The sequence below is a fragment of the Mesocricetus auratus genome, unplaced genomic scaffold (genome assembly GCF_017639785.1).
Source record: "Mesocricetus auratus isolate SY011 unplaced genomic scaffold, BCM_Maur_2.0 Super-Scaffold_4256, whole genome shotgun sequence".
Taxonomy (NCBI): domain Eukaryota; kingdom Metazoa; phylum Chordata; class Mammalia; order Rodentia; family Cricetidae; genus Mesocricetus; species Mesocricetus auratus.
Genome location: NW_024429182.1, coordinates 54,659,802 through 54,717,586, shown reverse-complemented (window position 1 = coordinate 54,717,586; position 57,785 = coordinate 54,659,802). Strand labels below are relative to the sequence as shown.

Below are 57,785 nucleotides of genomic sequence, written 5' to 3'. Positions count from 1 at the left end.
CACAGCATGGATCTGCTGATGGTGAGCCCCAGGCATATTATACAGAGCCAGCTGTGGGGTCAGAACTGCATCCCCAGCCCCCCACCCCCCACACTGAGAAACACCTGGGCTCCTCTTCTTGGGTAAAGCCACAGATCTTGGCGGCCTGGGCTTGAGGTGTGGCTAGCAGCCAACTGCCTTCAAAGCCAGTCTCCTTGTGGGAATCTGCATTCCATCAGCTCCGGAGTCAAAGCCAAGGCCTAGTGGATCCTTAAGAGAAGGCTGGAGGGGCAGAGGGGCGCTCCTCCCACTGCTGGCCTGCTGTATGCTGGGGTGAGGCACTGTGGGAGCTGAGCAGAGCTAGCTCTCCTGAGCAGCCTAAGGAATGTGAGTAGCCTGTGCACTCACTAACTGCAGCAACGGGGGAGGGAGCAGGCTAAAGCCAGCTGTTTGCTCAGGATGGGGTGACAGGGAGGTAGTTGTCACCATCATTCTCTCTGAGACCTGAGGCCCAGCCCACTGCACTGGGCCGTGGGGTTCCCAGCTGTGGGTGCTACTGGACCTGCTATTTCTGCAGTTACTGGACAGTGTGTTCCGTTAAGGGTTCATTTGTATACCTCCATTAGGGTGCCTTTGATTGTCCTAAGGGACACATGGTACCTGGTTCCTTGGGCAGGAACTGTGTCCTCTGCCATTGCTGGAACTGCAGGATGAAGCAGGGATCCATGGCTCCCTGGGGAGTTGAGCTACTTGTCCCTTAGCCCCGTAAGCTGCTGACACCAACAGAGAGGGCCTCCTCCCGTCGCAGGGGGTTCTATCCATCCCAGTGTCACTTTGAGATACTGGGGTTTTTACTGGGGGACTTTCTTGAGGCCCCCCAGGACCAAGACTCCATCATGGGCCAAGTATGTTTCCCCAGATCACATTTGGAAGCCCCGAACCTCAGAAGTGACTGAGTGAGCTTGGGGTGAGGGTGACCACATTAATCTAGCCCCAAGGGTTCTACTCTGAAACCACTGGAGTCTTCTAAGAGAAGGATATAAGATACAGGCAAATAAAAGGACATCTGAGAAAGGATGAACGAGGAAGCCACCAGCAAGCCAAAGAGAGAGGCCTCAAAAGGAGCAGAGCCTGGGTACCTGAGGTTAGTTCACCTGTCTAAGACGCCCTGTGTGAAAAGGAGCTAGGGAGGTAATTTGGTGAGCAGAACACCTGTCAGGCAAACATGAGGACTTGAGTTCGAATCCCCAACATGCACATAAAACTCTAGGCATGGTGGTGCATACTATAATCTTAGCACTGGGGGACAGAGACAGGAGGATCCTGGAGTTTGCTGCCTAGCCAGCCTATGTGGATCAGTAGGCTCCAGACTCCCTAAAAGGTTACTTAGTGACTAAGGAAGACCTGATACTGACCTCTGGCCTCTACAGGCACATGAACACACCCACCCACTGTCCCAGTCACATGTGCATCCGAGATTCAGCATCCATGAAGCCAAGGCAGGATGGTGAGCTCAAGGCCAGCATGGGCTACACAGCCAACCACTCTCTCAACCATACACACATAAACACAGAAGGGAGAAAAATTAAAAGAACAAAATAATACTTATCTTTGTTTGCTTTATTAAAAGACAACAGATGAAAGCATTGTTTTTAGGGAGGTTTTGTCCTTTTAAAATGTGGCTCTTTGTGAGCACAAACGCAGGATGCAGGACTCCTTCAGCCTGGGAGCGGGTAGGGGAGGGCTCTGAGGTGGTTGTGTATCTTGGAAGACAACAGAAAGGCATGAGGCCAGCTCCCCCAGCCAGCATGGGGGGGGGGGCGAGAACATTCCATCAGAGTCAGTCATGAGGTTTGTGGCGGGAGGGGTCCTCTTGGCAGGGACCCCACAATCTGTATTGCTTTAACTCAACAGTGTGAGGCTCCACGCTGTAGACAAACCCATGCCGTCCCTCCAGCTCTCTGGACTGTAAAGGACACCATACAACCAGTTGCATACACACATCTAAGGCTGGTTACTTGACAGCTGAGGGCAGAGGTGAGGCAGGAGTAAAAGATCTGGGCTGGACAGGCAGTGGCTGGGACCCCCTCAGTGGTAAGAGGTGTCCTTGGGACCTGTTAGCAGGTGCGAGACACACCTGCCCCACCTACTTCACACATGCATGTTCCCATGTCTCTTACTTCCTCAGTGTTGCTACTTCCTATCCCGGGATCAGCAACCCCCCCCACACACACACACAAAGCTTTGTCCAGGACCTGTGTGTGGAGCGTTTTAGGAAAAAGGGTCTTTGCTGATGGTGGTGGTTAGGCTAAGGTAGCTTGTGAGCCATCGCTGTGTGCATGCCTGGGAAGGGTTCTGAGCAAGGTGAGCTTCAGACTCCACAGTGGTATGGAGATGCTATCCAGAAGAGAAAGGCAGAGGAGGGGTAAATCTCCCCATCTCTTTCTGGAGCTGGAGATGGAGCTGGGAGTCCCAGCATCTGTTTTCTCCTCTCATCAGCAAAGCCCCTGGTCCTCAGGCCTCTGGACTTGGGCCCCACTGCTCCTCCTAGCAGCCCCTCTCCAGAGCCTGCACCATGCCGTTGAACATACCCTTCCAAACCATGGGCTAATGGACCTCTTTTGCTTTTAAAGCCCCCAGCATCGGGCATCCCGGTGTAGCAATGGAGATGGGCTGACAAGGCTGCTCTGGGTGAATGCTCCAGGGTTGTTCCAGCTTCAGGCTGGACCCCCAGCTCAGCAGCCCTGGTCCCACCCTCCTAACACACCTGGCGAGCAATAGACAGGGACTCTCTCCTGGACGCAGACAGTGCCACTCATGGCCCTTCTGTCCTCCAGGCTCCTGCTGGACAGACTGAGAGTCACACAGGCCATCTTCCCTCCCACAGCGGCCTCAGCAACTGTCCTCTCTGGTGCCACACCAGAGCCTGCCCGTCTTGGCCTTGTCCTGGTGTGAGCCTGACCCTGTCTGTCTTCCTGTCACTCTCTCAGGCCCTCACTGACCTAGAAATAAACTGCCTCCATCTCCATGTTCTCCAGGGTAAGAGGGGCAGAACTCAAAACCAGTGACTTTTTCCAAGGAACTCTCCCCGGGTCTCATGCTGATCCCCACTGCCTGCTCTTCTGACTCCAGGGCAGCTTCCCACAGCCATTGCTTTGGATTTCGGATATTTTGGTCGTGGCCGTTTTTTGAGACAGGGCTCAAACTCATGAACTTCCTGCCATGGCATCCTGAGAGCACCAGTGGGGCTATTTCTTCTGAGAAGCCGTCCAGAGCCCTCTCATACTGACACTACAGCCAAGATGGATACCAGGGACACAGTTTCTGTGATGCTTCACCAGGGCATCATGAGGCCTGATTGTGTGGCCAGCTCAAGGGACTGTACCTGGAGTTTATGGCTGTGTGGGTAGAGTCCCACAGATCTTCATAGCTTTGTCTAGGTGTCTAAATAGAGTCCTCTAGGTAGGTAGGTAGGTAGGTAGGTGTGTGTGTGTGTGTGTGTGTGTGTGTGTGTGTGTGTGTGTAGCAAGTCCTGGAACCTGGGGTCCCCATGCCCACATGGATCTGCTCCAAGTTTCCTAGTTATTCTAGTCCCTGCTGTTCACTGGGTCCCTGGAGCTTTGCACAGTCATCTAGATGGTTCAGGGACATAAGGACACTGAAGACTGGACAGCCCAATGCCGATGAGTGTGTTCTGGCCTCCACAGCTACCTGCAGACAAAGCAGGGGCTGTGGGAGGAGCCTGCTGGTGCTCCACAGGCTCCAGTGAGGTGGTCATCTTCTAACTGCACCCTGACACCTGGCCCTCAGCTGCCCACTCTCACCTGCTGATGGCGTGAGTCCACAATCAGCCATCATGGTTCTGACCCGTGGCTGACTGCCTTTTTTGACCCTGGCATCTTGTGGTCACTAACAGTAGTTGACCAGCACGGGTCATGTCTGGGGAAGAACCAGTGTGGGCTGTAATGCTCTATTTTCACTGTCAACCTGACTGAATTTAGAGTCACCCTAGAGACACACCCACAGAAATGTCTATGAGGGAGTTTCCAGAAGGCTTAGCAGGAAGAAGACCCACTTTGATGTGGGCGGCACTATCCCACCAGCTGGGGTCCCAGGCTGAATAAAAACAGCACCTGCGTTAACCTCTCTCTGCTTCCTGACTGGATGCAACCATCAGCTGCCCAGAGTTCCTGCGACCTTGTCTTTCCCACCACGATAGACTGTGGGCCGAAACAAGCCTTCCTTTTTCTTTTCTGTTTTGGCCCCCAGAGACAGGGTTTCTCAATGGAACAGCCCTGGCTATCTTGGAACTCTCTCTGTAGACCAGACTGGCCTCCAACTCACAGAGATGCGCCTGGCTCTGCCTCCCAAGTGCTGGGACTAAAGGCATGCGCCACCACTGCCAGGCAACCCTTCCTTTCTTGAGTTTCTTTTGTCAGGCTTTTTGTCACAGCAACAGGAAAAGTAGCTGATGAGGGTTAGACAAAGCCCATAGGCAGGTTCTGTTTGAAGTCCCGATGGCCAGGAAGGTGCACACGCCAGGCAACTAGGACAATCCTCCTGACCCCTGCACAGTTGTGGGGCCCTGTGTGGGGTGCTCATCCCTCAGCTCTTGGATCATGGAGAGATCTCAGTGGTACTGGGAGAGCAGCTGGGACGGGGCAATGGGGGTGTGTGTAGCTATCACGCGTTAGGGGCCTCCAGGGCCGGATGTCAGCCAAATGGCAGCACAGGAGAGTAGCCAAGAACTGGCAGTGTGTTCAGTCATCTGAGTGGGACAGATGGCCCACACAGGGACAGCAGGGACTGGCAGGGGCCTGTGCAGGCGGTGGACAGGCTTTGCTGGCCACTTCCCTTACCTTGTGTAACAGTAGGGAGAGGAACAGCCAGGGTGTGGAGTGGCCAGGAGTCTCCCAGGCCATGTATTTTACCAGGACCAGCTACAGCTTTGCCAGCCCCATCTACCAGGAGGCCTGCAGGCCCGGAGCAGGGCAGCTGGTCAGTGGCCCCCAGGAGATATACAATAATCCACTAGTCACCTGGCACCATGCACAGGTTGTGCATACAGCAGGCATTTCATGTGCTTGATTATGTAAACATGATGCTTTCCTGGGCTGAGCCTGAGTGCTCACGGCTCATTTATATATGAACCATGAATTTGTCTCAAGGCCTCCTGGCTCCTTTGAGGCCCTTCTTGTGTCTTCTGCATCGGCCCTGTCTGCAGTCTGAATGGTGTCCCTGTGCCATCTCCCAGCACTCCCTGCCCCTCCTACCCACTGAGCCCAGGACCTCTGCACTTGCTGCTCCCACTTCCCAGCATGCTCCTCCTGTACCATAGTTCCTACACTCTTCCTTCCTTCCTTCCTCCTTCTTACCTCCCTCCCTCCCTTCCTTGTTTTTGTTTTTCGAGACAGGGTTTCTTTGTGTAGCTTTGAAGACCAGGCTGGCCTTGAACACACAGAGATCCACTTGTCTCTGCCTCCTGAGTGCTGGGATTAAAGATGTATACTGCCACCGCCTGACCTTCTTTCTTCCTTCCTCCCTCCCTCCCTCCCTTTCTTTCTTTTGTTTTTGTTTTTTGATTTTTTTTTTCAAGACAGGGTTTCCCTGTGTAACAGCCATGGCTGTCCTGGAACTCACTCTGTAGACCAGGCTGGCCTCCAGAGATCCGCCTGCTTCTGCCTCCCGAGTGCTGGGAGTACACCAACATGTCCAGCTCCTCCCTCACTTTCTAAAGGTCACAGTTAAAGATCTCCTTTGTAGTGAGGCCTTCCCTGACCACCTACCATGAATTTGTGCAACACACATGCACGCACATTCACACAAATGTGCACACATGAACACACACATATGCACAAGCACACACATTCCCTGCCCCTCCCATCTGCCTCACTGACCCCCTGCATCTGTCACTACCCAATGTTTTCCATGTTTTCACATTCATAGTACAGACACCACATCTGATTTGGCCACTGTCTCGCCCAGGCCTATGACAGTGTCTGATAAAGGGCTCAGACTGTGTCTGGAGTGCTATTCTTTCAGGAAGGCCCCAAGCATGCAGGGAGGAATCACCCATGCTCCCACCAGCATGTGTTTCTGCTAACATGCGTTAGCAGATAGTGAGGTCTATGGGTACTGGCCTCTGCTCACCACCTCTCATGCATCCTCAGTACCCTATGAGCTGTAGGTCAAACGTGAGAGGGAAGCCTGATTCCTCAACTTTGCCCAGATGGCAAAGACCACATCACCAAAAACATTTGCCATCTGCCAGGCAGCATTCAGGAGGCAGAGGCAGGTGCATCATTGTAAAATGGAGGCCAATCTGGTTTACATAGGGAATTGCAGGCCAGTCAGAGCTACACAGTAACACCCTGTCTCAAAAACAAACAAACAAGGGGACATGGCTCTTCAACTTTGAGATTTTGTTCCTTTGTTGGTTCGCTATGTCACTCTAAACAACCTAAAATTGGGTTATGTCTTTTAAAAATATTTTATTTTTTAAAGATTCATTTACTTTATTTTATGTATACAGGTGTTTTGTCCACAAGAATGTCTGCACATGTGCATGCCTGGTGCCCACAGAGGCCCAAGAGAGCATTAGATCCACTGGAACTGGAGTTCCAGTTATGAGCCACCATGTGTTTGCTGGGAATCAAACCAAAGTCCCTTGGAAGAGCGGTCAGTGCTCTTAACCCCTGAGCTGTGACTCTCACCACCACAGCAACCAGGCAGGTCTGCAGGAACCACGTCTCCTGCCCACAGCTGGCGCTCACAGTGGACAGGTGAGCAGCAGGGCAACCCTCACAGAGGGGCCGCAGGGACTGGGGGCAAGGACCTCTCAGCTCCCACATGTACGTGGGCCTATCAGCTGCCCTCTCAGTCTCCATCCTTTCTCACCTATGAGTGCACTGCAGAAAGTGTCCTATGCCAGTCTGTCCTGGCACTGGGCAATGCTGTCCCTAAGCAGGGCTCCTAGCTATATGGTGAGGGGGTGCTAAGGCAGCCTGGAGCTTGGGAGTCAGCATGGGGTTGAGCCCAGAACTGCCCCACCCTTCTCATCTTGTCTCTGCATTCACCAAGGATGGGTTAGAAGACACCAATGTCAACCCAAGGGCGAGACTCCGTCACATCAGCCTCTGGGTCCTGGCTCTCGTGATTCCTGCAGTTAATACTCCCCAGTGGTGCTCTACCCAAGTCTGGGCCTGGAAATCCACTTCAGACAAGAACAGCCAGGGTGAATGGGGAGACCAAGGTGGCCAGGAAAGACTGCACACTGTCTGTCCTGGCCTGCCGCCTCCTATATTGCCAATTGCCATCAACCTTACTGACATCAATGAACAGTGAGAGTCAGTCAGAGGTCAAGTGAAGATCGATCGGGGAAGAGGAGGCCACACTGGGGTTAGGGCAGAGAGCTTCAGGTCTCGGCTGGGGCAGCAGTGAGTGCAGGGTCCAGGAGAAAGCCCGGCACATTTAAAAGTCAGGAAAGAGGAAGTACCAAAGCCAGTGTGGGGTCACACCTGAAATCCCAGCACTCTGTGGAGGCAGAGGGAGGAGGATAAGTAGTTCAGGGTCATCTTTGATATCTTAGTCACTGTTCTCTTGCTGTGCGGAGAACACCACGACCAAGGCAACTTATAAAAGGAAGCATTTAACTGGGGGCTGGCTTACAGTTTCAGAAACTTAGTCCATCATCATCTGGGATGGCCTGAATGAGAATGGACCCCATAGGCTCATATATTTTGATGCTTAGTACCTAGTTAGTGGAACTGTTTAGGAAGGATTCGGAGGTGTGACCTTATTGGAATACGTATGTCCTTGTTGGAGTATGCATGCCACTGGGGGTGAGGTTTCAAAAGGCCACACCAGGCCCAGTGTCATTTTCTCTCTACCTGCTGCCTGTGGATCAGAATGTAAAGTCCTCAGCTACAGCACCAGCACCACGCCTGTCAGTTTCCTCCCTGCCACGATGATCATGGGCTCACCCTCTGAAATTAAATGCTTTCTTTCATAAGTTGCCTTGGTCATGGTGTCTCTTGGCAGCAGCACAACAATAACTAAGACATCATGATGGAGGGGAGCACGGCAGCAGTCAGGCAGGCATGGTGCTGGAGCAGTAACGGAGACCTTACATCTGATTCCGACAGAGAGAGACAGAAAACCTCAAAGCCCAGTGGCACACCTCCTCCAACAAGGTCGCACTCCTATTGCTTTCCAAACAGTTCCACTAATTGGAGACCAAGCATTCACACAGATAAGCCTATAGGGGCCATTCCAATAGAAACTACCACACCTAGGTTACACAAGACCCTTCCCCCCCCCACACACATTCAAACAGATAAGCCTATAGGGGCCATTCCAATAGAAACTACTACACCTAGGTTACACAAGACCCTTTACACACACACACACACAAATGTGAGCAACCATAGGGGTTAGGGAAGAGCAGTCATAATTTAGAGATAATCATCTGAAAACAGCCGGCATCTAAAGCCAAAAGGCTGTGGTGTGTGGCTCGGGTCTGGTGGCCAGAGCAGAGTCTGTGTGGGTGAGTGACTAGGAAAATGACATCAGGATGGACACCACCAGGCACTGCTGGGCAAAGACAGTCTCAGCCAAACGTTAGCCCCAGCCTGACCCCACAGCAGCTACAAGAGACACATTTCCCTCTTTGGGGCAAGCCATCTGTCATTTATCCACTAAGCATGATAAATGGTGTTTAGGGCCAGCACTCAGCTGGGAATGGTGTTGTGCAGCCCTGGTCACAATATCACCTTCCTTCTAGCATCTGGTTCCACCCTGGGAACCTGAATCTCTCCCCTTTCCATCCCTGACCCTGTTACCCACAGGAAAAAGGCATAGCACTAGGCTATGGGTCCACAGCCTCTATGCTGAAATTATGAGTTCTGGAACACTGAGTTCTTCCTTCTCAAGAGCAGAAATGGGCTTTGTAAACTCTCTGATCCCCTGGGCATGGAGGTACACAATTGCAACACCAGCAAGCGGGAAGGAAGGCAGGAGGGTCAAGAACTGGAGACCAGCCTGGACTACACAGCAAGGTCCAGGTCAGACCCATCTCTAATCTACATGAGAGTCTGTCTCAAAAATAAAAATAAAAGAGCTTGAAAGTGAATGTTCACAGCATCTCTGTGGTTCCCAACAGCCCCCAAACAGAAGCAACTCACTATCCTCCTACAGGTGATGAATTAAACAACTGAGATATGTCCACAGAATAGGATGTTACTTGAGCACAAAGAAACAAGACTGATGCATAATACAACCTGGGCAAACCTTGAACATAGGATGCTAAGTAAGATAATTGAGAGGCAAAGGACTATGTATTCAAATGAAGTTTCCAGAATAGGTCAATTTCCAAGTACAGAAGGTGGGTCCACAGTTCCTGGAACTGTAGGAAGGCAAAGGAATTAAGCACAGACCACACCAGGGAGCTTTTGAGAAAGGGGGGGAGGGGTGGACTGGAATGACCAGGACTGTACCTGCTAACTCATGGAGGATCCTGCACTCTCAGAGGGTCACTGCTCCTTCATGACAGTTACTCCTGAGAGGCAGAAGGTAGGATGAGGGCTAAGCTGGGATCTAGTGGGAGAGGGCAAAGAGGGTCAGCCCAACAGAGAAACAGGGAGGGTGTGCAGCCTTGCCATACTGACATACAGCCTTGTCTGCTGTTGGATGCTAAGTAGTATTGGTCCTGGTGAGCACTCAGAAGGGAACTCAGTCATGGAGGTCATCGGTACATCCAGATCCAGTCCTGGGAAACAGCCACATCTCTGCCCGCCCACTAGAGGTCCACTGGCCTGCTCCACATTTCCTCCACTCAGAAGTTTCCAGACCAAATAAGGCTGCAGCAATTGCCAAGCTCCTGGCACAGACCGCCATTCCCTGTAAGTGCCAAGGTTGTCACTTGGGCCTGGAACCTCCTGAAGCAGCTGGGCGCCCAGCAGCCTGCTGGGGCCACCCGCCTGGGTAATGCTACAGAGGCACACTGGTGAGCCTTGACCAGCAGTGGCAGCATTGTGTTTTGAAGCCCTGCGTAGTATAGTGGCTTTGCCAGAGAACAATGGTAATAACATCCAGAAAGCAGACACTTGCATTACATTTTCTCTAACCTTCACAACTGCCCTATGAAGTAGGTCCTGTAATGCCCCATTTTACAGATGAGGAAAGTAAGATACAAGTCCAGAAAAACTTGGGGCTGTAGTACAATGAGTAAAACCCCTCTCCACCTTCAGAGCCACCTATGGACCTCACAAGAAACTTCACTCCTAACAAACCTAAACGGGTGTGAGCCACTCCCTCCTAAGAGGCTGTCCCAGCAACCCAGAGCTCACAGTGGCTGGGGGAGACGTCTGGCTGCCTTTTCCATTTCCTGGGCTAACCTGCCCAGCTAGGCTATAGGACATTCTTTCCAAGCAATCAGACACAAACATTTTCCTAACCAGGACTCTCTGGGATGAGACATGGAAACTTTGAACTTAGCCACCTTTGATGTCAGCATTTTAATGGAGGAGCAGTCAGAGTGAGGATGATCCCCAAGGGGCTTTGTGGAGTGTGAAGACACGGTGCAGGCAATGGCCCATGCCAGTGTACAGGGACCAAGCCACACCTGTTCACTTCTGAGAGTAACGCGGTCATTCTCCTACCTGCTTAGTAGGTGAACAGGCTTGGTGTGTGTGTGTGTGTGTGTGTGTGTGTGTGTGTGTGTGTGTGTGTGTGTGTGTGTGTGTGTGTGTTGCCTAGTGCTGCACTGGTGGCTGAGCTCTGCACTGGGGTATAATCGCAGCCACAGCCATGTCCCCTTCCCAACAATTCTGTCCAAACACTACACATGGACACAAGCAAGGAAGGCAACCATGAGCACAGGAGGAGGAGGTGCTGTTACATGACTTTTTGCGGGGAGAGATGGCTGATCTCACCCCAGGGAGAGAGGCCACCACAGACCAAAGGAAGGCTTCTGTCCAAGTCTAACTGGGTGGATGGCAAAGCTTCAGGAGCATGTGTGACTCTGTACTGCATGGAAGCCTCCTGGGCATGGGTGACTCGGCAGCAGGTGTACCATCTAGAAGTTCCCTTGGGGGACATATGGGCAGCTGCATTACCTAAAAGTACCCCCACCAGCCAACTGTTTGCCTCTTCAACAACCTCAAGAAGGAGAGGAGTCTTGGGAGACCTTACGCAGGGGACTGTTAAGAAACCTAGTCTCCTAAGGTCCTGTGCATACATTACAGTTGCTCTAGTTCAGGTGGCCATGGTCATGTCCAACCTGCAGGACACAGCCACACAGCAGAGGGCAAAGATGGTCCTGCCCTGGCAACAGCACAGAGATCAAGGTGTGCAGCCACTTGGGGGACAGTAGTGTGACTGCAGCATGAACAGGCTCCCAGGAGAGGAACCTCAGGCACCAGGTCATGGAAGCCATGCTTCCCTTTGCTTGAACAAAAATGACCCTTAGGGAGAACAGGCAGATAGCAGGGTATGAAGACCCTCATGGGAGGGAGGATTCAGAGCCTGGCCCCAGCAGGAAGTATCCCATACAACCCATCTTGGGAGTCCAGCATTTCCCTGCAGTCTGGGTTGACTGTCCAGTTATATGCTGCCAAACTTCCCAATCTCAAACTCCATCCTCCTTGCTAGGAAAGCCAGCTGAGAGGGCATCCTTTTCTTTTCACACATCATGTGACTTCCCAGTACTGGCCTTGCCTCGTCTCTGCTGCCAGACTGCGTATTGCCCTATACCATCACTCCTGGATGCCTTGGGAGGTGCTATCACTGCCCACCCATTCACCCTATATACAGAGTGATATCTGGGCCAGAGGTAAAGGATACTCACCTTTGTCACAGGCAAACAGCCACTATGTATACACTTTAATTTGCAAATAACTCACATTCTTTTGAAACAAGAGCCTGAGGCAAAAACACATCTGTCAAAGTTCCCAGGAGCAACTGGTATAGAATTCTGGAGAGGATGCAGACTTTGTGAGGTGAGCAGTGAGGTGCCCTGGGATGGCTCCTTCTCACCAGTCACCAAGCAGCAGCAGAGTGCAGGCAATCACAGGCTAGGAGCCTCCCAGCCCTGGAGCAGCCACCCTCCTATCCCCAGAGCACACACTTTATGCCCACTGTGTCATTGAAGACAGGATGGAGGTGGCCATGGCCAGCTAGCCATGCACGGCACTCACTTCTCAGGACACGCACCTGAGCAGCATTAATGGGGTCTGGGCAGTCAGGCAGTTAATCTGATGGAGTCTAAGACCAAGCAGGTCTCTTTGAGAACACCACCCTTGTCACTGAGGAACAGGGGGATATGCCAGAATGAGCATAGAAATGGCTAGTGCTGGACTGTGTTCCACCTGCTGCCGAGGAAGCTGGTCACAGGCCCTGGCCCTCTGCCCCACTCGGCCCTGCATGGGGACATCGCCTCATGTCCCCCTCTCCTTCTCCTTCCTCTTGCTTGTCCTCTGGCTGCTGAGCTCACCCAGCTTCTTGTCCAGCCTCCTCTGCAGTTGGGCCCTCTTGGCCGGGTCCAGAGCCCTATCCCTGGTCCCACTGCCTGCATAGAGTACTCCTTCCCGACTGATCATCTGCCGGGCATGGGCGCGAGCCTTTTCACCACAGCCGTGGATCTGAAAAGACACAAGAGTCAGGGTGAGCTGTGGGCATGGGAGACTGCAGCCTGTACATCTGCATCAAAGGGAATACTTAAGGCTGGTGCGAGACCGTGGATCTACTCTCTGCCTTCCCCAAGTCCATCCTTCTACAGCTACCCAGTGATGAGTCTACATCCTGAGGCTGGAGCCCTGGGGATTATGGACAGGAGGTAACATCCCTTGTCTGCTTACAGAGTTGTCCACATGGTCCCTGCAGCTGCTCCTACCACCAGCCCCAACTCTCCAAGCTGCTGCCAGTCTGGTGATACCATGGCCCTGGTCACACCTTGTGCTGCCCACATCTGACTCTGATAGCCCAGGTCATTCCACCCAACCCAGCTGACTATGCTGGGGCCTCTGCACGCTAGAAGGAAGGACAGCCTGCTGTTACTCTTGTACTCCCCAGCCAGGCTTAACTTCCCACCCTGTGGGCCTTAGCACACTAACCCCAAACAGTCCTGATTCCTGGACTGCCTCCTGGAAGCACTCCGTAGTTTCTGTCCCCTACTCTATGCCAGCCTCTTTCTCAAATCCCCACCAAGCCCGGGTGCCCCAGGGAACCAAAGCTTGCTCTGCTCCCAAGTCCTCACAGGTCCTGTACCTGACCTGAAGAGTCTGCAGGCCAGAGTCACTCCCCAGCCTCTGCCTGGAGCTAGGTTAGCCAATCAATCTACAGAGTGCAGGATGGACAGACCTCCTCTACCCAGAGTCTCCACTGCTGTGGTTGTCCCTTGGCAAAGGTGCACTTTGCTTCCTTGTGCCTCGAGTGTTCACAGCAGATCATGATCAGCATCTGTTTTGGCTTTTATAGGAAATGGGCTAGGGAGGGCTTAAATTGGTCTGGCTACCCCCCACCCTAAGTGATGCCCCCACACCATCTGGGAGGAGCTGTCACCTCAGGCAGGTGATGGCTGAGGCAGTAGCGGCGGCTACAGTGCATGCAGAACTGGCCCAGGGTGGTGGTGCTGGCCGTGCACTTGGCAAAGCTACAGGTGTTGTCAGCCTTAATCACAGCTGACACCAGGGCATCAAAGTCCTCCTCGCAGGGCAGAGCTGGACCTGGGAAGGAACGAGGCAGTGCTCAGGCAAGGGAAAGGATGGAGAGCAGACACTGCAGACAGCAGACACCCCAACCCCAGAGTCCTTGGTGGGATTTGCTATCAGCCCAGGGTGCAGGGTCCTCACCAAGTGGACAACCTGCCCAATACACTGCCCACCTCACAGCCCAGCCTCTAGGGAGGACACAATGCGGAGCTGAGGGCCTGCCCAGCCCACTGCCCAGGTCTGAGGGGTAGGACACAGTGCAGAATGCCTCTAAAAGTGTACCTTTTTACCAGAAAATCTTTGAGGGGTCAGGGGGCTGTGAATCAACTGCAAAAACAGAACCCAGGCCAAACATCAGTACCACCAGGGATGGAAGCTACTCAACTCAGGCCCCAGTAGAAGTCCCTCAGACTCTTAGCCAAGGGCAGGAATTGCTTGTTTGACAATGAAATATCTTACTTAAACTGTGGGTGTTCAGGGGTCAGGATGGAGTCATGAAAAACTCAGCAACTGTGAAAGCCTCTAGAAATACAATAAGCAAAAATCTATTCAAAATCAAATGTGTGCTGCATGGTGCCTCTGCTGAAGCCTTGGATCTGAACACACAACACATGTGCTCAGCACTGCCCCTGCCATCACGCCAGAGTGACCAGTCTCTGCTGTGACTGCAGTCCGTGTCAGGAGCTTGGTGCTTCACTGTAGGTGACTCCATTCTCACAAAGGCATCTTGTTCTAACTACAGACACCAACACAATGGGGCACTTCCTGCCCAGCGCTCCTCAGAATTTATCAAGTGGTACATCTTTGGACTGTGTTGTGTTAGACAAGTGTCTGGCTGACTAGAAGCAGATTTGCTCTCATCTTTAATAAATGGTAAAATTTTATGTATACCAAAGAACTTCTAAAACAGAATCTGCCGGGCGTTGGTGGCACACGCCTTTAATCCCAGCACTCGGGAGGCAGAGGCAGGTGGATCTCTGTGAGTTCAAGGCCAGCCTGGTCTACAGAGTTTCAGGACAGCCTCCAAAATAATACAGAGAAACCCCGTCTCAAAAAAAAACAAAAAAACAAAAAAAACCAACCCCCCCGAATTTTATGACTTACTGGTAAATGTACAATTTGTATATTATATATCTACATACTTGGGACCAAGTAAAAAATTCTCAGGTGAAGGCAGTGAAATGGCTTACTGGTTAAGAACACTGGCCTCCAACCCTGGCAATTTGAGTTCCATCTGTGGAATGAAGAACACTGACTCCTGAAAGTTGTCCTTTGACCCCCCAAATGTGTGCTATGACACATGCATCCACATATACACAATGAATAAATGTAAAGTTTTAACAGAGCTTGGGTAATGGAGGCTGTGACTGTCGATGTTTAAGAAATACAATTTTTGCCAGAGAAAGCTCAGGAGTACAGAAATGCAGCGACACACAGTGTGGTCCCACAAAGTACACACATGTGCAACACCAGGGCAGAGAGTGTGGAGGCAGGCCCCGGTCTGCCCATGGCTCCATGCACCTCCCTATGTACTGGTAGGTGCTACAGTGCCTAGGCACACTAGGGTCAGGTGTGAGGGACTGAGACTAGACAAAGTCTCCCAGAACTCCCGGATCACCTGTGCCCACCTAATAATAATAATATAATAACTCCCGGATCACCTGTGCCCACCTAATAATAATAATATAATAACTCCCGGATCACCTGTGCCCACCTAATAATAATAATATAATAACTCCCGGATCACCTGTGCCCACCTAATAATAATAATATAATAACTCCCGGATCACCTGTGCCCACCTAATAATAATAATATAATAACTCCCGGATCACCTGTGCCCACCTAATAATAATAATATAATAACTCCCGGATCACCTGTGCCCACCTAATAATAATAATAATATAATAACTCCTGGATCACCTGTGCCCACCTAATAATAATAATATAATAACTCCTGGATCACTTGTGCCCACCTAATAATAATAATAATATAATAATTCCTGGATCACCTGTGCCCACCTAATAATAATATCTGCTTCTGCCAACCCCATGTGTATGTGTCCAGTGATTTCCTTCTTTTTTCCTTCCTCCCTCCCTCTCTCCCTCCCTCCCTCCCTCCCTCCCTCCCTCTCTCTCTCTCTCTCTCTCTCTCTGTCTCCCGTATATAGGGTGTCCAGTGATCTCTGCTCTCCCCTCTTGGCTATATAAGGGGAAACTGAAGCCACCCAGACACTGGACCCTGGCACATCCCAAGTAGAACCAAGTGACTTAGAGAGGACCTTGGGGAGGGTGCATCCCATTCTGGCAGCACCCTCAGTGAGCATGCTCAGGAGATGGACAAGAAATAAGGACCAGCCGAGCAGTCAGACCAGATAGAAGATGCAACCCAACCTTCCTGCCTTCAGCTCATCCTTCCTGTCAGCCATCACTCCATGGCCAGGGTCCTGAAGAGCACTGGCCAGGCAAAGCCTGTCATAGGTGTGGCCACCCTGCACCTCGGCTGCTGGTACAGGGCCTGAACCTTTGCAGAACACGTGAGATCCTGGGAACTCTGAAAGATGGTAGCCGGAGGCAATCCCAGAATCCTAGGAGTGGACGGGGCTCCCAGGCCATGTAGGCCCTGTGGCAGGAAAAGCAGACATGGGTAGGTCCAGGCTTGCCAAGGCACAGACAAAGTGCTTCTCCATCTGAGGCAGGGGTCATCTTGGTCACTAGCACATAGCCTGGCTATAGGAGCCATTCCATGTACTATGGCATGCATGGAGCAGTGCCCCAACCCTGGGGGGCTGGTTCCGAAGCCAAGAATGGCACCTGTGAGGTCTGCTCATGGGAATAATGTCCCAAAGGGAGCCAACCCGTGGTCCTGTTGGCGGGGGCCCACTGAAGTGTTCCGAACCATGCCCCAGCAGGTTCGCCCTTGCTGTGGTGGAGCATGTGTGTCAATTCAGGGGTTGGGGTCACCCAGGGGATGGCAGGCACAGTGCAGGTTGAATGCAGAGCACACAGTCTACTGGGCCCTGGCAGGGGGCAAAAGAGGGATGGGCTCAGCAAGCCTGCAACTCTGAGGACCTGGACCTATGCTGCCAGTAAGAACATGCCCTGCCCCATAAGGCCCTAACTGCCTCCTTTCCCCATAGGGACAGCAGCACTAAGCACGCCAAGGCTTCTCTCTCCTGCTCCTGCAGGGCTCTGGGGATGAGCAGGTGACCTGCCTGTTATGACCCCAGGGGAGGCCAGGCCAGAGAGACAAGAATCACAGGAAAAGCAAACTCCACATGGCCACGGGAGTCTAACTGGCTCCTGGGCAGCAGGGAGTGGCAGGTGGCAGGAGATAGGAAGCTTGAGAGGAACTGTGGCTCACCTTTTGTTTCTTTTTTCTTTTTCTTCTGTTGAGTCTTCTGTGGATGCAAACCCACACCTGGCTGTGCCTTGGCGGGTTGGGCTTGGCTGCCCTGCTGTCTCTGCAGCCTCTGCAGGTGCAGTGCCTTCAGATCCAGCTGTGTGGAGCAATGTGGCTGCCCAAGGGGCTGTTGTGACAGTGGTTCAGGCTCAGCCTGTGCAGGGCTGGGGGGTGAAGGAAGCTGTGGGGCCACACCGCCAGAACCTGCAGGGCTCTTCCTGCTCACAGTGATGTGCCGGGCCTTCCCCTCCCCGGTGCTGTCGTGCCTTAGCCCATGCTCCTCAGCTATCTGGTGGACTAGTAGTCTGTCATGGGAGCTCAGGGATGCGGGAAACTCCAACTGTGACTCCTTGCTGGCCACAAACCCCTCGATCATGGCCCTAAAGTGCTCTGTGCGGTCTATTGCTCCAGTTCTATCACAGCCTCTCGCACCAGAGCTGGGCTGGGAGTGGACCTGAGAGCCCGGGGGCCTCTCGTTCGGCTTCCTGCGGCCCTGTCCAGCAGCTGCTCTGGCCTCTTGGCCATTCTCCTGCTCATTGGTAGGCTTCCTGATGGAGGTGACAGGGCCCCTGGGCTTGGGAGCATGGCTGTGGCCCTGGGAGCCCTCATGGGTGTAGTTCTCAGGGACGATGTCATCCAGGTACTCAAAGGCTGTGCGTACCTCCCCATGCTCTGTGAAATAATCCACCAGGGTCTTCAAAAAGGCATGGTTATTGACAGTGCGGGAATCACAGATGACTGCCACATGGCGCCGGGCACGGGTGACAGCAACATTGATCCGCCTGTCCTCAGCCAGAAAACCAACTTCACCTGAAAAAAGGCTAGAGGTGAGAGAGACAGAGAACCAAGGCAGGGAACAGGATGCTTGTCAGGGACAGTCAGGACCGGTCACATCATCAGAGCTACAGCAGTCTAGAGCTGCCCCTTGGCATTCCCTGCACACACTACCTGATGCTTGTCCCACTGCTGGCCAGTGTGGGAGCACTGTGACTGCACCACTGCCTGGCAAGTACAGTCTCCTCCCCAAGTGTAGTCAGGATGCTAGGAACAGGCGCTGTGGACACAGGGCAAGGCTCTGTGCCAAAGCCATTTCCCTCCTATCCATCTCCAGTCTGCTACCAAAGCCACTCTGCAAGCTCACGATCCAGTTTGCCTGGGTGCAGTTTTCTCACCATATGACAAGCTACAGCCACACAAAAATCAAATCATCCCTCAAGGCCAAAAGACAGGCTCTAGGGCATGGGGGAAGGGTTCCTCCTTCTGGACGGGGTGACCAAGTCACTTGGGGCCCACTATGCCCCAGCCTGTCTCCCCAGTCACTTGAGTCTATTCCCTTGCTCTCCCCTCCCGACACTAGGATGGGAAGCTCTTTTTGCTTCCCAGGATGCTCCCTGTCTACCTGGGCTCTGCTGACCCTGAGGGGTCAATACCATGCCCTTGGTCCTGCACTTTGCATGAGCTCAGGGGGTAGAGACTGAACAGTGATGCTGCCCATACAGGAGGGTTCCTGGTGCCTTCATGATCAGCACACTCACTCCCAGGCTGTGCTCAAGGCTCCCACGGGGGGGGGGGGGGGGGCTGCGTCATGTACCTTTCCTGTTGGACCTGACAAAGGTCAGGATCACAGCCTCCTTCTCTCGGCCTTGGAAGCCATCAACAGACTTAATCTCGAGCTCAGGGTGCTTGTTGGAGAGGCTCTGTCTGAGCAGGTCCACCTGAAACAGAAAGCAGGGACTTCAAGACCCATCACCCCCGGGAGCCCTGACCTGCAGGAATGGCACTAAGGGCACCCCTCAGTGACTACAACAGCCGTATACTGCCATGAGACTATGTCCAGGAAGCTTGTAGCTTCTTTCTCTTCTTAGTCTGGGAGCAACAGAGCAGTGGAGACTGAGCTGGGGACCTCACACACTAGGGAGAGGGTCTCCACTAAGCTATATGCTGGGAGCTTGGCAGCACTTTCTAAGTTATGACATCTCCTTGTCTCTGATGGCCTCCTGTGTGATGCTGGTAACCAGAATAGGGTGACACTGCTTCTGAGGACCTTGCACTATGCAGGCAGCAAGCTTCTCCTACCAGAGCAGATGGGGGCAGGGATATAACTTGGGGCATGCTGATCTGCAAGCATGGACTATAGGACTGGGTCTACCTGGGAATGCTCAAGGAAGGTCACAGTGGGGAACCAGTGGGGACAGGCTCATAGCAACATGAGGTGCATAAATACATGTATAGTCTCCTGCTGGTGTCCTCTGGGCCCCAGACCTGGCCACAATGAGGTCCACTCTAGCCCTGGACTTTGTAGTCACACACGCCAACAAACGACACAGTCCTTTTAGCCTCTAGCCAGTTGAGTCCAATGATAGAAAGAAACAAAAGGGGACCCCTCACACCTGAAGGTTGTAGGGTGCGATGACAGCAATGTCACCTGCATGGACCCCAGCATCCACCAGTGCCTGGATGTGCAAAGTGACGAGGCGAACTTCGCCTGGGGAGGAGAAAAGGCGGTGTTCAGTGAGGGCCATACTATGCAGCCTCTGTTACTGAGCTGTGGGGAACACTTCTGCCTGCTGTGAGCAGATCTTATGCTGGGTCAAGGGCAGAGAGTATCCTGGGAGCTGGGCAGCTGAGCAGGTCAACAGGCTGGCAGATGAGTTTCACAGGACCTGGGGCCTGCTGGCTTAGAGAGATTCTCAACCCAAGATGAACCAAGAAGCCAGGCTGCTTTCAGAAGAGTGTGGAGAAGGCCACCAGCCCCAGGAGCCTAGAAAGAGCACATAGATGCCTTTGGCGTTCAACCAGGTGCACAGTTTACCGGGAACCGTCCTCATCTCTGCCACCCAGTGCCTTGCTAAAGCAGATGCCTGGAGAGACCCGGTTTACTTCATTTCTAAATATTTATTTTCATTTATGTGTAGATGTGATAGCCACACATGCTTGGGTGCTCTGCTGAGGCCATTGGGTATCTTGAGCTGGAGTTACAGGCAATCGTGTGATGTCCGATAAGGGTGCTGGGAACTGACCTTGGGTAACCGCTCGTAACTGCTAAGGCTCATTTCCAGTCCGTGGAGTGACTTGTTATAAAAGCAGTCTAAGAAGGACCAGTGGATACTGGCTGGGGACTCACCGGGGTTTCCCTTGGACTGGCTGTCCTCCTCGTCCAGCTCCAACAGTCCACAGCCGGCTGTGTCTATGAGCAGCAGGGGGACACTTGTCTCCTCTGTGTCAGCCACACCTGGGAGGTCCCTGGCACAGGAGTAGGCAGAAGGTAGGTAGGAATGACCTCCTTCACAACAGCACTGATCATTCCCACCCAAAAGACAGAAGGGCCACTCAATAGATCCAACTCCCAGGAAGGCCCAGGGAGAAGATGAGTGTCAGCAGCCTCTGCCACCCCAAGCCCCTAAAGGAGACACTTCCCTCCCACAGAGCGCCAACTGGGGCTGGAGCCAGGTGAAGCAGAAAGGTCAGGGGGAAGCAAGAAGCCAGGTCACTCACTTCAGGAGGTGTCCTGCCACAGAGGGATGGGCGGTAAGCTGCCCATGGTACATGGCCTCCGAGGCCCAGCGAGTGATGGCCTGGTGCATTCGGTACTGAACTGTCAGCATTCTTACCGCACCAGCGCCATGCTTCTCCACCAGACGCTCCATCAGGCTGCGGGACAGCCCAGCCAGTGCTGCCCTGTGCCCAAGAAGGAAAAAAAAAAAAAAAAAAAAGAGCGTTGAATCAAGATGTGACACTGGGGGGGTAGTAGGGAAAACAGCCGTCGACCTCAGGACCCAATGCTTCCCGCTTTCCACAGAATGGAAGGGAAGGCTGGGCTGGGCTGCAATGTTCAACATAACCACCACAACCTAAGAATGCATCCATCCCCTCAGAGCAACAGGCACTTGGCAGGTGGCAAAGATACAAGAGGGAGATAGGGTTCAGCAGATTTGAGGGAATTGTGTTGCTCAGAAGATGGGAGAAGAACCCTGAGCCACCATCTGCAGCCACCTTGAATGCAGATAAGGCAGACACAGGTCCTCCCTGAAGGCTTCAGACCAGGCAGCCCTTTTCAAAACAGAGGCCCTTGCACTGTCAAATATGCCTGAACCCAGCACTCAGAAGGTCATGAATTCAAAGGTGCCTTCAGTTACGTAGTGAGTCCAAGGCCAGCCTGGACTACATGTCTCAAAACAATCAAACATAAATGTGTTCCAACAGGTAGCAGTCACCATTATAGCCAGCCAGTGTGGCTGAGTACACCCTAGGCATACTGTCCAGGGATAAATGCATTCATTCTCTACTGCTGAACCATTTCTACCTCATCTAGAGAGTGAGACCTGAAAGCTTAAGTACAGTCTGAGTCCACCCACAGAGACCCTGGCACAGTGCCTCTCTCCCATGTTAAAATGTTCAAGACCATGAGAAAGCACCCCCATTCCATCTTAACATGCCCCTAGGAATTCACAAGGTCCTTCAAGTTGAGAATCAACTGATTCTTTTAAAATATTTATTTTTATTTTAGTTTTTAAATTTATTTATTTATCACATATACAGTGTTCTGCCTACATGCCAGAATTGTAGATGGTTGTGAGTCACCATGTGGTTGCTGGGAATTGAACTCAGGACCCCTGGAAGAGCAGTCAGTGCTCTTAACCTCTGAGCCATCCCTCCAGCCCCTTGAATATTTATTTTTAAATTTTTATGTGTATAGGTGTTTTGCCTGTACTTTATGTTTTCTTTGTAGCCCACATGTGCCTGCAGAGGCCAGAGGGTATTGGATCCAGAGGGCACTGTAACTGGAGTTACAGACAGTTATGAGCCTCCACGTAGGTGCTAGGAACAAATATGGGTCCTCTGGAAGAGAAGCCAGTGCTCTTAACCACTGAGCCATCTCTCTAGCCTGGGATTCAATTGAGTCTTAAGGACCACTGTCACCAAAGTAACTAAGGCCAATGTTGTGGAGTAATCTTTTTGTACACTGTGAAGATGTGTCACTCTCATTAGTTTAATAAAGAGCTAAGTGGCCAGTAGCTAGGCAGGAGGAGGCACAGGCAGGAGAGACAGACAGGGAGAGCTCTGGGAAGACGAAGGGAGGAGACAACATGAGACACAGAGCGCGTGAGCAGGATGGGAAGTTCATAAATGAGGTAAACGAGCACACAGATAATAAAAAGCAGTTATTTAAGTGTAAGAGCTAGTTAGTGACAAGTCTAAGCTATCAGCCAAGCATTTACATCTAACATTAAGTCTCTGTGTGGTTATTTGGGAACTGGCAGGCAGGACAGAAAAGTTCACCTACAGACCAAAGGCAGAACATATGCCTGTCATACCCTCATACACCCAGAAATGCATAGCACGGCCACTGAAATCACCCAGCTTTTCTAGGAACACACGTGGTCCACCTTTTCACAGAGACAGCCCAGATTTCACCCTCAGCTTCCTAGAGGAATGAACCATCTGCTGTCACACATTGAGAGACATCCCCTTGAGAAGCCACCAGGCACACACCATGAACCTTCTCACTCCTGCTCAGACCCCTGCCCTTCCTATGAGGATTTTCATGCTCCCCAGAATCCTCCACTCTACCGATCTCAAAGATCCCCCCACCCCCAAAGCCTGGTTCTGAGAGACTGCTATATGATGGGAGAGGTCATCCTGTAACTATGTCTCATTGGTTGATGAATAAAACACTGTTGGTCATGCCGGGCGTTGGTGGTGCACGCCTTTAATCCCAGCACTCGGGAGGCAGAGGCAGGCGGATCTCTGTGAGTTCAAGGCCAGCCTGGTCTACAAAGTGAGTTCCAGGACAGCCTCCAAAACAATACAGAGAAACCCTGTCTCGAAAAACCAAAAACAAAAAAACAAAACAAAACAACAACAACAAAAAAACACTGTTGGTCAATAGAAAAGCAAGATAGGTGGGACTAGGAGAGAAAGAGGATTCTGGGAAATGTAGTAGAGAGTTGCCATGTGATTCCAGGAGGAGAGGACGCATTAAGATATAACCTTGTAGAAATATATATATATAACCAGTTATGGGTTAATACTTAAGACAGAGCTAGCCGAGCTGTTCCTCCGGCAGCATCAGGTAAACAGGCCGGCTTCCCGGCCTGTGTTCCAGTGCCTGCAGATCGCCTGGGAACTGCACAGAGCTCCCAATCCCGGCGGGAGCCAAGCACCCCAGACTCCAGATCTTCTCTCCCACCAACGAGACCAGGAAACCAGAGGAGGCAGGGAGACCAGGGGAGTAGCTGTTCCGGATCAGGTACAACAGGACCCAGCATAGGGTCCAGGGGACCAGGTAGGAGGCTAAGCGCCCCAGATTCCTGTTCTTCTTCTCCATTCCACGGGACCAGAACGAGGACAAGGAATAGAAGAACCACCAGATTATTGGACTTGCTAGCACCCACCAAAAGGGAACTCTGGTCCCCAGACCAGTAAGGGGCTCTTTCTGCACCCACTAGAAGAAGAGATGGGAAAGAGACAATAGAAAAACACACTCAGCAACAGAAAAACAAATATGACACCACCAGATTCTAGAGACTCCACACCAGCAAGACCCCAACATTCCAATGCGAACGAAGCAGAAGAGAACGACCTCAAAAGCACTTTCATGAAAATGATAGAGGCCCTAAAAGAGGATATAGGAAAATCCCTCAAAGAAATGGAAGAAAAAACAAACCAAAAAAGGCAGGAAATGGAAGAAGAAATGAAGCAAAAAATGCAAGAAATGGAAGAAAAAACAAAGCAAAAAATGCAAGAATTGGAAGAAGAAACATACCAAAAAAGGCAGGAAATGGAAGAAGAGGAAACAAAGCAAAAAATGCAAGGAATGGTAGAAAAAACAAAGCAAAAAATGAAAAAAATGGAAGAAACAAACCAAAAAAGGCAGGAAATGGAAGAAGAAACAAAGCACAAAATACGAGAAATGGAACAAAAAGCAAACCAAAAAATGCAAGAAATGGAAGAAAGAACAAACCAAAAAATTCATAAAAGGCAACAAACGGACGAAAAGATAAACAGAAAATTGCAAGAAGCAATGCAAACACTGCAAGGGTTGAAAACTGAAATAGAGACATTTAAAAAACACAATCTGAAGAAAGGCAGAAAATAGAAAAGCTGGACAAACAGTCAGGCACTACCAATACAAGCATTACCAACAGAATAGAAGAGATGGAAGAGAGAATCTCAAGTGTTGAAGATACACTAGGAGAAATGGATTTATCAACCAAAGAAAACCTTAAATCCAACAAATCCTTAACACAAAACATACAGGAAATATGGGACACCATGAAAAGACCAAACCTAAGAATAATAGGTATAGAAGAAGGAGAAGAAATCCACCTCAAAGGGGCAGAAGGCATATTCAACAAAATCATAGAAGAAAACTTTCCCAACCTTAAGAAAGACATGCCAATGAAGGTACAAGAAGCCTACAGAACACCAAATAGAGTGGACCACAAAAAAATCCCTCGCCACATAATAATCAAGACCCCAAACATACAGAATAAAGAAAGAATATTAAGAGCAGCTAAGGAAAAAGGTCAAGTAACATATAAAGGCAGACCTATCAGAATTACACCTGATTTCTCCATGGAAACTCTGAAAGCCAGAAGGTCCTGGATAGATATTCTACCTACACTAAGAGACCATGGATGCCAGCCCAGACTACTATACCCGGCAAAGCTCTCAATCACTATAGACGGAGAAAACAAGATATTCCATGACAAAACTAGATTCAAGCAATATGTGTCCACTAACCCAGCCCTACAGAAAATTTTGGAAGGAAAACTCCAACCCAAGGAAGCTAACTACAACCAGAAAAACATAGCCATTAGAGAATCCCTCTCTACCAACAGCCAAAAGAACAAAGGGGTGAAATTCCACCATAATTCCACCAACAACAACCATCGCAAATCGAAGAAGGATGAGCAATCAATGGTCATTAATATCCTCAATATTAATGGCCTTAACTCACCCATAAAAAGACACAGACTAGCAGAATGGATTCGAAGACAGAACCCTTCCTTCTGCTGCATACAAGAAACACACCTCACCCTCAAAGACAGACATTACCTGAGAGTTAAAGGTTGGGAAAAATTTTTTCAATCAAATGGACCCAAGAAACAAGCAGGGGTAGCAATCCTAATATCTAACAAACTAGACTTTAAAATAAAATCAATCAAAAGAGATGAAGGAGGTCATTACATACTCATCACAGGTGAAACCCACCAAGATGAAGTGTCTATCCTGAACATCTATGCCCCAAATACAAAGGCATCTACATTCGTTAAAGAAACATTATTAGAACTTAAATCTCATCTAAAGCCCCACACAGTTATAGTGGGAGATTTCAACACACCACTCTCACCACTAGACAGGAATACCAGACAGAAACTCAACAAAGAAGCAAAGAATCTAATAGAAGCAATGACCCAACTGGGATTAACAGATATCTATAGAACATTTCATCCACATAAAAAAGAATATACCTTCTTCTCACCACCACATGGAACCTTCTCAAAAATAGACCACATACTTGGCAACATATCAAACCTCAGCAGTTACAAAAAAATTGGAATAACTCCATGCATCTTATCAGACCACCATGCTTTAAAATTAGAATTCAACAACAACACAAATTGCAGAAAACCTACAGACTCATGGAAATTGAATAATGCTCAACTGTACCACCCCTGGGTCAAAGAGGAAATAAAAAAAGAAATTAAAGACTTCCTCGAATTCAATGAAAATGAAGACACAACATACACAAACCTATGGGACACTTTGAAAGCAGTGCTACGGGGGAAGTTCATAGCACTAAGTGCTCACATGAAGAAACAGGAGAACAGTTATACCAGAGAATTAACATCACAGCTGAAAGCTCTAGAACACAAAGAAGCAAACTCCCCCAGGAGGAGTAGACGCCAGGAAATAATCAAATTGAGGGCTGAAGTCAATAAAGTAGAAACCAGGAAAACAATACAAAGAATCAATGCAACGAAGAGTTGGTTCTTTGAGAAAATCAACAAGATAGACAAACCTTTGTCCAAACTTACCAAACAGCAGAGAGCGAACACTCAAATTAACAAAATCAGAAATGGAAAGGGGGACATAACAACAGACTCTGAGGAAATCCAGAGAATCATTAGGTCATACTTTGAAAACCTGTACTCCACAAAATTCGAAAATTTAAAGGAAATGGATGACTTCCTGGACAGCTATCATTTGCCAAAACTAACTCAAGAACAGATAAGCAATTTAAACAGACCTATAACCCCTATGGAAATAGAAGCTGTCATCAAAAGTCTCCCAACCAAAAAAAGTCCAGGTCCAGATGGCCTCAGTGCAGAATTCTACCAGAAATTCAAAGAACAGCTTATACCAATTATTCTCAAAGTGTTCCACACAATAGAAGCAGAAGGGTCTTTGCCAAACTCTTTCTATGAGGCTTCAATAACCTTGATCCCCAAGCCACACAAAGATACAACTAAGAAAGAGAACTTCAGACCAATATCCCTCATGAACATTGATGCAAAAATACTCAATAAAATACTGGCAAATCGGATCCAAGAACACATCAAAACAATCATTCACCACGATCAAGTAGGTTTCATCCCAGGGATGCAGGGATGGTTCAACATACGAAAATCCATCAACGTAATCCACCATATAAACAAGCTGAAAAACAAAAATCACATGATCATCTCACTAGATGCTGAAAAAGCCTTTGACAAAATCCAACACCCCTTCATGATAAAGGTCTTGGAGAGATCTGGGATAACAGGGACATACTTAAACATAATAAAAGCTATATACAGTAAACCAACAGCCAACATCAAACTAAATGGACAGAAACTCAACGCAATTCCTCTAAAATCAGGAACAAAACAAGGCTGTCCACTCTCTCCATACCTTTACAACATGGTACTTGAAGTTCTAGCTATTGCCATATGACAACAAAGGGGATCAAGGGGATACAAATTGGGAAGGAAGAGGTCAAACTTTCACTGTTTGAGGACGATATGATAGTTTACATCAATGACCCAAAGAACTCTACCAGGGAACTCTTACAGCTGATTAACACCTTCAGCAAAGTGGCAGGCTACAAGATCAACTCAAGAAAATCAGTAGCCCTACTATATACAGATGACAAAAGGGCTGAAAGAGAAATCAGAGAAACATCACCCTTTACAATTGCCACAAACAACATAAAATACCTTGGGGTAACGCTAACCAAACAAGTGAAAGACCTGTATCGTAAGAACTTTGAATCTTTAAAGAAAGAAATTAAAGAAGCCCTCAGAAAATGGAAAGATCTCCCATGCTCTTGGATAGGTAGGATCAATGTAGTAAAAATGGCAATCCTGCCAAAAGCAATCTACAGATTCAATGCAATCCCCATTAAAATCCCAGCACAATTCTTCACAGACCTTGAAAGAACAATAATCAATTTTGTATGGAAAAATAAAAGACCCAGGATAGCCAAAACAACCCTGTTCAACAAGGCAACGTCCGGAGGCATCACCATCCCTGATCTATTACAGAGCTATAGTCCTGAAAACAGCTTGGTATTGGCACAAAAATAGACAGGTAGACCAATGGAATCGAATTGAAAACCCAGGTATTAACCCACACACGTACAAACATCTGATCTTTGACAAAGAAGCTAAAAATATACAATGGAATAAAGAAAGCATCTTCAACAAATGGTGCTGGCATAATTGGAGACTGGCATGTAGAAGAATGCGGATCGATCCATGTTTATCATCATGCACAAAACTTAAGTCCAAATGGATCAAAGACCTCAACATAAATCCAGCCACACTGAACCTCTTAGAAGAGAAAGTGGGTGGTACCCTTGAACGAATTGGTACAGGAGACAGCTTCCTGAACATAACACCAGTAGCACAGACAGTGAGATCAACAATTAATAAATGGGACCTTCTGAAACTGAGAAGCTTCTGTAAGGCAAAGGACACAGTCAGCAAGACAAAAAGGCAGCCCACAGAATGGGAAAAAATATTCACTAATCCCACATCTGACAGAGGGTTGATCTCCAAAATTTACAAAGAACTCAAGAAGCAAGTCTCCAAAACACCAAAGGACCCTATTAAAAAGTGGGCTGCAGAACTAAATAGAGAGTTTTCAATAGAGGAGTCTAAAATGGCTGAGAGGCACTTGAGAAAGTGCTCAACATCCTTAGCCATCTGGGAAATGCAAATCAAAACAACTCTGAGATACCATCTCACTCCTGTCAGAATGGCTAAAATCAAAAACACCAATGACAATTTATGCTGGAGAGGATGTGGTGAAAGGGGGACACTCCTCCATTGCTGGTGGAAGTGCCAACTGGTTCAGCCACTTTGGAAATCAGTATGGAGATTCCTCAGAAAAATGGGAATAAACCTACCACAAGACCCAGCAACTCCACTCTTAGGCATATATCCAAAAGATGCCCATTCATACAACAAAGATGTCTGTTCCACTATGTTCATAGCAGCTTTATTTGTAATAGCCAGAACTTGGAAGCAACCTAGATGTCCCTCACCCAAAGAGTGGATAGAGAAAATGTGGTACATCTACACAATGGAGTACTATTCAGCAGAAAAAATAATGGAATCATGAGATTCGCAGGCAAATGGATGACACTAGAAGAAACCATCCTGAGTGAGGTAACCCAGTCACAAAAAGAGAAAGATGGCATGTACTCTCTCATATATGGATTTTAGACATAGATCTGGGGAGTGCCAGCCTACAATCCTATGGCCAGAGAGTCTGGGAAACAGAAACTTCATTTAGTGGCTGATCGAAGAAGAGGCAGACTCCCTTGGTTAAGTACTGAGCTGAACTCAAGAAAGCCAGTAACAGAGAGGGAGGACCGATGATCAAAGGGATTAAGACTGGACTGGTTTAACCCCCAGAAACAGCTGACCAGACAAAGGTTAACTCTTGAATCCCAGGCATCAGCCTGGGAATCCAGCATGGGACTGATCAAGACCCCCTGAATCTGGGTGTCAGTGAGGAGGCCTAGGGAATCTATTGAGCCTTGGGCAGCAGATCAGTACCCATCCCAAGTATACACACGGACTTTGGACTCCCATAGAACAATTTGAGGTGCACTCTCACCCTGAACTCTTGGGGAAGGGTCTAGGCCCTGCCCTATATGAACTGACAGACTATGGACACCCCCATGGAGGGCCTCACCCTGGGGTAATGAGGGGATAACGGGGGGGGTTGGGGGGAGGGCACGGGAGGAGGGGAGGGAATGGGAGAGGGACCTGGAACTGACTTGTGAAGCAACCTCATTTCTTATCTAAATTTAAACTGGAAAATAAAATATTTTAAAAAAATTTTAAAAAAATTAAAAAAAAAAAGACAGAGCTAGCCAATAAGAAGCCCTAGACATTGGCTGACAGCATTGTATCTAATAGAGTCTGTGTGTTATTTGGCGGTCTGAAGAAGCGACGGGACCCAGGCTTGAATCCCACAAAAGCAATAGGTGTTTTTCTTCAAGACACCCTTACCTGAGTATCCTGCCTCTAGTAGGACCACCCACTCCTGGGAGGACCCACACAGCACCTTTCCTAGCAATTCTTTTACCACCAGAGTTCTAGCTGCACCAGGACCTCTGAACACATACAGAAAGCAGACAATTTCAAATGCAACAGGCACCAGGGCAAAGCCTCCTCAGCTGCAGGGAGGCCACAAGCAGGGCTGAGGGCCCTGGCTGCCGGAGGCTGTCTTTCCGGAAGTAGGTTCATCTGCTAAGGATTACTCATGTGTCATATCCTGCACACACAGGCCCACAATGGGCTTTCTAGATGAGAAGACAAGCAGACATGATAGATAACATTGTCCGGGAGTGATTCAAGTTGAGAGAATCCGTATGTACCCTAAAAGAGATTGACAATACCAGTTGAGCAAAGTGGACATAGGAAACCACAATAGAGTCCATCTAAATGGAGGGTAAGGCAATACCCAGGAAAGCAGTGGTTCAGAAAGAGGGAATGTGAGGCAGGGGCACACAGAGATTCAAGAAGGCCAGAGCAGTGGATGCAGGCAGGAAGGACGACGTGCAGAGCTGGCCAGCAGACAGTACTTCCTCCACCCAGGAGAGGCTGAGCTGGGTCACTCTACCATCCTTATGAAGGCACCTAAGACCACACTGCAAAGCCCACAGCAGGCTGGGAGCTAACTGCCACAGGGAGCATGTCCAGCCCACCCATCCCTCACAGGTTCTCAGAGCAACAAAACAAGCCTCAGTGAACACAGGAGCAGGTCAGCTCTATGCTAGGACCTGAAGCCATTGAGATGAGGGTGAGAGCCCTGCCCTCACACAGCACACAGCCCAGCTGATCAGCTGTGTAGACACCTATGTTCAGCGCAGAGAGGGGGTGCAGCTGAGAGCCATATGACAGAGGAATACTCAGACCTCGTGGTGAGCTTGAGCATGGAGGCTGGCCCTGTGCGACAGTAAGAAATTAAGGGGAGGGTCAGCAGAGCAGGCAGGCAAGTGTCTTACTTGTGAGAAATGGTGGTAGGTGGCAGCTGTCTGTGGTCTCCGGCTAGGATGCATTTTGGGGCCTTCAGCAGGGGGATCCAGCAGCTGGCTTCCAGGGCCTGGGCACACTCGTCCACCACCACCACATCAAAGTGGTTCTCAGGCAGCAGCTTCAGAGGGCCATCGGAAGATGCACCTGGAAGGAAAGGGAACCAAGATGGCTCACTCATTTTTGCTTCATGACCTAGTTGTATACTAAAACTACTATGCACATGGCCACGGAGAAGGTTCAATGAATAGAGACCCGAGTTCAAGCCCCAGGACCCACATACTGGAAGGAAAGAACTAACTTCTGCAAACTGTCTTCTGACCTCCACACATGTCCACCCACACAAATACACACATGTACACAAAATAAGTAAATAAAAAATATCTTATTTAACACCAGGTAGTGGTGGCTCACACCTTTAATCCCAGCACTTGGGAGGCAGAGACAGGCAGATTTCAGTGAGTTCAAGGCCAGCCTGGTTTACGAAGCGAGTTCAAGGGCAGCCAGGACTGCTACAAAGAGAAACCCTGTCTCAAAAAACAAAATCAAAACAAATCTTATTTAGGATTTCAAGGAAAATTTCAAAGGAAGAAGGGAAAGTCAAGCACTAGTGGGCTTTAAGGTGGAAGCCCACACCCGTACGAGAATGGCGGTGCACACCTGTGATCCCTGCATTGGGAAGAGAGGCAGGAGGAGGATAAGGAGCAGGGTCATCTCCAGATACAAATCAAGTATGAGGCAGCCTGGAGCCACATGAGACCTAGTCTCAAAACACACCAAAAAGTTGGGGCTGGAGAGACGGCTCAGCGGTTATGAACATACCTGAGTTTAGTTCCGAGTACCCACGTGAGGTGGCTCACAACTGTAACTCCAGAACTCCAGCTCCAGGGGATCTGATGTCTCTGGCCTCCAAAGGTGTGTGCGCGCGTGCGCACACACACATACACACACACACACACACACACACACACACACACACACGCATGCACGCACATAGTTAAAATAAAACTTTTTTAAAAAGCAAAAAAACAAACAAATCCCAAAACAAGTAAATGAAACCCTTCATGATGGTGAACTGGGTAATTAATCAAGGAGACAAGACCTATCATTCACACCTCTGAAGGCACTTCCAAGGGTTCAAAGCAAGGGTTGTGTGCTTGGAGAAGCACACAGTGGTACTCTTTCCCTCTGGATCTGCAACACTGTCTCTCTGTGAGTGACTGAGCAAACAGAACAGGCTGTCAGCACCCTGATATGACAGACATTCAAACACCCCACTAACACCATAGCTCTCTTTTCCAGGGAGTACACACAGAACATTCTGGACATGAAGTAAGGGTCTCAATAGGCCAGTCAAGTCAAGGCATCACACAGAATTGTACATAATACACATGGAGGAAAGCTGAAAGCCAGCATCAGGAAGACAGCACAGGAATCCCCAACCATTTGGAAAGCATAAACCCTGATAAATAACTGAGTCAGAATGGAAACCAAGATTTCATGACAGCCCCCTCTCCCCAACAACAAAAAGCAAATTAGCACTTTGAAATGAATGAAAATGAAAACATGCAACTTGTGGGACACCACAAATGGAGTTAGAAGTCTATACCAGAGAAGAAAGGAGGCCAGTGTGATGCCACATACCTACAATCCCGGCACTCAGAGACTGAAACAGGAGCATCACTTAGAGTTTTGGGTTAGTATGAGCTACACAGTGAGTTCCAGCCCAGACCAGGCTACAGAGTGAGACCTTATTTATGCTGCCTCTTCTAATAAGAAGGGAGAAGGCTGGGGAAGATGGTTCAGTGGGTAAGAACACTTGCTGCATAAGCACAAGGATCTGATTCAAGTCCCCAGTGCCCATGAAAACAGCAGGGAGTGCCCACAACAATCTACAGCTCACATTGTCGGGGTGAATGCAGGAGCACTGTTTGGGCTTGCTGCTAGCTCCAGGTTCAGTAGCAAACTGTCTCAGAACCAGTGAAGAAAGCATCAGAGCAGGACACCTGACATCTTCCTCTGGTCTGTGCATGGGCACACATATCCACAAGCACACACACTCATGATCACACACAAAAGAGAGGACATCCAGAATAGCCCGTGTCTATGAAAGACATTGATTTCATAGCTAGAAGATTCCCTACACAGCAAATCCCAGCCCAGAGGCTCTGTGAGTCCCAGGAAGAGCAGCAGCTGCTGCAGACTGTGGCCAAGGCCGTGTGGCAGGAGGGCTGTGCTCTCACCTGTGTTGGTGGCTAGGACCACGTCTGCAGCAGTGAGGCTCTGAACTATGGCTGCTTCTTCTCGCTCCTTCAGTTCCTTCCTCAGTAGCTTAATTTCATTTCGAAAATTACTTTTCTCTCTCTTATCCTGGGTCTTTTTGTTCTTGCCCTAGGAGAAAAACCGGTAATTATCCCAGTGAGACTCCGTACGTCTTTTCTGTTATGCTGATCTCAGGTAGTCAGAGATGCAGCTCAGTGAGTTCCAGGGACAGCGCTGAACAGCAGAATCTTCATCAAGGAAGCACACTCTGGTCATAGAGGTCAGTCCCCACCAAGAGGCATGAAGGGACCATGGACAACAGACAGCTGTTGCTCCAGGCAAGAAAGTGTCAGTCCGGACTTGGGTGGGAACATCAGCCAGAGGCTGAGCTCACTGCCATTGCATGTGGACAGAGGTGACACAGTGCACTGCCTGAGCCCCACGCAGCACATGCATCCTTGTTCCCACCTCCATGTAGCCATCTGACCCCCCAATGACACCCAGATCTGCATCATGCAGCCTCCAATTTCCCAAAAGGCAGGCGGACTCTTGCCCTGGCATCCTCTCTGCTACCATCATTCCCCAGTGGTGAGGCCAAGGAGAGTCAAGGTGAGGCAGTGGGTGGCTGATGGGAGGACACAGCCCAGCCCAGGAAACTAAGGAAGACTTGGGCACACGCATGGAACAGATCCAGTTTACAAGCACCGGTTACTAGAATAGAGACACTTCACCAGCAGCCACCAACCACCTTGTTCTGCAAGCCCTGGTAGCCCTGGTATGACAGGTAACATGGGCCAACTATTCCAGAAGGGACTTACTTTTCTGAATATTTTTCATCTTGCCAATATCAGCCAATGCACCTTGCCAGCACTGGGGAGGGAAGGCACTGAGGAAATGCTTTTTCTTCCAGTGCCAGAGACGAAAGCAAGGGCAGTGCACACACGGGCACTTGCTCTGCCCTGCACCACCCCCAAGGCCAGGGAACACTTTCTTTAGCACAATTTCTCACCTATTCCACACTCCCAAAGCACCTGGATCCCTACATGCTCACAGCAGTTCTACACCCACATCAAGCAGTCCAAACTACAAAGAGGTTCAACACTACAGAGTGGTCCAGTTTGACTCAGGTAGTCCAGACTGGTCTTGAACTCACTATGCAACCCAGGATGACTTTGACTTCTGATCCTCCAGACTCTACCTCCCAAGAGCTGGGATGACAGGCCTGAGCAACCAAGCTCAATTTTATATGGTGCTGGAGTTGAGCCCAGGGTTTGTGCCAGCTAGGGAGACACTGTATGCTGAGGCACGCTCACAGCCCTGGATTATAAAGTATTAAGTGAGCAGACAGAAGCAGAAGATTAGGAGGAGGAGCCTGGACAGATCAGAACAGTCACTTGTTAAAGACTGAAGCTCAGACAAGCTCATGCCAGGGGACACTGACACCATGATACCTACAAAGACCTGGTCGATGTCCTTTCTGATATCAGCAACAATCTGGGCGTTGTCACTCCGAGCTAGCACTGCATCCAGTGAGTGCTGCTGAGCGGACTCCAAGAGGCGGGCGGGGTGCCCCAGGCGCAGAATCCGCTTCTTACACAGAGCCAGACGCTCCACCAGGTTGTCCACAGCGACGTTGGAGGGAGCACAGCACAGAATCTAGGAAAGCATGCAGTGAGGGTTCAAGCAACTTCCTTCTTAATTAAAACCACTTATCAGCCAGGCAGTGGTGGCGCACACCTTTGATCCCAGCACTTGGGAGGCAGAGGCAGGCGGATCTCTGTGAGTTCGGGGCCAGCCTGGTCTACAGAGGGAGTTTCTAGACAGCCAGGGTTACACAGAGAAACCCTGTCTGGGAAAAACAAAATTCGCCAACAAAACAAGCAAACCACTTATCAACACATTAAGTGAAACAAGTAGGCACTAGGGTGAGAGTGAACACATGGTGACGAGGTCACGTGGCATCCAACCCAGGTCACATCTGAATAACTGGAGCCCAGACTTCCACAGCTACGCATCCGGAAGCAATGGACACTGCCAGCTGACTGTGACTGCACAGAAGACTCTAAAGCCACTAACACAGTGGCACATATAGATGACCCCAGTGTTCAGGAGGCTGAGGCAGGAAGGTCAATGTGGGTTCAAAGCCAGCCTGGGCTATACAGCGAGGCAAGGCAGAGTAAGGGGGAGAGAGGGGAAGAGGGGAAGAAAGGGAGATGGGGAGAGGAGAGGAGAAAAGAAGGAGAGGGAAGAGAGGGAGAGAAAGATTCAAGTGGAGGAATACCAGAGAAGCCAGGGCGTTTTCTCCTCAGTTTTGGCCAGTATTAACCCATTTCCATTTACCAGTTCCTATCCGCCAGTGTTGTGGTAAAATGGCCAGCAACAGCCCTGAGTTCAGTCACAGCTTTGGCAAGCCTTCACCAGGTGAGAGTCCCTCCCCCAGCAGCAGGTGGTTTTTTGGAAGGGAACCCTTACAGCTAGCCAGTGGTATGGGTTCCTTCATGCCAACTTTTTGAATCGGCAGCTTATGAAACATAACTCACTGGTAACTTCTGGTTTCTGTACCTTGTCTGTCTTGCTTGCCCAGTAAAAACAAGACTGTATTGCACTGATGTGGAAGTCCTCACCAGCTATTTGAAATTATAGCCAGTCTATGGAAAGCATGGAGACCTGTTCTGGGAGGTCAGGAGAAACCAGCTCTGTGCTGATGACTCCCAACTGGGACCTGAGAGCTGGTGCCCGGAGGACAGTCTAGGCACTTTTCCAGTATCATAGTCTGGAATTGGACACTTCATTTCACACTGACGTGAGGAAGTTTGTCCAAACAGGAGCAACACCCACAAGGCTAACTCCAGCATTCTTATGACAGCTCCCTGAGAGCACGTGTCACTCTGGCTTCCCTTTCCTTTTCTATACACCGCACACTGCTTCGAGCAAGGCAATGGCAACGAGTTTCTTTCCTAACTCCAACAGAAATAAATACACAAGAATGTCTGGAGGACCAGGGAACCCCACACTGATGGGTGCGAACAGTAGCCTGCAACAGTGCTTCATGGCTCAGAAAGGCAGAGCAAGCATGGTGCACGTGTATCTCGTGGGTTAATGCACATCTGATTAACTATAGACCCATCATCAGCCTCAAACTGTTGCAGGGCTCTCAAAGGGCCCTGGTCATTCCACATCACCACTGTGAACCTGGACTCAGAGCGAGAGCACACAGCAAGTGTGGAAACTGAGGGCGTGTGGGCTGACAACAAAGGCTGAGAGATCTTAAGGGCTCCCGAAGCTTACCTGTGCATCCGGACAGGTGTTCCTGCTTGTGAGGCTAAGAGAAACTGCAAAAAGTGCGGCAGTCCAACACTCAACCTGCAGATACCCTGTGCCAGTCCTGACCAGCCAAGTTGGACTATGAAGGGACCCTGCTGAGTGACAAGCATGACAAACTCAAAGCTACAGGGGTGGATGAGGAGGGAAGGCCCTCTGCCCACCTTTAAGCCTTGCTTCACAGCTTGGAGGATTATTTCCACCACAGTTGTAGTCTTCCCGGTGCCAGGAGGCCCATGGATGATGGCAACTTCTTTCTGGGCCAGTGCAAAAGACACAGCTTCTTTCTGGGAAGGGTCCAGGGCCGTGTTGTAGAAAGTGAATGGGGCTGTGGGAGAAGTGCCACTGTCAGCAATCAGGAATACATAGTGCAGAGCAGGCTGGACCCAGGCTGAGCTACACAGCACAGAATCAGTCTGCTGTTTTCTCCTTCTTTGAGACACGATCTTACCATGTAACCTTGGCTGGTCTGGAAGTCACTATCTAGACCAACCTGGCCTCAAAACTCAGAAACCCACCTGCATCTACTCCGCAAGTTCTGGGATTAAAGGTGTGCTTGTACCTTTTTGGTTTTGGTTTTTTAAAACAAGGTCTCATATCACCCAGGCTAGCCTCAAACTCTCTAAGTAGGTAAAGATGACTTGGGCATTCCCATCTCCTGCCTCCACCTCATGAGTGATGAGACTACAGGCTATACCACCACACCTGATTTAGTGGTACTGGAGATAGAACCCAGTACTTCTTGCTAGGCAAGTACTCTATCAACTGAGCTACAGATATAAGCTGTAATTTTCAAAGCAAGATTTCTCTAGGAACAGGAATCAACACCCAGCCTGCTGCTGTTTTTCCTTATTTTACAAGAAAGTGCCATGCCATTTGGTTATAATCTGACCAATGGCTGCTGGGTACCACAGCAAGGTGAGTTACAAAAGAGATTACATGGCTCCTAAGTATAGATGTCGACAATCTGTTTGTATGAACTTTGCCAATTCATGCTCTAGAATAACAGATAGGAAGGAACTGTTTATTGGGGTATATTCATTTGCATTGTTTTATCACTCTTAAGTGACCATAAAATGACAAAGACAAAGGATGGTGACTTTATTTTGGATAATATAAGACTCAAATAACTAATGATGCTTTCTTAAAAAAGCATCTGTATGTGTACGCGTATGCATGTATTGTGTTTGTGTATGGGTGTGTTTGTGCATGTGCGCGTACATGTGTGTGTGTGCACGCGCACGTGTGTGTGTGCGTGTGTGTGTGTGTGTGTGTGTGTGTGTGTGTGTGTAATAGGATCCTGGTGGAGGGCAGAGGACAACCTCAGGGTTTGTCCTTGTCTTATACCTTGTTTGACACAAGATGTGTTGTTCACCACTGAGCAGCGAGGTCAACTGGCCTATGCACTCAAAGGAGCTTTGCTCCACCTCTCATCTCATAGTAGGAGTGGTAGAATTACATATAGGATGACCATTTGGGTTCTGGGGATCTAATCACATTCACACAGCAGGCACTTGACCCACTGAGGCACTCTGGCCCAAATGGCCTCTTGTGCTCAGCTCCGTCCCAGTGTTCACCAGAGACACCCAACAGATGAGTGCACCAAGCTCTTATGAAAAGGGTGCTGAGCTGGACCTGTGAGAGGCGACAAGCCTGTGAGCCATCAAAAGAGCAGGAGGGACAAAACACACACTATCAAATCCCAAGTTTCTGGCACATTCTACATTCTATCTAATTCTTGTTAATTAGATAACAGCTACAATCAGGACACACCAATCTTTAAAGGCAACTAATATATTTTTGAGGTGGGTATGGTAGCACTCAGGAGGGGGAAGTATGTCAGGAGTTCAAGATCATTCTTGACCATAGAGTAAATTTGAAAGTAAGGCCAGCCTGAGCCACACAAGACCTACTAACAAATAAATAAATAAATTTAAGATTGTGGTGGGGGCTGGGGAGATTGCTCAATAGGCAAAGTGCTTTGCCACACAAGCATGAAAACCTGTGTACAGGTCTCCAACACCATGTTAAAGCTGGACACAGTGAAGCATATCTATAGTCCCAGCACCAGGAAACAGAGACAGGTGGATCCCTGGGACTCACTGGCCAGTCAGCCTATCTAGTCAGTAAGCTCCAAGTTCAGCAAGAGACTACCCTCAAAAACTCAAACATAAGATGTCATGAGACAGTTCAGTGGGTAAAGGCACCATCACATAAGTTGGTAATGTGCGTTCAATCTCTAGGACCCTGTAAAGCAAGAAGGAAAGAACCAACTCATACAGCTATTATCTGATCTCTGCATGCACACTTGACACACAATAATAAATAGAGAAAAAACAGGGCGGAAAGGGTCTCAGGAAGACACATAATAGCAACCTCTGGCCATAACACCTAGGTGTACACACACACACACACACACACTCACTCATACTCACTCACACAAACATGTGCACATGTATAACACACAGTGTATTGGTGCACACCTACAGCCCAAGCATTTAGGAAGTAGAAGTACGAGAATCACAGGTTGAAGGCCTGTCTCAACTATGCAGCAAGTTCTGCAGTGAGAACTTCTCCAGTACTGAGTCCAGGGAAGATGGCCTAGAGTCTGCAAGTCAGTCAGAGAAACACATCCAAAGATGTCAAGGCAGAAATGTCAGACTCAGTGTAAACTCTTGCTAAAACAGCACAAGGTCACACTGCCCTAAATAATTTCAGGTAAGAGATTTAAAAGCTGGGGCTAGAGAAATGTCTCAGAAGTTAAAAGCATGCACTGATGTGGCAAAGGACCCATAGCTGGTTCCCAGAACCCATGCTGAACAATTCACAACTACCCCCAACTCCAGCTGGTCCAATGTCCTTCTGACATCCCCAAGCACTGCACTCATACATGCACACAAACACATGTACACACACACACACACACACACACACAATTAATCTTAAAAAAAGAAATTTAAAAATCCTCACGTATTTCAGTGGTGGGACTCGGGGAGGAACCACCCAAAAGGACGTCTATGAGTGAGGACGCTGGCCCAGAGTGGTATTTCTTCAGTGTCATCAGCGCTCTGTGAGGAACCAGAGTCAAAATGAGGAGCTCTTTGGGACAACAGTGCAGGGACACCATCACCTGAGAGCACCCAGCATACAGGACACCCCCCCCCTCAACACAAACAAGGGCATCCATGAGTCTCATTCAAGAAAAACACCTCTCTGATTTTCGGCCTGGAACACTCACTTTTTCAGTCGCTTGTACGTGACATCATTGGCGAGCTTCAGCAGTCTGTACGTATTCTCTCGGTCCAGGTTCAACTGGAAATCATGGGACTCATCAAAGGCCACTGTGACTGACTTTTGGGTGATGCGGGTCAGGACCCCAGTGGCCAGCTGGCTGCTTTCATTAGCATCATACAGACCCACAATATCCCCTAGGAAAACAAACCCAGCTGAATATCACGGTATTTATGGACCTACCATGTGGATCCTGGGGACAGGACCCAAGCACCTTTCTCTCTGGAGCCACCTCACCCAAGCGTGAGTTTCGCCTGTGCCTTGAGTCTTACTGGTCTCCTCCCTGACTTTAGAAGACCAACAGGATATGACAAGGATGCTCCTAAGCTGAGCTTGTGTTCGACTCCCTATACCACACCCTGTGTAGGACCCCTCATCTCAAGATTGTTACTTCCGAGTGACCAAGACTCGAGACTGCCCCTCAGAAGATGTACAACAGCCACATCCCCTGAATTTGGTCAACAGCAGTGTCCACACACCACCACTCCAACTTGCTGGTGTTCCACACAGAGGTCCAATTCCGTTACCACCACCCACCACGCCAGCACTTCATACAGCTTCAGAGAGCACAAAGCACAAGCCCTGTACTGCTCCTCATGCCTGACAGTGGCAGGCACTCTTGTTCCCACCTTCTGATGGAGCCGGCTGAATGTAGCTCAAGTTCAGCCTGGTCTCGCACCCACCAACAGGTTCCTTCGTTACCTTCCCACTCCCCTCATCTTACCCCCTTCAAACCGTGCAGGGGAACTACTCTTGAGACAAGAGGCTATGAAGTCAAAGGCTGCCACTCAAAACAGGACACACAGGGCTGGAGAAATGGCTCAGTGGTTAAGAGCACTGACTGCTCTTACGGAGTACCTGGGTTCAATTGCCAGCACCCACGTGGCACTCACAACTGTCTGTATCTGTAACTCCAGCTCCTGGGGGTCCAACATCCTCACACAGACATAAGTGCAGGCAAAACACCAATGCACATTAAAAAACAAGACAAAGCCAGGTAGTACTGCCAGCTCTCAGTTTTCAGGGCTAAGGCCAACTTAGCATCCCTGGTGTGTGGTCAAAAAGCTCCAAAGTACGGTGCAATGGCAGGGGGCTTGCTCAGCATGCCAGAGGCTTTGGGTTCTGCCCCAGGCACCGTAAAGATAAAGCTGCCCACCAGGGCAACCAAAAAGCAAAGTATTAACAGCCAAACAGGTAGCACATACTTGCAATTCCAGAACTCAGTAGACAGAGACAGAAAGCTTACTGCAACTTATAGTACAACCTGATCTACACAGAAACTTCTAAATGGACCAGGGCTACACAGTGAGTCACATTCCTGGCTCTAAAAACCAATAAAAAGGCAGGCATGATGCAGTAGGTCTGTAATTCCAGCACCTGCAAGGTAGTGGCCAGAAGATGAGGAATTCAAAGTTCAAAGTCATCCTCAGCTGCACAGTAAACTTCAGACCCTGTCCCAAAACAACATCGCCAGCCATGATAATTCTAAGATTTCTAAACAGGAAGTTTTCATTGCTTCATATTCCATCTGTGTCCTCCAGCCTTTGGGAGAACACAAGCCTTAATCTGAACACCAGGAATGGCCAATACATGCCTGCACCAGACACCTACCGGATGTGAAGCTGTTGCTGGGAAGCACCACCACAGGCCCCAATTTCCTGGGCTCAAAGGTGACCAACCGCTGTCCGTACAGCCCGGTGCACTGGCTGGATACCTGAAGCTTCAGCAAACACACCCCTCGGCTCTGGAGCTCTTTCAGAGAACTGTGTTCCTGCCAGGACCTGGAAGACACCCAGGATAGCAGTTCCACTGTGTGTGCCTGTACCCTTTCCTACGAGGAAAGATTCTGCTTATAGGCAACCAAACATGCCCCAGAGGAAATCGGAATCTGCTCCACCCCAGCCCTGGCCTCCCACAGCTCCCTGGTACTGCCTAACCTGCTCCAGGCTGCCAATGCAGTCTTCCCAACATCTACTCCATTTTTCAGCAAGTCCTATGGGGCCACCCATTTATACGGTACTCACTCTCTCCCTCTTACTCCAGCACTGTAACTGCGGTTCAAGGCTCTAGCTTGACTTGCAGTAGATCACTCCCACAGTAAGCATGTGGTGTGAGAATCTCATGCCTTTACAGATGAAGCAAGGGAAACTTGGGTATACAGTTCCACAGTCCCATAGCCAGGGCAGCAAAAACTCTTACTCATTGTGACTGGCTGACTCTCAACAAGTCATCGGTCGCAGCTGTAATTGAACAGCCTAGCTTCAAGTCCTGCCTCGACGTGGGTTACCCTGGGCCAGTTACTTCGCCAGCCTTTGTCTTTCCTCAGGGAAACGCACCTCAGGGATGGTACTGTGGGGTAAAGGAGTGCAGGATCTGCCTGCTGCAGGCCAGTAGACATTCTCCAGAAACAAGCCGCCTCTTTAGGCATCATAATAACATGGGTTTCATCTACTTTACTCTAGGAGGCTGATCTCGGGAACACTCTCCTCCCCGGTTCTCTCTCGGGGGTGAGGGCAGATATAGTGGCAAAAGGTCTCCTGTAGCACAGGCTGACCTCAAATTGGATATGAGGCTAAAGATGACCCTGAACTTCCGATCCTCCTGCCTCGACTCCCGGAGTGCTGGGATGACATGTGTGCGGCCCTGACACCGCAGAGGGCTGACTCCCGCTGACTGACCCGCTCCAGAAGACTATGAAGGAGAGCGGCAGAGGCTCGGGGACTCGCGGGCGCACATACCTGCGTTCCTCCACTTCGGCGTCCCGCTCCAGCTCCAGCAGCTCTAGCTGCTGGGCCACAAAGCTCTCCACGGTGGACAAGGCCATCTCCTCCGCGATGCAGCCCCTGACTGGAGCTTCCTGCTCGGTCAGTTAGTCCTGTGGGACCCGTGTTCCCGTCGGACCGTGTCCCCACGGGGCCAGTGTCCCCAACGGACTTGTACTCCCTGTCAGGGCAGTGAATCCTGACGGACTCATTTCCTATAGTCACTACTTGACCCACTGATTCTAGTAGGACTTCCGTTCCCCTCTTCCAGGTGTTCTCCACCGGCATAATAAGTCAACGCACGAGGTTCGCGTAGCTTCCGCTTCCGGTCGGGACTGTGGAAAAATGGCGGCGTCCATAGCTGCCTCGGCGTTACCAGGCGCTTTGGGGCGGCTGGTGTCTATATGTAGCCGCAGGATCCTGGCACCTTCGGGACCCGGAGCTGGTGAGACCAGGGAGTCCCGGGGAGGGAGGAAACAGAAGCGAAGTGGCGTGCTTGCCGTCTGCCGCACGTGTGTCGCCTTGGTACCTGGTGTGTTGGTTGCGTGCGTCCTAAACATTGCACGGGATTTGCATTACGAGAACCTGGGATGAAGACGCGGTTCCTTCAAGCACTCTTAAACTTATGTGTAGGTCCTATATTAAAGAGACACAAAAAGCCGGGCGGTGGTGGCGCACGCCTTTAATCCCAGGAGGCAGAGGCAGGCGGATCTCTGTGAGTTCAAGGCCAGGCTGGACCGACAGCCTCCAAAACAATACAGAGAAACCCTGTCTCGTAAAAAAAAAAAAAAAGACACAAAAAAACTCAGAGAAATATCACTCAGAATCATACAGAGGGAAGCGATTCGGAAGTCGCTATATAAGGAGGGTTTCAACGCCTGACCGTGGACATTTGACCTCGGGCTGCTAGCCACCCTCGGATCTGAAAAATGACGTTGAAGAAAGGAGTGAGTGTTTTTGATGTTAGGGTTGTAGACCATAGGATGAACCATCTTGAAACATAACTAGTAACTAAGTGATGTGTCTTTAGTTTTGTTGGCCGGACTTTTTGGTTTGTGTGTGTGTGTGTGTGTGTGTGTGTGTGTAAGTGGGTGCACATGCCGGTGTGCAGACTAGATGATGGTGTCAGGTGACCACTAGCTGTCTTCTACCTTTTCTTTTTCTTTCTTCCTTTTAAAAGATTTATTTTGATGTTTATTTGTATGTGGGTGTGGGTGTCTTATGTGCATTTTAATAAAGGTGCTTTTGGGGTCCAAAAGAGGGGATCAGATATTAATCCTATAGATTTGAAGAGAAAAACCACCAACCCAAATCATCATGGACAAAAAAGTTAATTAAAGCAAGCTTTTTTATTCATGTACACAGCTGCTTCCCCCTAAAACTGGGTTCAAGAGGTCAGCATTGGACATGGTAGAGATGAGGGTTTGTAGAGTTCAGGAGTAGGGAGTTTCCAAATGGAGGATTTGGCAGGAAAATAGATGGGGTTACAGAAGCAAAACATAATCATAAAGAGTTGGCTATAATAACCTTCTGAAACAAAGACATGATTGCAAGGTGGTCATAACAAGGTAGTCAATTATAACAGGTGGTCTAACAACAGGGGGTCATGATAACCTTTTGAAATAGAGGCATGGTTGTCATTTCCTGGAACAGGCAGTACAGAACCATTTGTAGTTAAGGTTGTGAGGGGGGCATAGCCCTATCCTTGAGAAACAAATTTAATCATAAACGTGAATGAACCTAGTTTGTCTTTACTATAAGCTAGCTTCCACACCTAAGATGGAGTCAAGCTGGTTTATCACAAATCCCCTGGAACTGGAGTTACAGGCAGTTGTAAGCTGTTGTGTAGGTGCTATGAACCAAACTTTGTCCTCTACAAGAGCAGCCAGTGCTCTTAACCACTGACCGTCCCTCTAGCCCATCCCCACCTTATTTCTAAAGGTTTCTCACTAAAAGTGGAGCTGGCCCTTTTGGTTAGATTGACTAGTCAACAAGCCCCTGAGATCCCTTTGTCTCTACTCCCCAGTACTGGGTAACAAATGAGTGGTGCTGTGCCTGGGTTTTTATTTTAATGCTGGTGATCTGAACTCAGGTTCTCACACCGTGTAGCAGGCAGTTTACCCACTGAGCCATCACCAGTTCTCACCTGAGCTTTTTTAGAGGCAGATTGTGATACAGTAGGTTAAACCAGACACCAGCAACAGATCTGTGCATTTCATCACAGTAACTTCCGACCGTGTTTCTCTTGTTCCTACAGCCGCCCTCCAGTCTGCTTCTCAAAGATTCAATTCACAGAGCACTTCGTATCCACAAGGGTAATGATACCAATATGCTGGTTTGGTGATTTTTCCATTGTCTGTAGAAATGTTACTTTCAAGTTCAAACTTCTCAAGCTGGGTGGTGGTGGTGCACGCCTTTAATCTCAGCACTCAGGAGGAAGAGGCAGGCAGATCTCTTGAGTTCGAGGCCAGCCTGGTCTACAAAGCCAATTCTAAGACAGCCAAGACTACACAGAGAAGCCCTGTGAAAAACAAAAACAAAACAAAATACTTCTCTAAATTAGAAGCTGGGTGTGATGGCAGACTTTAATCCCAGCACTCGGGAGGCAGAGGCAGATGGATCTCTGTGAGTTTGAGGCCAACCTGATCTACAGAGCAAGTTCCAGGACAACCAGAGCTACATAATAGAGAGACCTTGTCTTTAAATCAGAACAATAACAAAAAATTTCTTCACATTTTGAAAAAGCTGTATAGGACTGTAGCTCAGTGATAGCGTGTTTGTCCAACATACTTGAGGCCTTGGGTTCTTCCTCCAGAACAAATGCACACACACACACACACACAATTCTATCCCCATCAGAAGTAACGCATGCATGTATGTATAAGTTACATATATGCATATCCCCAGAACAACATCTGACATACAGGTTTGGCCAAAAACTGTAAGTAATCCTGCTGTGTTTATATTCTCAGCAGCATAAACCTTTGAGTCTCAGAATGACAAATTATAAAACACACTCTGAAAACATGAAGAACCCCCAAGTGGCATTTCACTGAGTGGCCTGTTCTTCCAATTCTGCTGTGACAGACCCAGTCCTCCTGCCAGACTCCATTTTCCCAGCTTCCTCTTTCCACTTTCTTCATCTGACTCCATCCTGGATAGTCACTGAACGTAATGTCACTCAGAAGAGAGATTCAGAGAACAGCTCTTTCCAGCTATTCCTGCTCCCTCAAGGCCACTGACCATGGAATTCATGTTCCTAGAGACTAACAGTGGTATGAGGGAGAGTGTCCATTCATTGCAGATGTGTGCTTGTTAAAGGCATAGACAGGCAAAACTTGGGTCTGAAGTCTGCACATGCCCCTGGAGACAGAAAGGTTGGAACTCCTATGAGAGTGGTCTACAGCCAGCATTAGAGTTGTGAGTCTCATATCCTTCCATAACAAGCTTGTGCACTGATACCCTCTGACACCACACAACTACTCCTTGGGCACTTAAAGCTGCCTTTCATGTGCATGTGATGTGAGTTTATGAAATGGCTTTTGCAGATACGTTCCTAAGACCTCCCTGAGCTCACCACCCTGGGAAGAAGTGGTTCTGCCAGATCCTGTTGAAGAGACCAGACACCACACAGGTAAGACTTTGCAGGGGCTGGGCAGGGTGGCCTTTGTAACCCTAGCACTTGGGAGACTCAGACAGGAGGATTACTGCGAGTTTGAGTCCAGCCTAGACTCTATCTCAAAAACCAAAACAAAAAGGGAAATGTATGGGTAGCACCTAGTGTCCACGCTCATGAGCCACTGAGGTAATCATTGCCATGGAGCAAGATGGCAGGTTTCTGAGTGCTCTGAACAACACACATGTGTGCCCAGCACTTAAGGTGTGCCTTCCCTTTGTAAACAGCTCTCCAGCATCTGCCACAAGGCAGCCAGGTGATGGGAGTTGGGTGCACCTGAATCTCCAGCTATGTTGTGTGTCTGTACACACCTGGCATCTCAGCACTCAGAATCACAAGTTCATGTCCAGCCTCAGCTAAGTGTCAGGAAAGGCAGCATAGCTGTGCCAGCTGTAGAGTCACATCTGAGTTTCCCAGAGTTACAAGTTCCCATTGTTGCAGTCAATCTTCTGGCATTTAAAATACTGTTTAAGATGCCGTTCAAAATAAATATAGTCCTACCTAGAGGTCTGTGTGTGTTTGGCACATGCACAAGTTTTGTTTTGATTTGTTGTTGTTGTTGTTGTTGTTTTCTGAATATTTTTGATCTGTGCTTAGCCAATTCTGTGGATGTTGAGCACAAGGACACTGAAGACTCTTCCTCATTGAGCTTTCATCAGTGATGACAGGAGCTGCTTCTGGCTTTGACTTGTTTCCAGGGCAGGAGTTATCATGTCTGTCCTATGTGTCCATCCCTCAGCCTAGGGATGGGGCTCAGTGCTGTGGGTGCCATTCAGGGCAAAGTTGAGGGCTGGGGACTGTGACTTGAGCCATCGAGGCAGTGATGATGGGAGCAGAGAAGCAGTAGGTATGGATGGTGCCTTCAGCTCAGAGAGATAGACTTCTGGCTCCTCAGGCTACAAGACTGGCCTTTCACTGCTCAGACTGCATGCATCTCACCCTGGAATGTAGCCCAGGCTAGACTCAGACTCACTGCAGCCTCCCACATACTGAATTATAGGCATGTACCATTCATGCTCAGTTTGTTCACTGGTTCTTAACTAATTTTTTTTTTTTTTGAGAAAAGCAAAACAAGGTGAGGGTTCTGTCCCAGAACCACAGAAGTGGTACTCCCTGCCTGTGCTCCTGAAGAGCACCAGCCTAACCCTGAACCCGCCTATTGGGTGGGTAAGCAGGCCTGAATGGACTGCAGTGAGTGCCCCTCACAAGTAGATGGCCTATCCCATGGATGATTGCCATGTCCTTTCTGCAGAGGTTGTAAGGAAGGTGAACGAGCTGATCGCCACAGGCCAGTATGGCCGGCTCTTTGCTGTCGTGCACTTTGCCAGCCACCAGTGGAAGGTGACCTCCGAGGACCTGATTCTAATTGAAAATGAGTTGGACATCAAGTGTGGAGAGAGGATCCGGCTGGAGAAGGTGGGGTGCAGGTGGTTTTGTGGACTCAGGGACTTGGGCACCAAATGTGCTTCACTGAGAGGGTTTTTTCAGCTAGGAGTCCCAGCCACAGTGAATAGGGAGTAGGACCAGTACAAGGCAGAGCAAAGGGAAAACCAGGGCTGGTGGAAGGCAAGTAGGCTGAGCTGTGCCTCCATCGAATTTTCAGTCACCAACATAAAACCACCGTTTGAGCTCAGAGCGAGATTTATTGCACCCGCTGGTACAAGGAGGCTGGGAGGTTCCAGCAGGATGCTGCTGTAAGGACAACAGTGATGTCACCCAGAGCAGCTTAGTCTTAGTCTAACCATTTTATTTTTATCTGAGACAAGATCTCCTGTTTCTCAGGCTAGCCTCAAATTCGATCCTCCAACATGTACCTCTCCAGTGGATGGGGTGGCTGCAGAGAACAGAGGTCATTTATCTCCCTCCACTGTTGGCCCTGGGCCTCTCTGTGTTTTCAGTTTCCTGTGTAGTTTCAGCATGTGAGCATCCCCCACTCCCTGCTCCCAGTGGTTTCTGTGACCTTGGTGAGGAGCCAGGGATTAAATATGCTACATTTTATCCTCTCAGGTCCTGCTGGTTGGGGCAGACAACTTCACACTTCTGGGCAAGCCACTCCTCGGGTAATGAGCTGCTTAACACTGAGCTTGGAACAGGGCCTGGGCACAGACGAGACATGGTATGGTCGGGTACATTAGGGACTGTCACACATCGCTGTGAGAGCTAAACGTAACACCCTTCTGTACCATTCTGGAGGGTATTTGCTGTCTGCGGAACATCCAATGAGGTGACTGGTCAATCACTAATCCACTACAGTCAGCCTTTCTTTTATTATATTTTGGTTTTTCAAGCAGGGTCTCTCTTGTGTAATAGCCCTGGCTGTCCTGGAACTCACTCTGTAGACCAGTCTGGTCTTGAACTCACAGAGATCTACCTGCCTCTGCCTCCTGGGTGTTGGGATTAAAGACCTGTGCCACCATAAGCAGCAATGTAGCCTCTCAGATCATCTTAAGGGCTGGTGGTTTGGCTCAGGGATAGAGTGCCACCTGTTAAGCTTGAGAACCCTGGGTTTATATCTCAACACCACAAACAAAATGTTAAAAAAAAAAATAAAGTTTTCTTTGTTGTCTTTTTGAGGCAGAATAACTGTGTAGCCCTAATTAGACTGAAACTCACAATGTATACTAGACTGACCTTGAATTTATGGCCATCCTCCTGCTTCTGCCTCCCAAGTACTAAAATATTTTTTTAAATACTCATTATGCCTTCTTACTGTTTTCAAAATGTTTACAGTTAATAAACCAGATGTGGGGCATATATCTGTTGTCTCTGCACAGGAAGCAGAGGCAGGAGGATCAGAAGGTCAGAGCTGCTCCTTGGATATAAAGGGAGTTCAAGGTCAGTCTGGACTGTGTGAGACCCCATTGCAAAACCAGGATTTCTCCTTTACCAGGGTGTGAATAAAGCTAAAAGCAATCAAGGAGGTGCATTGTCAGTGCACTGTTGACTTGTTGTTTCTTTTCCTTTTTTCTAGAAAGGATCTTGTACGTGTTGAAGCCACAGTCATTGAAAAGACCGAATCATGGCCCAAAATCAACATGAAATTTAGGAAAAGGAAAAATTTCAGGAAGAAAACCAGTAAGTGCAAGACAGCATGTTGAGGCCCTGTGCCCTAGCACATCGTGGTTGTTGCCTGTGTTCCCTGCCAAGCAGCTGGGCAAGGCCAGGGTGATGTCATCCCTAATAGTCATGCCCGTGCTGTGTGGGGTAAGGACCCAGGACTACTCGTATTTCCCAATGTGACATGCACACCACACAGCAGCTATAAACCAGCATGGCATCCACCTTGAGACATTGGGGGATAGCAGTGGTATTTGGAGTTGTCTTGGAAAACTGGAAGCAACTCCCACATGAATCAGATATAGTTCACATTCCCTGGCACAGGTCAGGCTTAGGTGGTAACAGGATAGAAAACTCCTGGCAGGCAACTTTGTGCTGTTGGCATGTGTGTTTGTGCATGTGACATCACAGGTAATTCAAAGGGAGACATGATTAGATGCTCAGGAATAGGCCCATGACCTTGCAAGAAGGGGGGTGAGGGAACCAACTGTGCTCCTTTGAAGTCATTTTGTCACTAAGCAATCTGCATTCTCCCTTCTCGGTGATGCTGCATTAGCCCTTGAGAAATGCGCCTCAGTGGTGTCATGTGTCATGGAATGCTGAGTACAAACATCCTCTGAGTGGTAGAGGCTATGGCCAGCTGGCTGAGCTTTGAGGAGTAAAGGAAGCTTTAGACGGGATCGGGTTCATCTGAAGGCTGAAAGCAGAGGCTGCTGAAGAAGGCCCGGAGCCAGTGTGAGGAGAGAGGCTGGGGCCAGTTTAGGGGTGTTTGGGGTTGAAGCCACAGTGCCTAGTGTCAATGGGAGAAGGCTGCAGGCTGGGCCCTCAGCACCAGCCAAGAGCTGCCCCAGAGCTACTTTGGCTGGAACTGTACGGGTGACAGGACAGAAGCAAAGACAAGCTCTCCCACAGGAAGATTTTTTTTTAATTAGTTCCCTCCCACTCCCCCCTCCCCCAGATGGCAGCAGTGGCCACTGTGAAGCACTCCTAAGGAGTGGTGCCATGAGGCTGCTGACGTGAGTGAGGACAGGGTGGAGTCTGAGTGACTGCACAGTGCCTTCCCTTTGGGGTGGGTGGGGCAAGATGGTGGCTGGCTTGACTAGGCAAGAATCCTCTGTGGTGGTGGAAGCCATGGGAAGGTGGTGCCAAGTAGCTGAGGCCAGGTGGGTCTTGGAGGGGCAAGAGTTTTCCCTGTTGCATCTCAAGTCATTCTCTCTTCTCTGGAAGAAGGGGAGTTCCTAAGGGGAAGTGCAGGGTAGCCTCAGTGCAAATGGCACTGTCCTCTCATTCCTGAGGCAGTGCCTAATTATTAGTCCTTAATAGGTGTGACCTATCCCCTGTTACCTGCTTTGATCTGATGATCCTCAAAGCAGCCAATGGTCCATGGCAGATAGAGGGCCACAGAACACCAGTCCCTACAGAGCAGAGGGAACCCAAGGGCAGGGCCCAGGATTGTGGAGTGGCTGCAGAATCTGTCTCTGGGAGTGTCACAACAGAAGATGGGTCTAGGCACAGTGCTCACACTTGTGCTCCTAGCAGTGAGGAGTCTGAAGCAAAGTTGCCAGCCAACCTGGGCAACACAGCAATATCTTGTCTCAAGCCAAGCCCAGACCAGTGAGATGACTCGGCGCCTAAAGACACTTGCCAACCCCAGAACCCATGGTGGAAGAAGAGAACTGATTTCACCCAAGTTGACCTCTGACCTACACATACACACAGACACACACACACACACAATGGCAATCTGCATGCACACACAATAAATGCAATAATTTTTCAGTCAGCTCCACCACCCCCGGAAAAAAACAGTAGCAGTGGCAGTTGGGAAGTAGTTCTAGGCAGTAGGATGTAGTCTCATGTACCCTGGTCAGTAGCACCATAGTCTGTGGTAAGAGACAGCCTTGCCCATCCCTGTCTCTCAAAGTGAGTAGGTCCATCCTACCCTTGAAGCCTTAAGGTCAGTGTGACTATGGGAGCAGACCCTTGACCATAGGCTGCTGAGGTTCCAGCATCTGCAACTATAGGTGGAGTCCATGACGTGAGTGAGGTCGTCAGTACACATCAAATAAATAGAGCTGGGGGCAAAGGACATGACCAGGGGCCAGGCAGAATGCACTGTTGGGTTGAGCTGGTGCCCAGCTGTCTGTGAAGGAGATGAGACCCAGCCTGTGACAAGGTTCTCTTTTTCAGTCACCGTGAACCCACAGACCATCCTCCGGATTAACACCATTGAGATTGCGCCTCGTTTGCTGTGACCACAGAGAGATATCTCAGAAGCATAAAATAAACTCAGGTCTGCACTCAGGGTGCTGTGGCAGGGGAATCACAAGTTCCTAGGCAAGACCCCGTCTGATAATAAAAACAAAGTATTTTATAGGACTGAGCCAGTTCATGCCTGATTATTGGTGGACATCAGCCATGTCTGAACAGCCATCAACCTGAACCATAGCAACAAGCCTGGAGAAAATGGCTGACTGGACCTCACTCCAACCCTGGCGAAGCTGGCGGCTACAGACAGGAATGGTATTCTTAGCAGAAGAGACCGGGGGGGGGCACAACACGAACACGGGACAGGACGGGATGGGATACCAAGATGACCAGGAATGGATGACCAGAATAGCTGCTGGGCTTGGGCATGTGACTCAGGTGGCAGAGCACTTCCCTAGCATGCAGAAAGCCCTGGGTTCCATCCCTCACTCTCAGGCTGAGGCAGGAGGATCCCAATTTCAAGGTCATCCTCAGCTGCATAGTTAGTCCTGGGTGAGCCTGAGCTATGCAACCCTGTCTTGAAAGGAAGGAAGCTGCTCCAGGATGGAAAGCTGCATCTGCCTAGGCGATCTCTGCTGAGTGCCATGGCTCCCATGGCTCCATCAGGCAAAGGTCACAGGGTGGTCAGTGTTCCAGCAGCCCCAGGATGGAGGAGGGCACAGTGCCTACTGAGACAGTGACAGTAAGGAGATGGCAAAACGGACCTCTGATCCTGGAAAGAGTTTGGGACTCCAGGGCTGTGACCCTGAGTCAGACCCACCTTGGGAAGGACCATCAGGAATTGTCACTCAGATTCTAAGGACCACAGCCAGAAGCCTGGAGTCAGGGAGAAGCCAAAGGCCATCCACAGCAGCCTCATTTTCCCAGCTGCCCTAAGGAATCACCCTCAGATTTTCATTTTTTGAGACACAGTATCATTCTATGTAGCCCAGGCTTACCCTGAACTTGAAGCAAACCTCTGTCCAGCCTTCTCAATGCTGGGATTACGTGTGTGCACCACACTCCCGGGGTGGGGCTTTTGGATTGGGTGGGAGGCAGTTGCCCTGCAGCCTCTGGCCAAGTTCCCTTGCAGCTTGCTCTGTATGCAGCAGGGGGCAGCACCTGCCTCCACTGGGATTATTGGGATCACTGGTGTGCGAGCACAAGAACACAATATTGCAGTGCTGGGATGGAACCCAGAGCTCCATGTATACTAGGCAAGCACTTTGCCAACTGAGCTACATCTCCAGCGCTGTTTTGTTGTTGGTAGTCTTAAATTTTAGTAACTAGTGCGTCTGTGTCCAAGGTTGAATGGAAGTGGCTGGCTGCACATGACCAGGCCCCATCTCACTGGCTTGTTAGCCTTTTTTTTTTTTTTTTTTTTTTTGGTTTTATGAGACAGGGTTTCTCTGTATTATTTTGAGGGCTGTCCTGGAACTCTGTAGACCAGGCTGGCCTTGAACTCACAGAGATCCACCTGCCTCTGCCTCCCGAGTGCTGGGATTAAAGGCATGTGCCACCAACGCCCAGCTTTTTTTTTTTTTTAAGACAACCCCTTGCAGACTGGTGGGATGGTTCAGTAGGTAGTGGCAAACCATGCCTGCTAACCTGAGTTCACTCTCTCAGACACTGATTCTGGCAAATTGTCCTCTGAGCTCCTAAGTTAAATGTGATTTAAAGGTGTTATTTTTATGTGTACATGTGAGTTTATGTGTCCCACCTGTGTGAAGGAGATCAGAGGAGGTTACTGGGTCCTTAGACCTAGAGTTATAGAGTTGTGAGTTGTCCTGTGTGTGCTAGAAGCCAATCCCTGGACCTCCACAGGAACAGTAAGCACCTACACACACACACACACACACTCACTCATTTTTCAAGACAGATTTTTCTCTGTGTAGCCCTGGGGAACTCATTTTGTAGCCTAGGCTGACCTTGAACTCACAGGGATCTTCATGCCTCCACCTCCCGAGTTGGGATTAAAGGCGAGCACCTCTGCCACCTGGAGAGCAGCAAACACTCTTAACTGCTAAGCTCTCTGTCCAGCCTCAATAAATACAATTTTAAAAACAAGCCTATAATCCTAATACTTAGAAGGTGAAAGCAACAATATTCCAAGTTCAAGACCAGCTTTGACTCCATGGGAAATTTGAGGTCAATCGTGGCTACAGGAGACCCTGTCTCAAAAATAAATAGAGCCAGGCACAGTGGCATAGGCCTTTAATGCCAGTCCTCAGAAGGCAGAAGCAGATGGGGCTGTGTGTTCCAGACCAGCCTGGTCTACATAGCAACCTCTCTCAAAAGTAATTAAATTGAATTAAAAACAAAATCCCTGCCGGGCGGTGGTGGCGCACGCCTTTAATCCCAGCACTCGGGAGGCAGAGGCAGGCGGATCTCTGTGAGTTCGAGGCCGGGCTGGACCGATAGCCTCCAAAACAATACAGAGAAACCCTGTCTCGTAAAAACCAAAAACAAAAAAAAAACAAAAACAAAATCCCCAATTTCATTCTACCAGTGAGCCAAATGTGACCCTCATGAACAATTTGAACACCAAATCCAGTAAAACTTGACTGTCTCACAGTGACTGTGAGGTCCCAGGTCTCAGGAAGGTCACGTCAGGCAAGGCTACGGAACCAGAGTTGTGGAAAGACTCTAGCTTGTGTCTGTAGGCACCACTTGGGCCTGGCTCTCAAAGCACTCCCTGTGTACGCTGTACTGTGATAGTACCTAGGTTCATAGTAGCCACAGGACTGACAAGAGCTCTGTCGCAGATGCCACAGGACCTCAACTCTCCTTTGCATGTGGCTCTGGGAATCAAGCTCATAACAGAAGCTGTGCCTTTTCCTCCAGTGTGTCCACACCCAAGACTGGCAGCAGTTCACCAAGATAACAGATATAAATTAGAAGTTGCCATGCCCTTTGACCCACATCCAGCACAAGCACCACCCTGTCCCTTGATGGCTCAGCAGCTCCAAGAGCAGAGATGGGAGATGGTGCAGAGGTTCAGCTGCCTGAGGCCTAGCAATACATCACCTTCCACCGTTCCATCCAGGCGAGGGGTCCTAGAGATCCAAGAACACAGGTATGGGGACCACCAACCACGCTGCTGGTGAATGCTAATGGCTGGCAGCATCTACCACCATGTCTCAGGAAATGATCTCTGAGCAAAGGTCATTGTGTCCTTTAAAGTAAGAGCATGGGGCTACGGAGATGGCTTAGCACCCTGCCTGTCACACAACCTGAAGGGTCTGTTTGAATCCCCAGCATCTACATGAAAAGCCAGGTGCTGCCCCAACGACCTGAGTTCTAACCCCAGGACCACATAGCATGGGGAGAGAACAGATTTCCTCAAGTTGTTTTCTGACCTCTACAAGCATTCTCTGTCACACATGTGCTGATCACGTACACACAATAAGTAAATAAATAGATGTAATTTTTTAAAAAAGCTTTGCTTGACAGCACATCAGTAGTCTCAGTGCTCAGGTGCTTGGGTTACAGAGACAGGAGGTTCCCCAAGGTTCACAACCCATCTAGCTGAATTTATGTGCTCCAGATTCAGTAAGAGACCATTTATCCATTAAAAAACAAAAAAACAGCAGACTGTGTGGTGCATACAGCCAGCCCTCCAAAGGCAGAGACAGGCGGATCTGGCCTCCAGGTTCTCCCAGCATCCCTCAGTCCCTCCCTCTTACAGGTTATGACTGGCATTCCTGCCCTCTACCCTGAGCTCTCCAGCCCAGAGTCTGGGTTGCTGTTCCCCCAGAGGCTCTTCCCTATGTAATTCAGACATTTTGGTACCCACCCCTTTTGTACCTTTGGCCTGCTGATGCGCCTGATTCCCTCTCTCCTCCTCCCCCTACCCTCACCTCTCCACATGGCCCAGCTCAGCCTGGTCCTGTCCACTCTGGACTTTCCCAGATGTCCCTTCCTCTGTCTGTGCTCTCCCCACACACCTACAATAAACTTTCTCCTCCACCATACCTAGGAGCAGTCATGTCCTTTTCCTTTCCTTTTCATTTCTTTTTTTCATTCAGCAGCTTTGTGGTTTGGATCTTCCATGTCCCCTAAAGGCCCACAGACTAACGATTTGGACCCCATGGTGGTGGCACTCTTAGAAGGCAGTGAAGCCTTTAAGGGGCCTGGCAGGAGAAGTTAGTGCCCTGGATGGGGGTCACATCGGTTAGTTTTCTTGTTACTGTGATAGAATGAGTACCTTACAAAAGCAACTTCCAGAGGAAAGAAAGGACTTTTTAGCCAAGGGCTCAAGGGACAAGATCCATCATGGTGGCAGGAGCAGAAGGTGGCTATCACATTGCACCCACCACAGTCAGGAAGCAGAGTGACTGCTGGTGTTCCACTCATTTTCGATGTGGACCCCAGCTCAGGGTGGGTCCCCTCGCCTCAGGAGGTGTACCTCCTAGGTGGTTCCAAATCCTGACAAAGATGGAACCACTGCTTGTGAGGAGACACTCCTCAGCTCTGTGAGGGGAGTTACCTCCTCTGCCACAGCTGTCCTGCAGACACACAGGCCTGAAAACGCATGGAAGAAAACCTCAGAAACTGAGCCAGACCCAGCTTGTCTCCTTTAAAATGGATTTTCTCAAGTGTGTTGTCACAGCAACGGGAAGTACCACAGTGGTTCATCCTGTCCCATACTTGGTTATTATTATTATTTTTTTTTTTTTTGGTTTTTCGAGACAGGGTTTCTCTGTATTTGGAGGCTGTCGGTCCAGCCCACCCTTGAACTCACAGAGATCCGCCTGCCTCTGCCTCCCGAGTGCTGGGATTAAAGGTTTCCGCCACCACCGAACGGCTCCATACTTGGTTATTAATCAGGATGCTAAGCAGGAGCTATGGTCCCCTGAGCCTCATACTGGCAGAAGATCCAAGCATGCGATGATTTGAGGGTGGAGAGAGCCTGTTAAGGAAGCTTGCTGCTCCTCCAGAAGACTTCATTTCCCAGCAGCCAAACACCCACATGAGGCATCTCACAACCACTTTCAGCTCCAGTTCCAAGGCATCCAGTGCCTTCTTCTGGCCTCCATAGATACTGTTTTCTCTCTCTCTCTCTCTCTCTCTCTCTCTCTCTCTCTCTCTCTCTCTCAAAAGCTCTTAGCTGGATAGTGGTGACACACACACACACACACCTTTAATCCCAGCACTTGGGAGGCAGAGTCAGATGGATCTCTGAGTTCCAGGACAGCCAGGACCACACAGAGAAACCCTGTCTGGAGAGAGACAGACAAAGAGATAGAGAGATCATTGTGTGTGTTAAGTCATATGTGTTCATGTGGGTGTAAATGGTTGTGCACGTATGTGTAGGCCAGGGCTCAACATCAGTATCTTTCTCTATCATGCTCCACCTTAGTTTTTGAGGTGGTCTCTTGCTGAAGCTAGCTCATTAATTCAGCCAGACTAGGTGGGCAGCAAACTTCAAGGGGAGCAGCTGAATCTCAGGTGAGGAAAGACTAACCATCACCAACTTAGATGAGAATACCAACAAGATCACCTTTTTTTTAAGGCTTATTTATTTAGGGAATAGATAGATGTGTCAACAATTAAGAGAACTTAATGCTCTTATGGAGGACCAGGGTTCAGTTCCCATCACCCACATGGTGGCTCACAACCATCTGTACTCTGGTTCCAGGGGATCTGATGCTCTCTTCTGGCCTCCACAGACACCATCCATGCGTGTTGTGCACATACATACATGGAGGCACTCATACACATAAGCTAAAACTAAATCTAACGTGGTAAAATGTATTTATGTGTGTATTTTGTCTGCTTGTATGTATGTACATCATGTACACACCTGGTGCCCACAGAGGCCAGAACACAGTGTCTGATGCCCTGGGACTAGAGTTTTAAGTAGCTGTGAGTCATCAGATGTGGATGCTAGGAGCTAAACTTAGGTCCTATACAAGAGCAGTCAGTGCTCTTAAAACTGCTGAGCCATCTCTCCAGCTCCAGGCCTGCCTTCAGCAAGTGACTCTCACTGGTGGTCACAGCACTCTGCTTGAAATGGTAATGACTGTTGTGCTCAAAGGACAGTGTTCTACAGCATAGTCTCTGGGGTAGAAAACACCAATAAGCACTGTCCTGCCTCTGCAAAAGAGACAAACACACTCAAGATGGCTGTAATTTTTTTTGTTTTCCAAGACAGAGTTTCTCTGTATTGCTTTGGAGGTTGTCCTGAAACTTGCTCTGTAGACCAGGCTGGCCTCGAACTCAGAGAGATCTGCCTGCCTCTGCCTCCCTAGTGCTGGGATTAAAGTCAGGAGTCACCAACACCCGGCCTTTTTTGTTGTTGTTGTTTTGTTTTGTTTTTTAAGAGACAGGGTTTCTCTGCATTGTTTTGTGTTTTTTTTTTTGTTTTGTTTTTTGAGACAGGTTTTCTCTGTGGCTTTGGAGGCTGTCCTGGAACTAGCTCTTGTAAACCAGGCTGGTTTCAAGCTCACAGAGATCCACCTGCCTCTGCCTTCCAAGTGCTGGGATTAAAGGCGGCAACCACCACTGCCCAGTGACAGCTGTAATTCTTAACTTAAAAAAA

The 57,785-nt window shown here is 49.3% G+C and overlaps 2 protein-coding genes across 3 annotated transcripts; one reads left to right on the top strand and one right to left on the bottom strand.

Annotated features, from left to right (window-relative positions):
• Positions 1-11,844: 11,844 nt before the first annotated feature.
• On the bottom strand, positions 11,845-42,333 carry Ighmbp2 (immunoglobulin mu DNA binding protein 2). 2 transcript variants are annotated; one of them, NM_001281389.1, is given in 15 exon segments: positions 11,952-12,617; positions 13,537-13,700; positions 17,049-17,897; positions 18,679-18,802; positions 19,478-19,572; positions 20,212-20,330; positions 20,583-20,765; positions 30,598-30,772; positions 32,869-33,016; positions 34,343-34,543; positions 36,373-36,536; positions 39,179-39,276; positions 39,447-39,636; positions 41,111-41,280; positions 42,238-42,333. In NM_001281389.1, coding segments are annotated over 15 exon segments (2,970 nt in total). In that variant the 5' UTR covers positions 42,324-42,333; the 3' UTR covers positions 11,952-12,413.
• A 221-nt stretch (positions 42,334-42,554) lies between these two features.
• Mrpl21 (mitochondrial ribosomal protein L21) lies at positions 42,555-51,373 on the top strand. The gene is made up of 7 exons (XM_005064104.4): positions 42,555-42,706; positions 44,519-44,576; positions 45,810-45,895; positions 47,190-47,353; positions 47,945-47,997; positions 48,909-49,012; positions 51,185-51,373. The coding sequence occupies exons 1-7, from the start codon at positions 42,607-42,609 to the stop codon at positions 51,247-51,249; spliced, it is 630 nt and encodes a 209-aa protein (XP_005064161.1). The 5' UTR covers positions 42,555-42,606; the 3' UTR covers positions 51,250-51,373.
• The last annotated feature ends 6,412 nt before the right edge of the window (positions 51,374-57,785 follow it).

Excerpts from the sequence above, each read along its gene's own strand:
- Mrpl21 (XM_005064104.4), top strand. The coding sequence starts at position 42,607 with ATGGCGGCGTCCATAGCTGCCTCGGCGTTACCAGGCGCTTTGGGGCGG. Across the intron at positions 47,354-47,944 it reads AGAGGATCCGGCTGGAGAAG|GTCCTGCTGGTTGGGGCAGA; the intron begins GTGGGGTGCAGG and ends TTATCCTCTCAG. Across the intron at positions 49,013-51,184 it reads AAATTTCAGGAAGAAAACCA|TCACCGTGAACCCACAGACC; the intron begins GTAAGTGCAAGA and ends TCTCTTTTTCAG.
- Ighmbp2 (XM_040741757.1), bottom strand. The coding sequence starts at position 39,269 with ATGACACTGAAGAAATACCACTCTGGGCCAGCGTCCTCACTCATAGAC. Across the intron at positions 33,017-34,342 it reads AGGACATCGACCAGGTCTTT|GGCAAGAACAAAAAGACCCA; the intron begins GTAGGTATCATG and ends TTTTTCTCCTAG. Across the intron at positions 13,701-17,048 it reads AAAGAAAAAAGAAACAAAAG|GTCCAGCTCTGCCCTGCGAG; the intron begins GTGAGCCACAGT and ends GTTCCTTCCCAG.